The following is a 72,089-nucleotide window of genomic DNA, read 5'->3' as shown; positions in this document are numbered from 1 at the left end:
AAACATCAAGCAAATGAAAAATATGAGGGTTATATGGATACCTCTCCCCTCCTTCGAAGCTCAGTCTTTAGGAAGCATCCTAAAGTGAAGGTAATCGCTCCACCCAGAGTTGCCAACCATGAGAGCAGCCATAAACCCTGGGTCAGCTTGACCCTTTTCTGAAAAGTGAACTTCATCTTACCCACAACCATTGTGAAAGAGTATTGTGGTGTAAACCTGAGAAAAAGGAACTAGTAGGGTGTGGAAAAACTGTAGAAGTGTTCAAATGTGGTCAAAATGTGAACTCCCTGAAAGAGGTGCTGAGAATCAGGCTGAAACTGCTGGAGCTTCAAATGAGCTGTGAAAAAAAGAGGAAACTTTGTGTAAATCCGTTAAGTTCCCTTTCTTTGTTAGAATACGAGATCAATTCAATTTCATCCAAACATCGCCGCCGATATTCAGTATGTCGTGGTGACTTAATCCGTTAGCAAAGGTCAGTCCAGATTTTTTGGTGGTGATCCCCCCGTAGCGATGCTAAAATGAGCCAGATGCCCACTCAATGCTGAGAGTGGTGCCTTTGCACCTCCATGCCCATGGTTGGGTGAGACACACTGGATTTGGCCAAAGTTAGAGGTCTTGGGCGTCTTACCTGTAATCCATAAACTATCCTATTACAACAGCCCTCTCCAATGGGAAACAAGGCCACTGTCTGCTCAGCAAAGCCAGTGGTGCATCGCTGCATTGCGTCACGTTTGTAGAGGATAAAGATGATGAATAACGACAATGAAGGAAGGCAAATCACAGCCCTTCCAATCTCTTCTAAGTTCAGTCTAGTTCTAGAGAGTCTCTCGGTTCAGAAATGAAGATAATCAATTCACTGAGGCATGAGAGCAGCCATAATTTCAACACCAACATGACCCTTCGCAAACAACTCATTTTAAAATGTGGCTCATCAAATGAGCCTTTTAAAATGAAAGGGCAGGTCCTGTTCTTGTACTTGAATGTAAAAACTAAAACGCCGTTTGGACTGTGTGCCTAAAAAGAAACTCTAATTTATACATCAGATTTAGATTGATTTTATGTACTTTCTAACCTTAACCCATTTGTGGAACGGAGGGCAAAATGTTATCAATGAACTTCACTCTTAAAAAATTTAAATAAAATAATAAAAAAATAAAGGATTCAACAACCTTTATGGGAACCTAGGACCTTTTTATGATAATAATAATAATAATAATAATTTATAACAATGTAATGAAATCAAGTCATTCTTAAATCTTCTCAGCTTTTTCACTAAATAGACTTTTGCAGCCCATTTGTGGTCCTGGCAAACATCATTGCCTTTCATGTTACGTGAAAAATAACTGTTTTTGAACTTTGCTAAGACATCTTTGGCTTTTGATTTAATTCCAGTTTTATTTAAATGACATTCAATATTTTTTTAAATATTTATTATTTAATGTTTTGTAGTGTGACATGCTACACTCAATGTACTGTGAATTTGTTATTACTGTTATTATATAACAGCATTTTGTGAATTTGTAGTTGTGTGCATGCAGCTTCTGTGACTTCATATTAATTGAGAGACTACATTAAATATTTTTACTTTTATAATTGAGTTCTTTACACTGCAGGGCAAAATAAAATTAATTACATATGTAAAAAGCTTTTAAAAAATAATAAAATACTGATTACCAAAGACTACTCTGTATAGTACTATCATTTCAGATTTATTTTCTGTTAGGTATGGATTTATCATTATTTATAATCTTAATTGTCAGGTATAAGAAATTAGATGAAACTGTATCTAAATACATACAGTACAATAGCACATTATTATGACTATTTCCTCCTTTCAAGAGAAAAGATTCCTAACATTAATGTTTGTTCTACTTTTATTTATATCAACATGCATATAATTATAGACATTAATACAAACTTCAACAGCAAGACAACACAGAAAATGCATTTTACAAGCTGGTGTATCATTTCATATCACTATTTAAATAAACAAATAAGTCAAATCCAAATGACATTCAATTACAACATCCTGCTACACCTGGCGTTTGTCAAAATAATGCAATATGCTTTTTATTTAATGTTCTATTATATTGATTAGTATAACTACAGAATAGCATACAGACAATTATTACATCACAACATACGTTTGCATTTTTCTAATGTGAAAATGTATATGGGATTAACTATATCATGAGTAACATTTTTCCTATAATCTTTTAATCTTTCGCAAAGAAAAAAACTATGCGAAGTTGTCTTATAGTGACTCCCATTTCCTTCGTTCTTCACTCCCTACTCTCTCCTTTAACTATAGTTTTTATATTTATACGTTAACAATAGTTTTACATTTTCATACTTCTTCATGGTGATGTCATGTTTTTTTATACACAAATAAAGCTATATACAAATAAAGAGTACAATTCAGATGTAAGAGTATTAGAAGAATTGCAAATATATGAGCACATGCACTCAAACAAAGCATTATATTGAATAAATAGGAACAAAATATATAAAGAGCAGTTTTTTTGTTTTTTGTTCATTATTTAATGTAGTGTATTGTCTTCATATACCAAACCAAAAACCTACACGCTTTAACAACACAGGTAAAATCAAGATAGACAATCAGATGCTGGGAGAGAACCTTAGAATTATCTTTCACTGTGATCCTAAAGTAAACAGAGCAATCTTCAATGAAATAGAATTTGCAGTCCATTTTACTTCTCTAATGAGATACTAAAAACTGAATATTCCAAGGGAAAAAGTGGGGGCTTGATTTTATCCACTGGGAATGAATTAGAATGTAAACAGAGCACAAGCAGTCCTAAATTGTGAGCATACAGCTGATCCTCGTATTTATTGGCGCCTCTATTTGCTGGGAAGCTAGGCTGAAAGCCAAGTTAAACTTGGCATATACCATTGCTAATGCTTCCTTTTTAAATCTATTTTTCTTAATAAACATCAACCAGCATTAAATTGCTGCATTAACTATTAGCAATATTTTATACTATTTTATATACAGTAGCCTAAAACAATGCCTAAATAACTATTTGGTTATTATTAGCAAGTGATGCCAGTTGACAGTTGTTTTAGAGGTGAAGCAAATTACATTTTGGTGAAAGATTACAAAGACTAATTAAATAATGTTCCGTAACTCAAACGTTAACAATTAAAGTATTAATACTTTTTAAATTAGGTCAAATTTAATAACAGGAGGAAAGTTACATCTTCACAAAATCTCAACTTAAAATCACACTTTTTGCCGTTTAATTAAAAGTAAACACATTATCATTTTTCCTCTCTATTTTCTTCCAATTTTTTATGCACGAGTGAAATTGTAAGTTGTCGAAGTGGTTAACCTGTACTTCACCACTAATATTTTCTACATAAGTACTATAATAAATCAATATATAGTAAACATTCCTCATTCTAAATTGTCCTTTAAATCACAAGTGTGTACTCTCCCCATCATGAATAAAGTGGTTGAGCATTTTTTGAGCAGACTCCAAACCGACCATCCCATTTCTATCCTCTCCAGCATAATGGCTGTTCGCTTCTCTCCAATTACATACAATTTCATCCGCGTACGACACTTGTCTGGTGCCGGCTTGTGACTGGTAGAGGTCCATCATGGATTTATTGCTCCTTAGATAGCCTTGATTATCCTGCTGCTGCTCTTGCTGCTTCAGAAGCCCAATGGAATGGATCTCTTCCAGACTAGTGGAAAGCACGCGAATGGGAGAGCCCAGGTTACGTACCTCTGTGATCTGGTAGCCATCACACGATGGACCATCAGGACTCTGCTTGAAGCAAGCCAGGCTGACATCCTCGATAGGAACCGGTAAGGTTTCAGGGTGAACGGTGAACTTGAGATGCGGTATCTGTAGGCCGCAATGAACTTGATGAACTTTGCTTTCCTCGCCCCCAGATTCACTTTCTGTGTCTATGATTCCCTTTGAATACTGGTTCACCCCCTCCCAACCGCCTTGGCTCTGCTGCCATTGGAAATGCAATGCACTTCCATGACTTCCCTGTGAACCTCTCGGGATGCAGTTTTGTGCCTCCTCTCCCATTTCTGACCAATCAGATTCCTCCTCCTCTGGGAGGGTTCCGAGCGATTGGTCATCGGAATGCATGGAAACTTTGTCATAATGATTACTGTCCATGAACTGAGCTGGAGGTGGTGCGACTGGAAGTGGAGTGATGGGATCATCAGACTTCAAATGTTTCACCAGGGCATCCTGTAGCATTGATGTCACCTAAAGGTACAGGAATGTCATAACTCTTACTCGGTAAAAACATATATGAAATAAGCACGAATGAACTAATTATTGTGCATAAGAATTTATGTAATACAAAAGATTTGAATAATAAGACCAATTGTTTTGGGGAACGTTTCCAAAAGCAAAGATACAAATGTCAATATACTTTTTATTTCAAAAAGTAAAGGGAATAAAGTGAATGAAATCATAACATTCCTCACTGTGAGTTTCTCTCACAAGCTTTATCTTTTTTTGTAGAATAGCCCGTTATATTCATCATATTCAGTATCTTAACTGAGCTATTATAATTTTTAAAGGAATTATTGGAAGCAACTATATACTATGAAGAAGCATCTACATAAATATGAATATTACTAATCATAATGAAAACTCTCACATTAATGGTCTCTAGACTTTGGATGGTTGTCTTTGCTGCAGACAGTTGTTCTGTAAGCTCTGAGATCCGCTCGTTCAGTCGCTCTTGCTCTCCATCCATACTTTGAGCCTAAATTGAAGTAGCAAACCAGACAGGAAAGTTAATAAAGTCAATAATAATATTTTAAATAAATGGGCTTAATTAGGCTGGAACAATTAAACAAGTATGAAGGGTTAAATTGGGCTTTACCACACAATGCAGTTTTTTCTCCAGAAGGTGATTGGTTTGTTTTGTGCAGGAATAGTTGTCCTGAAGTCTGATGAAATAGAAAGACATAGAAATCTATATGATATATTCACATGAATGCTTTGAAAAAAACTACAAATTTCATGTTCTAAACACAGACTGGGTTGCACTAAATTAAGCATGGTTTAGAGCAAATTGGTTGGTCCAGGTTTTATTTTAAATAATGACAAATATACAATTTGTCTTTGACTAAAAACAGAAATAACATTACAATCATCCTTTTGAAAAGTCCCAGTTTACCTCATGGTTAAACAGAGATCCAAAGCATATAAAGCACACTCACCCTAATAAAAAAAATAAGTACACTTTAGCCAAATTTTGAAAACATTATTTATTATGAAAATAATGTACTTTAAAAGAATTTACTAAAGTGCGAACTGAATATGGTGTTTTAATTGACTTAATTCTAATTATATGAAAATATATTAACGTTTACATTTTTATTAAATGCAATTAGCTGAACTTTAGAGTTTTCTGAACCACTTAAAGCTGCAGTCCGTAACTTTTTTTGGTTAAAAATGATCCAAAATCAATATTTTATAAATAAATAAATTACATAACCAGCGAGTGTTCAAAACTATCACCTTACTTTAGCCCGATTCACAACGGTTATTTTATAATAATGTTTTCTAATTTGAGTGGTACGGGTAGATTTCCGCGGGAAATTCGAGCATGGCACTGCGTCATTACGTCAAGTTCAACGTGGGATTACACAAATTTTTGTATTTAAAATAGAACCAATTTTTTTGGATTAAAATAATTTCTTAATATGAAATTTGACTGGTATGACAATTAGATAGTAGACTGTACAAAAACTGAAATCTACACGCCAATACTATAGGCTACTCATAGTCACGCAATGCTGATGTTGTTAACATTAATAATTTGAGAACAAAGTATAACAATGATAATACTTTGCACAGTTAGATGTGATATGAGCTAACTGATCTTTAGATTTAATCACCACTGGTAGCGCGATTTATTGTAATGCTTTTTTCCTGAGTTGGTCAGGACAAACGTTGCAGACTTGTTACTTACTTGTTCAGATGGCAATATACGGTGAAAATTCTGATTTGGGTCATATATTCCAAGACATATGCTAGAATCTGTGTATAGTAAATATCCACACAGGTGCAGTGGTTGACAACTACACATTCACCTCAAAACATTAGATTCATCCGCGCTGGAGCCGTGCTGGAACACCAGATCACAACCCCGCGCACGAAAGATAATGCCGCAAGAAACTGCAATTCCAGGTTTTCAAACATAGAGGGCGACAAATAGGTGAAATTTACGGACTGCAGCTTTAAGTACTAAAGTACATCTTTAGATGTAATTTAATAATTAATAGCTCATCATGTATAACTTATTGTGTATTTGAAAATATTTGCAATTACACATTTGTAATGAAGTTGCAATTTTATACATTTAAATAATATTTTTACTTTAAATGTAATACCAAATAACACTACAGTTAAAATTAGAATCAGGTTCTTTACATGTTGTTACAAGTCTAGTCTGTTCTGTTTTCACTGGTTTTAGTTCTGCTCCTAGTTTTTCTGAGTTGTCTTTATTCATCATTATATCCGCCTGTGTCTTATTAATTATCTCATCAGTTCCTTTGTTTGCTTTGCGTGCTTGCGGGGGAAGTCGTGGCCTAATGGTTAGAGAGTCGGACTCGTAATCCAAAGGTTGCAGGTTTGAGTCTCGGGTCGGCAGGGATTGTAGGTGGGGGGAGTGAATGTACAGCGCTCTCTCCACCCTCAATACCACGACTGAGGTGCCCTTGAGCAAGGCACTGAACCCCCAACTGCTCCCCGGGCGCCGCAGCATAAATGGCTGCCCACTGCTCCGGGTGTATGTTCACGGTGTGTGTGTTCACTGCTGTGTGTGTGCACGTTGGATGGGTTAAATGCAGAGCACAAATTCCGAGTATGGGTCACCATACTTGGCCGTATGTCACTTCACTTCACTTGACTTAAACCCTTAGTTATCTCTCTCCATTCTTGTTGATTATTTGGTATTTTATATATATAATTACAGATTACTTGTTACTGTTATTTAAAAGTAATTCCTTACCTTACAATATTACTGTCTCAGAATTGTAATGCGTTACATGACTCCTGTATTATTTTTGAGTTAATATCTACAGAAGTAGAACTTAACATTCTAAAATGACTAAATGTACTAGAGTCCTGCCCTAATGCCCAAGTGTTTATATTTCGTTCCGGCTTTTTATTAAGTTCATTTAGAAAAAAAGTTTGGAGAATTTTTTGTTCATTAAGTTTTTTCTTTCTTAAAGTAACGACCAAGCAGCCAGCGGCAGACCGGCAGGCTGATCATAGCTTATGCTTGAAAAATTTAGTCTTCTCAAATCATCATGACTTGCCTAAAATTAAATCTATAGATATACTACAACAGTTCAAGCATATAACAATGTTTAAACGTTAAACCTAGATAAATGTGCGCTGCATCAGTAGTTTGTGAACGCTAAAGCACAGGACATGGAGGCACCAGCGCAATCAATTACAATTTTTTTTCAATGGAAACAACTTACGCCGTAATTTTTGCTCAAAAAGGAAAGAGTAATACATCATTCGTAACTCTAAAGGGTCTACTTTTATTTGTGTGCACTCACAATATCAACAAAATGTCGTGCTTTTATCTTGAACAGGAGATAAAATGAACCTAAAGTCAGCGAATACATGCCTCACAAACATGATAAATATATCTATAGAGAGCTTTAAATGACTACTTAACGAAATAAATAAAAACGAAAACAAAACTATTTAATATAATCATTATCAGTGAAGATGCACTTCTCTCTAAAGGCACGTCTAACGAGGAGATGGCGAATCCTTACTATTTCCCCCCGGACACATTCATGGTAATTACTTTTGCTTTATTGCATGTATTTGAAGCAGAACTCTTCATCTATGCTGACGGCTCGCTGCTGCTGCGGGACACTAAACACCGTCGAGCGGCAGCACGGACTCATGTTTTTTCCACCAGCACAGCAATTGTTTTTCATCAATAATTGATGGATGTCTAAAATATAAAGATAAGGAGAAGCCTAAAACAGGCCCGAGGACCGGCCCGCGTCTGAACTATGACGTGAATATTGGCCTGAAGCCCGGCCCTAGGGACATAAAAAAGTCAGAGCCCGACTTTAAATAAAAAAAAAAAAAAGGGGGCTAAAAGTGTGTTGTAACGCAAGCGTTACTGAACATGTAGCGAGTAAAATATTACTGAAAATTGATTAGTAATGCCGTACACTACTGCGTTACATCAAAAAGTAATACGTTACTGTAATGCATTACTTTTGTAACTCGTTACTCCCAACACTGTGGATATTTTGAGGAACTTAAAGAGTTTTAGGAGGATGTTATTGACAGGTTTGAGGAGGTAAAACCCAATTCTCCTGAGTCTCCGCTGGTTCCGTACAGCTCTCCTGCGTCTCCTGAGCTTCCTGTGTCTCCCAAGTTCCCACCCAGCCTCCCTCTCCCACCTCCTCAATCAGCCAGTTCAGCCTCTGTCCTCTGATTCCCCAGTACCACCTCGGTCTCCAGGACCATCAGTGTCGCGTGGGCTCTTCAGCTCATCGGCTCCACCTGGGTCTCCATAATTGGTGGCTGTATCTCCATCGGTAGTCCCAAAGGTGTCATCTCCTATCAAGTTGTTTCCACCATGGCTCCTCTCACCTTCGACTTCGCCCTGAGGCCTCGTCCTCGCTGGCCTCTGAATTACCATCCTGTTCTTTCCTCACAGGCTCCTTCCACCATCCACTCCCCCATGGACTGTATCTTCTGCCCTGTTTTTTTTTTTTTTAAATGCCCTCTTCCCTCCATCTCGTTTACTCGGATGTGCTTCATTGATTATGTTGCATGAGTGCCCACTACTGGCAGAACGCTAGGAACATCCTAATCCCTTGATCACTTAGAAACCTATGGAGTTGGATTGCTTGGGCTGTTATAAACATAATAAAAAAAAAAATGTTGTATATATTATAGTTGTTTGGGGTGAGAATAAATTAAATCCGATCTGCGACGACATCATAATTGTGTTGCAATGTGGTCTATGGAGCAGCCTGAAGTGTACATATGATGCAGACTCACTCTCTCGCTCAAAATCGAGGGGTTGAGGGTCTGTCCATATAAACTTCCCTCGTCCACTTCACAAAGTGGAATGCACCTCAAAATGGCAGCGGGGATTCCCCCAAGAGGAAGTGTTTAGGGAAGTTCGCAAATGCATGTCTAACCCTGCGTTCCATTCGAAAGGGCTCTTCCCTATGTCCTAATCCCTTCAAAAGGTTTTACCCTCCGGAGTGAGAGCTTCGAAGGGTTGAAGGGTGTAGGGGACCAAACAACTGTTTCTTGAAGTGCCCTTCTGCGTCATCATCCGGTGGCCACACAGAGGCGCTATTATCATGCAAAGAATCTGCGCAAAGGATCATGGGAGCCCAAAGTATCCATCAGTTGTACCCTTCGAAATCCTTCATTCCAAAGGGCCCTTTGAAATGGCTAGTTTTGAGCACTTCGGTTTGGAACGACCCTTCAATATGGCGGCCATGATTGTTTTCACTCCGAAGTGCCCTTCGGAGGACGATATATCCCATTTTGTGGCCCCGATTTGTGTGCGAGCAAATCGGGAGGTGCAAGGTTCGATATGTGAACGCCTCACATTACCAGATATTCCGCGCCAAACATCGGGACCGATCGAGGTGCTCAACAACATTTTTCCTCCGATCCTCGGGAGGAGGAAATCGGGGCTAAATCGGGCTAAAATCCTGTAGTGTGAGCCAGGCTTTAAACTTTCAATTTAACATTATTACAAAGTGTGCCTTTTAAAAGTGTACATAAGTTTAAGACACATGAAAATGTCTGTCTTTAAGTACCCTTAAGTGTACTTAAGTACACTACAAATGCACATTAAGCTCACTACTTTTTTTTGAGTGAAATATGGATTAGCTCAGATGGAAAAAAAAGGGAAATCTACAGTGCTGTTTCTCTTGTTAGAGCAAATCTTATTTAAAACTATTTAAAGCTAAAGCAACAGATTTGTTGTTAAATGTCTTAAAAAAGTATTATTTGTTATAAAATCCATCATGGTCGAGACTGCCCTCTTATATATCCTCTTTATATATCTATTCAACATTAAAATATAGGGTCTACTACATGAGTAAATGCAGTGTATGTATATAGTGCATGCTGAAGCATGTGCATTGCCCACAGAACCAAAAACCCTGGCTGTTTTTAAACAAGGCTGAAAGTTTGAGCTCAAATTATGCTAAAAACAACAGAGAAAGTCTATTTTATGTGTATGCATTATATGTGAATAGAATAGAATAGAATGTGATAGCACAGTACAGTTTAGTGTTGTGTCTCACCTTGTGAACCTCTCCATTAAACTGCTAAGCTCTATGCGAGTTCTTTGTAACTCAGATTCAAGGAGCTGGTGTCCGGTTTTGAACTCAGCTCCCATACATTCCATTCGCATAGTTGTCTGCAGCAAGCTGTGGTGAAGAGCCTCATTCTGCTCCTGTAATATCCTGGATGGAATAAACAGACAGACAGTCCATCAAGCATGCCTTCAAGAAAACACAAACTGCAAGATAAAGAATGATTTAATGAGCTATGACATGCCAAGAAAGGATCATTTGTATCTGAGTGTGTCTTTGTCTCTACCACCCAAATGAAGCTGAAAAGCCATGTCCAGAACCAAAGGTAAGGCAATTAGTACTTTAGCAGGCAGCATGCAAAAAAGAATGCAATAGTAAACAAAAACTCACATTAACCTCTCCATTTCTGAATCCATTTCCTGTATAAACACGAAAGCAGAATCAAACATGGAAAACCACAACAGCTAATAATAATCAGTATAAATACTAAAGCAATAAGCCACAAGAAGCCATGGTTTAAAGTGAATTTATAACAGCTAAGGGATGTTGTAAGGCACAACATGGAGCAGAGAATCAAGGACCGTAATTTTCATTCTACTTACACACTAAAGAAAAAATTCTCACCTTTGGGAATGACGATGACTCTTGGTAGCTCACTGTGGATTGATCGTCCTGGATAGTGGAGCTAGCAGATGAATCTGACTTGTTAGAAAGTGAAGAAGTAGACCGTTGGCCAACTGGAGAGTGGCGAAGATGGCTTGGGTGATCATCCTCTTTGAAGTGGGAATGATAATGGTTTGATTCAGAATGAAAGTGGTGATGTCCCATGTGGGAATGCTGATTTTGCGATTCTGTGTGGTCATGGTGATGATGGTGATCTTGGGAATGAGGATGGTGGGATTCTTGTTGGGAATGATGATGAGATTCTGAACGCTCATGATGTTCAGGATGATTAGTCTCTGGATTGGAATGGTGAAGGGCATTTGAATGGGAATAACTGTGGGATTCTTGAGACTTGTGTTGATGGTAATGATCTGATTCAACAGGGGGGTTATCATGACTTCCTGAGTTAGGATGAGGTTCTGGAGAATTGTGATCACGTTGGTGGTGGAATTCCAAATTGGAAAGGTGTCCTTTAGAATGTGATGTGCTGTGATTTTGGGACTCTGAATACGAGTTGGGATGATTTTCATCCTGATGGGGTGAATTAGAGTGTACAGGACTTTTTGGATGACTGTCAGACAAGTGATGTTGATGAGGATTATGGTGAGTGTCAGTGTGAGAAGAATGATAATGGTGTTCAGGTGTAGAGGATGCATCATGTGAATGAGAGTATTGGTGAGTTTCAGAGTGTGAATCATCATGGAAATTATGGTGCTCTGGTTCTGAAACTGAAGTGTGATGGTGATGATCAGGGTTGGATGAGTGATTAGGATGGGAATAATGATGGTGATGGTGCGGGTGAGACTTGGGATGAGAGGACTCATAGTCAGAATGATAGTGTTGAGATTTCACACAAAACTGATGGTGTGTTTCTGAGTCAGTAGAGAGATGAGATATACTACTGTGGTGTTCTCCATGGTGGTGGAGAGGAGGAGGAGGAGACGAGTAGTGGTGAGATTTTGGATGGGAATGGTGGTGGGAAGTTTCTGAATGGGTGGGGTGATGGTGTGACGATGAAGAGTGGTGACTTCCATGGCGGTGATGTAGTGGCAAAGGTGAATGATGATGGTGGTGTGATTCTGCATGAGGGGGATAGTGGTGAGCTTCTGGATGATGGTGAGTTCCTGATTTAGAAGAATGTGTTGGACTGTGATAAGATTCATGATGGTAATGTGACGGAGAAGGGGAACGATGGTGGGAATCTGAATGAAGAGAGTTATGGTGTGGTGATGGGCTACGATGAGTTTCACGGTGGTGATGTGATGGTGAATGATGGTGATGAGATTCTGAATGGACATGATGGTGTTGAGATTCTGGTTGGGCATAATGGTGTTGTGATTCTGATTGAGAATGATGGTGCTGAGATTCTGAATGGGTATGATGGTGTTGAGATTCTGTTTGGGCATGATGGTGTTGTGATTCTGATTGAGAATGATGGTGTTGAGATTCTGGATGGGCATGATGGTTATGTGATTCTGAATGGGCATGATGGTTATGGGATTCTGGTTGGGCATGATGGTGATGAGATTCTGGATGGGAATGATGGTGATGTGATTCTGGATGGGTGTGATGGTGATGAGATTCTGGATGGGAATGATGGTGATGAGATTCTGAATGGGCATGATGGTGTTGGGATTCTGGATTGGCATGATGGTGATGAGATTCTGGATGGGCATGGTGGTGTTGGGAATCTCGATGGACATGATGGTGATGTGATTCTGGATGGGCATGATGGTGATGAGATTCTGGATGGGCATGATGATAGCAGTTTTCTGTTTCTGGAGAACAAGGACATGAAGGTGAGCTATGATTATCTTCTTTGTAATGGTGGTGTGATGGAGATGATTTGTGGTGTGAAGTTCGATGATTCAGTGAATTGAAATGTTCTTTGGGGGCAGTTTGGTGCTTTTTCTGACTTTTGTGGCCACGTTCAGTCCCAGATGAAAGACCTTTTGATGAAGAACTAGTATAGCTTTTATCACTTTTTGCACTGTCACGTCGATGCCTAGGAACAGCCTGGTGCTGTTGTTGATAGATGAGGTCCCTTTCAGGATAAGAATGTTTGTTCGAGCAGGAGGTCTTGGTTGAATGTGAGTGCCGATTGGAATGGGAGCGCTTACATGAGTGAGAGTGCTTACTTGAGTGAGAATGCTTACTAGAGTGCGAGTATTTGCTGACATGGGAGTGAGCAGCTGAGGTTATGGAGCTAGCACTACTTCCTGGCCGGCTTCTGGTAATTTTTGACTTCTTTTCTCTTTTATGTTCAGGCTTTGGAGACATTGAAGTTTGACCAGGGCTCAAGGGCCTGTTAACATCTATTACCCCAAGTGATGTAAGTCTTGATGGGCTAAGTACCTGCCTTGTGATTTCATTCAGAAAGGTGGAAAACTTCATCTTCTCCTTCACAAAGTTCTTATGAGCCTCTTGTTTCCTTTTCTCCAGCCTTTTCTCATCCAAGTCTCCAACACCAGCATGATCTGTTTGCCTTGACAAAACCTCCATAGACTTGGTCTTTCTTATGTTTGCAGCCCCTTTAGCACAATTATGTTGTTGCCCCTTATTGCCCTTCTCATTCTTTTGTTGAGAATTTGTTGCAGTCTTCTTGGCAGTCCCTCCACTTTTTTCTTTGACAGTCAGGTTCTTTTCCACACTTGTGGACTTCTTCAGTTGGCCATCAGCATCCAATAAAGGCATTGTATCTACACCATCCTCATCATCCTCAAAGACTCTCCGTCCTCTGCTGATATCCATACATGATTGTGAGTGCTTTGCATGTTGAATAGCTCGCTTGGACTCAGTAGGCAAAGAGGCATTTTCCAGACTGGTTTCGGATGACCACGAAGAACATGAACCAGAGGAAGAGGAAGAAGAAAAGCTAGAATTTGAGAAATATGATTTGGAGGAAGAAGATGAAGAGGAATTGGAGGAGGAAGAGGAATCAGAAGAAGAGGAATCAGAACTGGATGAGCTTGATGAAGACTTTGACAAAGAACTAGAGGAAGACCCAGAAGAGTTTGAGTAAGTGACTGAAGCTTTAGAATGAGTTTTCTTTTTCGGTGTGTGATGTTTATCCTGATGTTGTGGATAATGATGATGATGATGGCTATCAGTTTGGGGGTGATGATGGTTATAATGTTCATGAATGTGATGACGACCACTGCTGGCATCTGAAGCACTATAGATAAAAGTGAAGAAAAATAATTAGTGATTTAAAAAGTTTTATACATATTAGTTTTTATATATTATATAGCAAAAAACTTTAAAAAACGTTTTAAAATATAAAATGTATGTTCATTTGCAACAGTTATGACAACAACACTAAAAATACATTTATGCTATGCCATTAAAACAGCGACATCTGCTGACGCACACCTTGGTGAGTTGTCACAGGAACATCCCAGCTGAAGATAATGAGGAAATTACTTCTCTCCCTTAGCCAAGTGCATTCCAAACGACTACATAATGTTCACTCCAAAGTACCCACACCAAGGGGATAGGAATGATCATTTCCAAGTGAACCGTTTCGGTTCAGTACGCGTACCGTTACACCCCTATTAGTTACTACTAATATTACTTCTTAAAACTCCATTACTTATTTATGTATAAATTCATCCCACACTCATTTGTGCTGTAGATGTAATGGAGGGCAGTTAGTAAGAGCTATGCAGGTAAACCTCACTCCTCTGATTTCAAAAGGGACACTAGCAACTGACACTAGAGCCTGCAGTCTTTTGCGTCTTTGTTAGCGTGCCCACCTCCCATGCCGGAAACTCCAGTTGGAATCCCACATAGAGTGGGTCAAGTAGAACCGGAGGGGTTACGTTGGTGCCATGACCTGCATGGAGGTGAGGTGTAAAAGAAGCCAACTAGTAAGAGCTGCGCAGGTAAACTTCACTCCCCTTATCTCAAGAGGCACAGTAACGACTAACGCTAGAGCTTGTGGTCTTTACCAACCTTGTTAGTGTGCCCACCTCCCATGCTGGAAACACCAGCTTGAATGCTGCTTGGTGTGTGGCGAGTAGAACCAGAGGGGTTACATAGACATTAATAATACCTTAAAACCATGTGCTTTCTATTATTGACTTGGGCTATTCAACAACCACTCAGGAGACCCTAGCAACAATCTAGCAAAGCCCTAGAAACCACCCATAACACCATAGCAACCACCCTGAATACCCTAGCAACTGTTTTCGCATTTTCTGAAAGTCTGTAAGTTTTGCCTCTTTGTCACCATGTTTGAAACCTGCAGTTGGAGTTATTTGTGGAATTATTATCTTTACATGGGTTTTGCCTCAGTATGGCTCCTCAGCATGGATGCATCTAATGTTTTGAGGTGTATGTGAGGGCTGTCAGTCAACTCATCTGTGTGGATATTCACTGTACTTCAGAATTACAGATACCACGTCTTGGAAGTATGTCCAAAATAAGAAGTTTCACCAGAAAATGGCATATGAAATGTCTGCCAGGTTTGTTCTGACCAACTGGAAAAAAAAGTTTTACTATAAATTGCACTACCAATGGTGATTAAATCTAATGATCACAAAGATAGCTCAGATCACGTTAAACTGTGCAAATTATTATTATTGTTATACTTTGTTCTCAAATCGTTAATGTTAACAACATCAGCATTGTGTGATTACATATATTTAGTATGTTTTAGTGTTATCTGTAGATTTCAATTTATGTACAATCTAATCTCTAATTGTCATACCATTCAGATGTCATCGAAAGAAATTCTTCTTTTATCCTCAAAAAGCAATTTAATGTTCCTTAAAACTCATTCTAAAATGACAAGTTTAATTATTCCAGCTGCTGTAAGAAGAGGCTACAAATGATATGCCACCTGCAGCATTCACACATCCAATATAGCCTACTAGCCGGGACCCATCTTTATATATACAGACATGACGTAATGACAAATTGCGGCAAACTTGGAAAGCATTATTACAATCTTACCGTTGTGAATTGTTGAAGGTAAGGAGATTGGTCATGTACTTGCTCAATAATTTATTTTGATAATTTTTAACCAAAGAAAGGACGGAATGCAGCTTTAAGAAAATACTGTAATTGTTTCTAATATTGCTAACTTTGCTAAATGTGCTTCAAGATAACAACCATGTGTATATACATTGTGCATGTTTATATTTATATATACATTTTTAAAAATGCTTCCTTAATGTTTCTTTTTATTAATTGTTTTTACAAATACATGTCATATATTTTTATTACCTCTTATCCTCATGTTCTTCTGGCAGGTGTGCACCATGATGGTGATGATGGTGACGATGAGATGAGTGGCGATGCTGATGATGAGGATGATGTTGACTATGGTGATGTATCTGATGATGAGCCATTGTCTATATTCTTGCTTCTTCTCAGAAAGACAGTTTAATTTAATTTAATTGTTCTTGCTTTGTAAAACTGTTTGTTTCCTGAGCAGCAAATCATCCAAAAGTGTAATGGAAAGTACTGTTGGAATACATAATAGATAAGGTTAAAGTTTGGTAGTGGTCATTTAAAATGTAAACATATGTATTGCCAGTTACAAAGCAACAAACATTGGTAAAGCATGGAATATCTGACTGAATTACTGACATTTTATGAATTGGCATTTAGATTTTAGATCTAAACAAATGGGTTTATGTAATATACAGTATACTTGATCTAAGAAAATATAAACAGGAATTAAAAGAAAATACTTAATGAATACTTATAGGTGTCAAATAAAATTGTAATGCATACCTCATTTTTTTAATTAACATAAAATAAAAACTGTTGCAAGTTATCCATGTGATATTACAATATCTTACCGTAAAATGTTCAAAAATGCCAACAGAGAAAAGAAGCCAGGCTTCCTCAAAGGATTAAAGAAAAATAAATATTGTGTAATATCATTTTAAAAGCAAAATTTAAATTCTTAATTTCCAACAAATGCAATTTGAGCAAACAAAATGTTGCTTTCTTGAAAGGTTCAAGAGAGATGATGAGAGCTCTGGCATTTTCACAACTTTTCTATCCATGTCTGTCCGGCCCCTTTATCTGACATAGCTGATTTTCCAGCAGTCATTAGCACAGTGTGAGCACCAGATGTCAATAATTCCCATCTCATTGCCTGAAGTGCCCATGGCAAATTTGTGCAGCAATGACAATAACATCAATTCACAGCTAAAAGAACGTTTGGAGGGGAGATTATTTTCCATGGTAGACATGCCTCTTTTAATTTTGGGGGCCATCAGATTAAATAAGATGCATGCATAATGTTTTTGGATTATGCTTTTAGGTCTTTAGAAATCATTTATAAGAATAAATAAATACATTTTTGGAGTTTTCACCAAGTGGCAGTCTCATCTTTTAATTTGACCTTGTACATAGTTTTGTCATTTTAATAAAACTCTGATAAATTAGTAACTTCACATAGTACATAATGCACTATGGTTCGCAGTTTCCTTTGCTTCAGGCCTGGGCTTTGATCTGACATCACTATTGATGCACATGTTAATGCAACAGGGCTGATGATTCAATCTGAGAATGGAATCATTGAGAATCAATCTGAATTTACAACATTAATCATAATACACGTTCACAGGCACATGTTTGCCCTCACCGTCCATGCCATCATTTAACAATGTGAAACATCCTAATCACAGCACTGATGCCATAGATTGGGGGGGGGGGGGGGGGGGGGGGGCTATCTATGATTCATTTTGTTCATAACAATAGAGGCCATGCTGTGTTGTGCCTAACGATGCTATTTATTTTGCGACTGTATTCCAAAATTGCACAACCACTTGTACCCTTTTGCTTAAATAAGGCACATGAGGTTGTGTTTTATTCCAAATATAAAGTTAGTTGAAGGAAAATATTTAACTGTGAAGTAGTTGTGATTATATTCATAAAAGTCACTTGTCTTTTTGCTTAAATAAGCCATTACATAAGAAACAGCAACACCTATATTGGGTGATAAAAGGGAAATTGCTGTTAGAACTGTAGGGGCATCTCCAGGGTTTGTGGGTAGGTATTTGTTCATTCCATTCCATGCTAGAAACCATCAATGATCAATTATGTAACACTGGCCAGGCACCCAACCATAATCAATGTCAAACTGGAATGAATTTTAACCTTCAGAAAAAGAACAAATAGACACAGTCCTAAATGAAAAGCTGATCATTTCCTGTCAACTTCCTCTTATTATATAATACCAGAATTTACACAAGAACATTACAGTATGTGAATTCATTGCCAACATGTCTTCAGGAACTATTGGATTTTTCTGTCCCAGTGTAATTCTCTGTCATTTTAAAATGAAATAAAGTACATAACTGTATTAAAATACAAATATAAAGAAATGTATAAGTATTCACCTATTGTTTAACAACCTAGGCTAGGTGAAGTTTGCAGGCAAGATAACTGACACAAATGCCTACCTAAACAAGATACATGTGTGCAAGTGAATCACGTTTAGTTGTTTGATTACAAGAAATCTTTGTCATGGTCGCACAACTATAAAATCAGACCAGTCAGAGCAGGGGATTTAATGTAAACCAACAACAAATGTCTAACAAATGTATAAGTATTTTAGTATTCTCTGCCAGATTGTATAGGCTATATATACATGAAATCACCAGCTCTGACTGGTCTGATCTTTTTTTAACATTGTGTACAACCAAAACAGACTCAAAAATTCTCAAATAGGCTCAAATATTCTGCTTTCCACTCGAGTCAATATTCTGGAAAAATAAGAGATTAACTCTAAAGCCTACGGTATCATATTTGAATAAGGCCTCTAAATTAACATGATCAAATCTTCGGTGAAAAACCTGTTGTACACAATCTACTACATGCCTTGTGTCATCTGACTGATAGTTTATACTCATTTAGCAAGTAAAAGCCCTTGTAGTTAAAAAAAAGAATGAAACAGACTGCCTCGCGTTAACTGGTAGAGGTTCAAAGAAAAAGAGGTCAAAGCCATCACGTGTATTCATCTGCTGCCAATCACGACAGCTGAAGAAACAAACAGGAAAGTGAAACAATTTAAATGATTGGTGAAGCACCATATACACAGAACATGGCATGACTCTCCCTGGACAAAGAGGGTTGACAAGGAACTATGGCTGTGGACAGATTGGATTGGATTCAATTTAATGTCAAGGTGAAAAGCTGTTTTTCAGAGAAGGTCAGCACGGCCATGCCAATCTGGAAAAAGAAGGCCAAACCAGCTGATTGTGTCAGCTACCAGGAAATTTGATTGCTCTCACACACCATGAAGATCTTTGAATCTTGGATCAGCAAATTCACAACATTGTTCGCCTCACCATCAACCAAATTCAGGAAGAACTGCGAAATCAAGAGAAACAAAAGCCCCTGCATGCTGTCTTTCTCAGCCTCAACAAGACGTTTGACCCATTAGGCCATCTGGCACTCGCTAAGAACCCATTAAGTTCCTGAGGAACACACTGAATGGGTAAAGCTGCTGTACGAGGAACCAAAAACCAGAGTGCAGGTTTTGGTCTATGCCTCATTGTGAAAAAGACAGAGTACATAGCACCCGACCTGAATGAGTATGGTACGATTAAGATTGACGGCACTGACCTACCAAGAACCGAGACATTCAAGCATGTTGGCTCTTAACCATGAGGTCACTGCATGAGTAAATGCTGCCTGGCTGAAGTGAAGCATGACGACCAGCTTCACGTGCGATAGGAAGACCAGTGACCGCCTCAAGTCACAGATCTACCACATTGTCATCCGTCCCATTGATCTTTATGGAGTGATGGCCCATGAAGAAATAAGTAGAATGTTGTCTCAGTGTCATGAGAATGAAAATTCGGTGGTGGATCTCCTGCATCACACGCTTCAACTATATCTGTAATAATGATATTTGGCAGTGATATGGTGTTGCCTCAATACCTGACAAACAGCATAAAGCCCGGCATCTGGTGGTTTGGCCATGTCCTGAACGCTGACCATGTGACATTGCCAAAACTGGCCTCCAACTGGAAGTCAGCAGAAAGAGACCAAAGGGATGACTAAAGCAGCGCAGACTTGATAGGCTGCACGACCTCAAGCCGCCAATCAGATGGTGCCAGCGATCCAGAAAAGCAGACCCTGTCACCACACAGGACAAACTATTGCATAGTTTGTATATAAATATTAATATTGCATATTGATAAATTCATGATTGATAAACAAAAAATCGCATGCATTTTTTTCATTATTTTTCGTTTAGTCTCAATACATTCCATTCATTACAAAAAAAAAAGAAATTGACTTCGCTCATATTATTTCTGACAATTAATTTACATGTCAGGCTTTACAGGATTAATTGAGAAAAAATGACAAATTCCCTCATTACATAACAAACGATGACAAGAAACCATGTTAAATAAGGCTAAATGCATTTATTTATTTTTTTAAATATGGATAGCAGCAAAAACTCAATCGGTTTAGCTGCAGCATGTCAACATATCTTCAGATCAGTCTCTAAGACTCCTCAGCATGCACTGATCCACTCCAGCTGCACTCAGGTTCTGTTAAGATTATTGATGGATGGATTGTGTTGACATGCTGATCACACTGCATACCACAAAACAAATGTTCTAGAACCATGTTGGAACAGAGCAAACAATAGATGCACATATGAATACTATGATGATCAAGTGCTCACTCTAGTGGTGAAGCAGTAAAATGACATGCAGCAATGATTGCTGAACATAGTGATTTATGTAAGTATTTGGTTGCTTTAAAAAATATATTTTAAAATATCTATAGCTCAACTAATCTATAACTTAAAAAGACCAAAATCAATTTTTTAAACATGAAATTTAGCCAGACAGAATTTATGAATATAAAGGTAACATGAAATGAGTTTTACATATTGTACCAGTGATCTTCCTGTCTGCTGACATTTTATCATAGGAAAAATACTTTTAACAACAGGATGCACACTTTCAACTCTGACAGGCTACTACTCCAAAATGCTATTTATTAAAATAAGAAAAGTTTTTAACAAAACCGATTCATCAAATATGAAGAAACAAACACTGAAATAACCAAAGACCAACATGTTTTTCAACATTGTCATTAAGATATTTACTGATGATTGTGCCATTGTGAAAAATGATCAGAACACCAAAACTGTTTAATCTCTTAAAACATGCTTTTAGTAAAGATTTTGCAAGCAGGAGAAAACAGAGGGCAGTAAGTGTAATGAACAACAATAAAAGTAATAAAGTTGAAAAGTATGATGTGTCCTGAAAATGTCCTGAGCATGTGGGGCTCTTTAGAAATTTCATTCAACAACCAGTTCAAAACTTTCGGCTTCCTCAAACTCAGCATTCATCTTTGCAGCAAGAATGTCCAACTCTGCCATCTGAAAGAGCAGGAAAAAAAATTAAAACCAATCTAATAAATAAACACGAAGCATTTAATGAGACAACCCTGTTTGAAAGTCATTTCTGCAATTCCACGAAAAAGAAATTACGTTACACTATTAAAGATTCTTTATAGGCATTATGGTTCCATTTCAACACCCATGGAACCTGTCCGTTACACACAAGCTTTTTTATAGTGAAAAAGGTTCTTTAGATTATTAAAACATTCTTCACACCAAGAAACAAACACCGCTTTTTAAGAACTGTTCACTGAAAGCTTCTTTGGGGAACCAAAAATGGTTCTTTATGGCATCGCTGCAAAAACTCCCTTTTGAAACTGTTATTTTTAAAATCACTTCTAAATATATGTTCAGTGATTAACATTTACTCACCCTCGGCCCATCCAACATGTAGATAAGATCGGGAGGAATTTAGCCATTATTACAAAAGGATCCTCTGCAGTGAATGGGTGCCATCAGAACTCAAAACCGATAGAAACATCACCATAACCCACAAGCAATTTACACCACTCCAGTCCATCAATTAACATTTAGTGGAGGGAAATTCTGCATGTTTGTAATAAATCAATCCAGTGTTCAGGCATGTTCCCTACTATAAACCACTACTACTGAGTCTATAATCCATAATAACACTTTCTCTGGTGTTGTCCTCTCACATCAAACTCCACCAACATGTTTGTTTAGAACTCTTCTGGACCATTATCGCTTGACAGAAGTACATGATCTACGCATATTTGCATTCTCCTGATTCAGACATGACGACTTTTTCACTGGAGAAACCAATATCATGGATAGAGGACTCTTTTTTTGGCCAGAAGCAACAGTCTGAAGTTAAAAAAAGTCTTCTAGATGGAGTTGTTTCTTACAAACACACAGCTTTTCACTTCACAAGTCAGTTGTGTGGATTACTTCTGGATTATAGTGATGTTTTTATCAGCTGTTTGGACTCTCATTCTGACGGCACCCATTCACTGCAGAGGATTCATTGGTGATCAAATCATGTAAGAAACAAACTCATCTACATCCTGGATGGCCTGAGATAGAATACATTTTTAGCAAATTTCCATTTTACACACTGCACCTTTAAATTTAAAGAGATGTTTTATATCAATATGTCCTTCTTCCCAGACTCACTCTCACCTTTATCTGTTGTACACGCTTCCGCCTGGTTGTCTTCTTCCCCAGAGACACACCCGGGATGTTTGGATCAATTTCTGGAGGGTTTGACGTGCTGTCATCAACAGCGGAGATGTTGAAAGAACCCAGTGAGATGGACATAGAGCCCAGATGAGCTACTCTAGATCCCTCAGTTTTACGCATCACCTCTGGTGTCTGAAGCCTCTCAAAACCAAACAGGGTCTCTCGGTTGTTGGGAGAAGTGGAAGGTGCAGGAAGGGATTTGGGGCTTTCAAAGGACTTGTCCCCAATACTCAAGCGACTGTAAGAGCGTCGCACTTTTTGGGGCCAAACGGGATCCTGCTCCGATTCTTTGGGCTGAGAAGATGGAGATGAAGGAGGCAGGATGGGCGAGAAGACAGCTGTCTTGGGCACTGTTGCTACAGCTGGGGACGATGTCAAGATCCTGGACAGCTTTGTCGGCACTTCAGATAATCTTTCCAAATTCTCCTTGTTACTGTCAGACAGGGCCTAGAGGAATGTTTTTAAAATGACAACATCATGTATTTTTGGTAGAGTCCAAAAAAACAAACTGGGTAGAGTTTATTAGAAATACCTGAGTTTTCCTGGGTGCAATTTTCCTAACAGTTATTGACCGTTTCACAGCCACAGGTGGAGCCTTAAATGTGAGAGACACAATAATATTACACATCTATAATAAAAACATTAAAATATAAATGAAACGCATACTAATATAAATATATACACATACACACATATATATATGTGTGTGTGTGTGTGTGTGTAGACATCAAAGGCTTCAATTTATAAACTAATAAACTAACAAAAGACCAACAATGACCCACAAAGCGGCTTAAAAATTAAATTAATGAGAGATGAACACAAGGTGCCACAATTACCTCTAATATCTTTAGAACACTACTTTACACATCATATGCATTAAAATATGCAGTAAAATTAATATAACTAATATTATGTATTTTAGACAATCATGTCTATATTTTTTTTGTTTTTCAGCCATACTATCTCAAGTCATCAAGGTAACAAAATTGTTTTGGATTTATAGAGGATTCATTCCCCCAGTTTTAACAGTGAGCCAGAAAAACTAAATTGCAACAATTTTATAATAATCTGATGAGCAAACAGCTTCTGATTTCATTTATAGAAGTAAATACCTTGTTTTTCTTTCTTTTCTTTCATTTTTTCCTACCACTTATCAATCAGTGACTGATTTTAGTGAACTCACCACAACTTTAGAAGCCAGATTTTCATCATTTGCAGACAACCTGCAGGACCTCCTTCGTGGGGGACTCTTTCCATTTGACTCTATGTACAAACAGTAAACTATTATATAAAAACACAACTAACGCAAAACAGAACATACTTTAGTATTATAAAGCCATTTTAGCATCCATTATTCCTTCGACATTTGCTAACATAACAGATAACTTAGTAACAGCCTTGTTAAAAGACTAACGTTAAATACCACATTCACAGTAATAAAACTCACTTCTGATGTCATCGCTGCTTTTCCTCGACGGTAATCGTGTGGTTTTGTTGCTCATCTTGCAAGACAATACAGATCCAGAAACTGCTGCAAGTCCGAAAGTTAAGCTAACACGACGAATTTACGATGCCACGATTACTACAAAACGTTGCTTGTATACTAAAAGAGCTGTGCCTTAGTTTCACTTACACTGTCCAATCTGTTATATGGAATTGTACAAAACAAATAATACAAATTTCGATGTTTTCAGATATAAACGAATATGCTCTTCTTTCAAATTCGCCCGCCTTCCCATGTAATAACAGCACAGGAGATGGCGGATGAAGGGGTGGAGCTACACCAACTACTTGACCACTTCCTGTTTGTTAAACACGTGTTTTCCTTTGGGGACGCTTCAAGGTTCAGAGACTCGAATCATCTTCATATTGGATACTTTGGATAGTACAGTATTTTAAATGCAATGAATTAAAAAGATAGTTTCTGGTATACATATATGAAAACTGACCAAAATAATTAAATAAAACTAGTCAGACCAGCACGAAAAAACGTAACGGGCAACTTTGTCACCATTGAAAACAACAGATTAATCAGATTATAAAGCCAGTATAAACTCCTTGAATTAATGAAATTAGCACTACTTTCCGACTTGGTTATGTCCCTTTCTTATGATTTAATTCTGAAGAGAATTCGGTAATCATCGGGTGACCGGTTAAGGACAACTTGATGTCTTCAATTTGAACTCCCAGAAAACCTGCAATAAAAAAGTCAAACAATTCATACCCATTAGAATTTAATGACTGTCACATGCATATTAACATAACTGTAAACTGACCTATAGCCTATAAACGACAAAAAAACGGGTTTAAAAAGCCTTTCATTTAAAGGCTTTATCATGACATTTTGTGAGACTAGGCTACGTCTATGTTTTAATTTCCATGTCATTTTCTTTAAAAATGAAAACAGCATTTAAAAAGAAAAAAAAAAGAAAAAAAACTATGGCCTATATTATTATTTGGCCAGTAACTTGACTAAATAAGGCAAAAATATCAGCATCTGTTTTGATTCTTCACCATGTTTCATTCAGCCACTGACGGTCAAAGCTTTTTGTAACTCATCAGAATCAAATGGTCCAACTATACAGGCTGCTAAGCATCTTCAGATTGATGATGCACTTCGATAAACTGCTTCATGAAGCTTTAAAATGTTTATGAAACTTTGGTTGTTTCGGAGCCCATGAACCAGTGTCTATCAGCATAGTATAAATTCAATTTAACACTAGTGATTTAGGTAATAGCAGCTTGAACACAAGATTATTTCTGATTTTACCTTGACATGACGACAAACCAATTTTAGACGTAACAAGGAATCTATACGTTTTAATACATTTTAAACTTGGTTACAATTATTTATGAAAAATATAATGCACTTTTGATATTAGAATGTTTACATCAGCTTTTCTCAAATGCCAACTGCAAGTCATTTACAATTATGCATTCCTTTTTGTTCAGTTTTTTTAGACAAGAGAAAAAGGTTGGGAAACACTTGTATTGATGGTAATGATTGATCACATCAAACAATTTAAAACTTATTTGAAAGCAATGTTTATTGTAAGTCACTGCTTCATTTATCAGGCAGTTTCATTGTCAAAAACAATGTCTGGCTCGGACAAGAGCCAAATAGCCCTACATTTTCTGCAGACAGCTCAGGATGTTCTTTAGGGCAATACCAACCCCCTTTTTTTTTTTTTTACAGCAGCACATTGGCATTAACATACAACACAACAAAGAATATTTTTTGCGCTTAAAAGACATTTCTTGAAGTTTATTTCAAAAAATGTCCCCCTTTGATATTTGTACAAAATAAATGTCTCACAAACAACCTGGGAAACATGTTGACTTGGAAGTAACAAAAACAGTAAGATGGTGGTTATTTTCTTTTCGGGCAAAAGTTGCAATTTTCCTAACAGCCATTCTTAAAAGATAATAAATGATTGAAACATACATGTTTTTTATATAAATTTTGAAATTTTCACAATTCTAGAATAACTTACTTTTTATATTAATATTTCTCTTACAGTATCCGAACTCATTGATATGTGAAAGGCTGTTGAGAAGTCAAGCCTCCCTTCCACTAGAGGTCAGCACTGAAGTTCAAAGATCAACAACCTTTTAAGCATATAAGAGAACAGTCGATTCCAGATTTCATGGTTATCCACCTCTACCACCATATAAAGAATGAACATTCACTAAAAGGTTCTTTCAAAGTGAACTTAAAACCCTCTTTCCTCCAAACAGTCATTCAGTGCAATGAAGGCAGGTAAAATTGCCATTGAGTATACTACAGATGCTTGCTTTAAAGTGACTGAAAGGTTTAGGCTTATATGGTGGTAAACACACAAATGAAAAACCACACAAACTAACAATAGTCTTTTGTGCACCGTTTGATTCAAGGCATAGTATTGCAAGTACAAATGTTGCGGGATCATGGAAGCAGGACCCTAGAAAGTTTGATCGTCATTGCAGGACTCCGTCCAGTGGCCGAAGACCTCACAGATGTCACAGTAAGGTCTTTTATCATTGGGACTGCCGTGGTAGGTGGTGTGTGGTGGGGAATCTAGCATCTGGTCCTGGGTGGGACAGTCCTCTGTGTCGTGTAGGTCAAAGCAGTCACATATGTCACAGAAGAGACGAGGAGGGGGTTTCTTTTTAATCGTTGGCTCGGTGTGACTAGGTAGAGAAGAGAAGGGTGTGAGATACTGTGTAACAGTATAATAACAGCTTTTTTTAATTCAACATTTACTCAGTTTTTACACATTTTGCATATCAACATAATAAAATGGATGAAGCATGGATGACCCTAGTTGAAATAATCGATTTAATTCTAAACAATACATAGGAATTAAGTTATAATAAAGTATTTCTAAATTTAAGGAGTGTTATCTTTTTATGTATTTATGTACACAGAATTACATTTTTGTTTGTAGAATTGAAAACCATCACTAAGTCTACAAAATCTTTATATACCCAAAACCAACTAATATAAAACCAATGAAGCTACCAATTAAGTGAAAAATGAAAATTCAGCTCATTCTTGGGATTGTATGCTGAGATTTAAAAACATAACACCTGTTATGACTGTCCATTTCAGTTGCACCGTTTCCATTGAGCGCTGCTTCAGCCATCTTCTCTAGTTTCGATTTTAGGTCTTCATTCTTCCGCTGAAGATCCACAATAACCGAGTTCAGGAATTCAACCTTTCCAAAAAAGAAGTTAATCAGCAAGCGTTTCAAATGTGCAATTCATAAATGTTTAAAATCTCATAAATCAAACCATATGACTGATAGTTTATAATTTAGCTCCACACCATGGTGAGAAACAAGTGAAAAATAGACAAAGTAGATAAACTATATAAACCAACAAATAAAAAGGTAAATTAAAAAAAATCTAAACTAAACATAGACTCATTTAGTAAGAGTCGACTGATAAGTAAAGAGCCCTAGAGAAGTTCAAGACATCACAGTCCATCAAAATATGCTTCAGAGATGGAGTCTGGCATAAGGAGCAAAAAATAAATTAAAAACTTGCTTCATGTGCTGCGTTAGGCTAACTGAGACTTGTCATAGCACTTGCAAAGCATTGGTCTTTTGTTGATTTTGAGTGCTTCCATTGTCCTCATTTGTAAGTCGCTTTGGATAAAAGCATCTGCTAAATGACTTAATGTAAATGTAAATTCAGCCTTTACATAATGATAAATTATAGGCATTTTATCTGATCCATAAATAATTTTACATAGGCTACCTTATTATCTGCAGTGTTAAATTTTTTTAGAAATCACATTAGCTTGTTTTCCATCTACCGGTTAAGATTTACAAAATTTGGTCTAACAAAAATTGCAGACAGGCTGAATGAAAATGTACAGTTCCTTGCGAAAGTATTCATACCCCTTATTTTTTTTCACGTTTTATGTTGCGGTCTTATGTTAAACTGCTTTAAATTACTTTTTTCCACATCAATCTACACTCCATACACTATAATGGTAAAGCAAACATTTTTTTTTTTCGATTTACGATTCCATTGCACAAGTACTCATACCCTTATCTGGGACAGTTAGTATTTAGCTCAGGAGCATTCATGTTGCTTGTAGGTGTTACTAGACTTTGAGTGAAGGTAACCTGTGGCAAATTCAATTGAATGGGTCTGATTTGGAAAGGCACACGTCTTAATAAAAGGTCCAACGGATGATAATGCATATCAGAGCAAAAACCAAGCCCTGGAGTCAAAAGAACAGTCTGTAGAGCTCAGAAACAGGTTTGCGTCAAGCCACACATCTTGGGAAGAGTTCAGAAAAAAATTCTGCCTCATTGAAGGGTCACAGAAGCATGTAGTCTCTGTTACCCTTAATGGAAGAAGTTTGAAACAACCAGGATTCTTCTTAGAGCTGGCCTCCTGGCCAAACTGAGCAATTGATGGAGAAGGGCTTTGGTTAGAGTGGTGACGAAGAACCTGATGGTCACTCTGGTTGAGCTCTATGATCGTATATGCAGATAGGAGAAATCTACAGAAGGACAAACACCACTGCAACACTCCATCGATCTGGGCTTTATGGCGGTGTGGCAAGACTCAATCCTCTCTTCAGGGTAGACACATGAAAACACACTTAGAATTAGCAACAAAGCACCTAAAGGACCCTCAGACTGTGAGAAACAAGATTATCTGGTCTAATGAACCTCAATTCTAAGCATCATGTTTGAAGGGAACCAGCTCTGCTCATCACCTGCAGAGTACCATCCCAAAAGTAAAGTGTGCTGGTAGCAGCCTCATGCTGTGGGGCTGTTTTTCAGCAGCCGGGACTGAGGGACTCGTCAGAGTAGAAGAAAAACTCAGTGCACCAAAATATAGAGATAGCCTTAATGAAAACTCAGTCCAGAGCATTCAGAACCTCTGACGGGCAGAAGGTTTACCTTCCAACAGGACAATGGACCTAAACACACAGCAAGAGTGGCTTATAGACAACTCTGTGAATGTCCTCGAGTGGTCCAGCCAGAGCCTGTGCTTGAACCCAATCAAATATTTCTGGAGAAACCTGAAAATGTGCGTCTGCCCCCATCCAACCTGACAGAGGTGAAGAGGTGAGGAGAACAATAGCAGATAATTGCCAAATGCTGATGAGCAAAGCTTGTCGCATCAAACAAAAAAGGCTTGAGGCTATAAAGGTGCTTCAGCTAAATATTTAGTTATAATAATATTTACTTAAGTAACTCCACTGTCGGACAGCAAGTGGTACTTATGGAACAGCAGAAACAGAGCCGTTTCCTCGGTAACCTTTGTAAACAAAGCAGCGCCGTTTAGCAGCGGAGAAGAAAAAAAACAAAAGCCTATTGTCGGTTCGCCCTCATGCATAGAATTCAGTGATCCATACATTCTTTCATATAATTTCTCCTTTTTAAAATATGAAGCAGTAATTCTACCCTTATCCAGATACAGTATTGGGGTGTATGATGGAAAGATTTCTGTGTTTAAATTTGCTGGTGGTAATCAATGACGACATTGGCTAATTGTTAAAATTATATTTCAATTTGTAAGAATTCTTTTACATATAAAAATATCTGTAAATGTGTTAAAAAGCCAGTTTTAACTAAGCATGCCATGGACAACAAAGTAAAGTGATTCATGAGAAGAGTCTGATAAAATATCCTATATATTATCATGACAATATTGATTACATTTAATTGTACAAATTTTAATTAGGCAAACTTGTAGACAATTTAGACCAAAAATGTCCTCGGTGTGCCAAATGACTAGAAAGAAAATGCCTAAAAAACATTATTACTAATTTCTAGGGTCATTTAAGCAAACCTTTTGTAAAGCAGGTTTTGCACCTATACTGTACTTGGTTGTATCTGACGTTGTAGGACAGTGGGCCAAAAGAACAGTATGCCATTACAATGATGGACAAAAATATACATCATAAAGAGAAAACTTTCCACTCTGCATACCTGCCGCTCAGCATTCTCCTTTGCCTCCTTCCACATTTTTGAAGCAGAATCATCTGGTTGGAACGTAAATAATGCAAACTGGTCATGTAGATTAAACATAAATACAACACACTTATATAATAAGTTAGATTTAGGTCAATTTAAGGTAAAAGTTACAGTATATAGATATTTCTAAGCAAAGTTTGATCCCAAAATGCAATACTGAATAGCAGATCTATAGTCTGCCTGAAAGAATTTCAATGCAATGAAAACAAAATCTATGCTATTATTGAATCCCTCTGTTATTTTTCTGTTACATTATAATTTCCAAATGTAATCAATAGTTATTTTCCTTTTTTCAAATGTGCATTTCAACCAGTTTTATTTATTTTTAAAGTCGTGTATAGAGTTGTACCTGAGGCATCATCTCCTTTGCTGGTGATCTGAGCGTCAGATAAACTCGTCTCCAGATTCTTCACTCGCTCCTGCAGCAAAATATTCTCACTCTTGTGAGATTTCAGATTGGACTGCAGCACCTGTGTCGTATCATGCAGACCTGCTATCTGCTTGCAAGAACCACAAAAGAAAAACAAAAAAATCAAGTAAAACAATTTAAATTTGCACATACACACCATAATTCAAACAGAAGTTACCTTGTTTCTCAGAGAGTCTAATTCTTTGTCCTTCTCTGAGATCAAGGCACTCTGTGTTTGGAGGGACTGCTGTAGTGCTTCCTTCTCTTTTTCTGTTTCTTTTGTTAAAGTGCTTTCCCTGTGCAGAAAACAGATTGCATGATATGTGCATTCTCCATTCATTAATGCAGGAATGTACGGTCAAGAATGTCTACATTAAAACAACCTTCTAAACATAGTCAAAATTGTATTAAATTTCTTGTAGTTGCTCACCTCATTTTTATCTTCTTCAATTGACTATTGAGGCTGTCACACTCCTTTTTGAACTGCATTAAGGAGGAACAGAATTTAATATTTATGCAAAAAGTACAAAATTATTTTGCATTCATATTTTCAGATTTAAAAATAAATTTGCAACTTAGTAAAAGAGCCTATTATTTAGAAACCATAGCTCACATATTCTAATAGTATAAATCTAAGTTTATGAAAAAAAATTAAAATTCCCCCTGAAACATGTTGTTCATATAAAGTATGGACCACTTTTCAGATATTTCTGCCCTAGTAACCCTGACTTAGACATGTAAATTATCCTTACACTTTTATTTTTTATTTTATATGTGCAATTTAAGGGTTGATTTATCTGAAAATTAAGATAACACTAATTAAGACTAAAGAAAAACAAAAAAACAAAAAAAACATGAACACTGACAAAGAAGCTAGGATAGGTGTGGTATGTGTTGGATATGCGTCATTATTACATTATTATTATTATACCTTTATTATTTCTGATATCACTGTTGCCGTCATCACAAAATATTATTGTTATCATCACCATCTTTATGCATGTTAATACTACTTGAATACTACTACTATTATTCAGATTGTCATTGCTGTTTATTTTCATTGCAGTTATTTCCAATGCTGTTCTATTGCTGTTTTTGTGTTTACCGCATGTTGTACGTTTTACACTCTTAATAAAAAAAAAAAAAAAAAGACTAACAAGGGAAAAACTCCACAGTTCCAGTCTCTGAACAGAAACTGTTGAATTACAAAATTGTTTGTCCAAAAGTAATACTAGCTTAATATCATGTAACAGAGAATTTCATATATTTTAAGAAATATTGCAGCTTGGAAAACTGCTTTACAAATATGGTGTAAATGTATTACTGTAACTATTATATATTTTAAATACATGCACAAGCAGCAACTATCTACATGTGAAGAAGCTCATGTAAACAAATGCTCTGTTTGTACTTCAAAAGTCAACTTGAATCTAGAATCTCCACTAATTTTGTAAGTTAGGGTTTGATGAAACAGCTTAGAAAAAAAAATCACAAGATAATTCCAAAAGAGGCATGCTTGTGGACAACATTATTACAGCCCCTCACCCGTCATATACATATAAATACAGATAAATCACTGATCACGCAAAATTTGCTTTTAGCCCCCATAAAAATCAGGAATTTGTGAAATTTGGTAGGTTTCTTCAGGCTATTCTATTGGCCATATGTACCGAGTTTTGTGAAGTTAGGAAATTGCATTCACAAGATGTAGGCCAATTCGTTATAATGGGCCTCGCGCACAAATACCTACATCGCTACATTATGAATCAAACCGCAGCGAAGTTACATGGTGTAGGTTGCAAACTGTAGTATCATCATCTGTAATGTCCTGATGTCTGTGTATAATGTTTTGTAAAGCTCTGCAAATATAGGTAAATTAGTAAAAATGGCTATCGTCTGAAATTAATTAGCTTTATATTTTCACAATGCTCTGACAAATCAAAATTATTCTGATCACTTTCCATAACCCTCAGGTCATGCTCGTCATAAAAAACACCAAGTTTGGTCTAAATAAGATACATTTCCAAGATACAGCCTCAAGTCCATTTTACCGTGCTCTTCATCAATTATGAATTAATTTATTTTGGATGTTAATATGTTCTCAAACTGAGATAACCATTATGTAATGTGTGACAGTTCTACTCAAATATCATACACAAGTATGACATAAACAGCCACACTACCTCATTTCTCAGGGAGTCTAATTCTTTGTCCTTTTCTGAGATCAAGGCACTCTGTGTTTGGAGAGACTGCTGAAGTGCTGATTTCTCCTTTTCTGATTCGCTTGTTAAAGTGCTTTCCCTGTGCAGAAACCAGATTGTAGGATGTGTGCATTCTGCTTTCATTCATTTGGGATTGCAGGTTCAGCACAGCTATAGTTGAAACAATGAAACAAATTCCTTGATACATGACACCATAAATAAATCCTGTTGTTCCTTACCTCATTTTCATCTCCTTCAACTGATCATTAAGGTTGTCGCACTCCTTTTTGAGCTGTATTGAGGGTGAAACAAATTTACCTCTCAGATTTAACACATTAATCATCGCAATATTGCATTTAAAACAAAATATTTACATAAAACACATTGCACAACATTGACGCATTTTTTTAGCATTCAAAACTGCTTTAAAATCAAACAAAAATGAATTGAGCTTAAAGATCTGGACAATCGGTTAACATACATTTAGCAGAATGTTACTGTCTTTGTGGCTGCCGGCAAGTTCCACGGTTAGCTTTTCTTTCTCATTTTTCAGAGCCTCCACTGCCTGGGCTTTTTCAGTGTCTGCTTGTTTCAACTCCTCACTAAAACAAACAACCAGTTTATTCAAACCACATACAGAGACAGATAAAATAGTGAAATCACACAGAATTCCTATTCCACTTGTTCTTAAAACAATTATAAAAAGCAGCAGCTCTCAACAATTATCTAATCTATTAATTAGGCTATACATGCAAAGAGTGTTACGCTACAGGTTTGGTAATAGCAATTTACTGTAGACCATGTGGTTGTCACACAGGCAATATATTACTAAAAAGGGGTGTGTATACACACACGCTTCAACATTTCAAAGTAAACATTCAAAAGGATAGTTCACCCAAAAATGAAAATTCTGTCATCTTTTACTCACCCTCATGTTTTTCCAAACCTGTATGAATTTCTGTCTTCTGTTGAACACTATACTACTTACATTTCACAGCAACTTAAAGAATAGCAATGTGGGCGAATGAAAATTTTATTATTTATTCAACCTCATGTCCTTGAACTCTCTCTCTCTTTCACACACACACACACACACACACAAGCTAGATATTTTGAAGAATGTGGGTAACCAAACAGTTGCTGGTAGCCATTGACTTCCATAATATGGTAAAGAAATACTATGGATGTCAATGGGGACCAGAAACTGTTAACCAACCCAACATTCTTCAAAATATCTTGCTTGTTTGTGTGTGTGTGTGTGTGTGTGTGTGTGTGTGTGTGTGTGTGAGTGTGAGAGAGAGAGAGAAAGTTCAAGGACATGAGGGTGAATAAATGATAACAATTTTCATTTCAGGGTGTACTATACCTTTAAGTTGTCCTTCTCCAGTATTATATATGGTTGAATTACAGTCAATTAAATATCAGTAGCAGATTGAGACAAGATTTTAAACTGAGTGAAAGTTTATCGTGAATATAAAACAGTTAATACCAAAGAGAAATTAGCCAACTTAAATTTCACACAAAGAATAGCAATGTGGGCGAATGGTTGAAGACACTCACATCTCTTTACTGAGGCTGCTGATCTTCTGACTGTCAGAACTCAGATTCTCTTGATACTGTGAGTTCTGCTGCTTCAAAGCATCCAGCTACAAGTACAGAGAAAACCATTTAGAAACATCCTCTGATCATCTAAAAATATATGCATTATAGGACAAGGACAAACTAAAGCGGGCACTAATAAATGTGTAAAATTCAGCACTTATGTCTCACTAGTCGCATGGAAACATGTATATTGGCTAAGTTTTGTGGCTATACTTTCAAAACAATCTGTATTTTCGAGTCACCATGAAATCAAAATTCTTTAAATCAAATACATTCATGATAATAATCTGTACCCTTCAGCAACCCACTACTCACGTGAGATCGCAGTGATTGCAAACACTGCGATATAATCATTTCACAATTGACAAAACCATATATATATATATATATATATATATATATATATATATATATATATATATATATATATATATCTACTTTTGTTTTACACATACAGGTAATGAAATTTTGGACATGCCAAAATATTTTTAGTTTATGTCTGATAATTTTTTTAGCAGTTGAAGATATTACCTCATTTCTCAGAGAGTTTAATTCTTTGTCCTTTTCTGAGATCAAGGCACTCTGTGTTTGAAGAGACTGCTGAACTGCTGATTTCTCCTTTTCTGATTCACTTTTGAAAGTGCTTTCCCTGCACAAAAGACAGATTGTATGATATATGCATTCTGCATGCAAGGAACAAATGTAACTTTAGTCATCATTTACTCGCCCTCAAGCTGTCCACTTTAGTGTAATGTTCACACTGCTGCTTTCTATGAAGTAAAAAGCATGCAGCTCCAATAAGCACTATAAGTTTTCAGATTTCAAATCACATGTTCCTACACCACCTGAGTGACTGGAGTTGAACAGGAATGCTATTGCATGACTTCAGAAGACTTGGAATATAGTTCACAAGTCATGATGGAGTAATTTTATGATGCTTTTTAAATTTATTTCAGAGTTTGAGATTTCTTGGTCACTTTATGCTCTCATTGTATGGAAAAGAGCAACTTGAACATTCTCCTAAACATCTCTTTTTTGGTTCCACAAAAAAAAAAAAAAGAAGAAAAAAAAAAAAAAAAAAAAAAAGTTTGTCATTTGAGCTTATAGTAGGCCAATGACCGACTGGAACTAAAAATCAGGCCCAGACTTAAGAGTCTATAAAAACAGCCTATATTTCTATAATGAATAAATTGCTATAGGGTAGATCAGCTGAAACATTAAAGGGGTCATATGACGTTGTTAAAAAGAACATTATTTTGTGTATTTGGTGTAATGCAATGTGTTTATACAGTTTAAGGTTAAAAAAACACATTTTCCACATATTGTACATTATTGTTGCTCCTCTATGCCCCGCCTTTCTGAAACGCGCCGATTTTTTCAAAACTCATCGTTCTGAGAAGCGAGGCGTGCTCTGATTGGCCAGCTATCCAGTGCGTTGTAATTGGCCGAATACCTCAAGCGGGAGACGGAAATGTTATGCCCCTTTACCGTATTGTGATGCCGTGTCCTGGCGCGATGACAAAAACAATAAAACCCATTATAAACGAGGCATTTGTTACATCCAGTGAGGACATAATGACTGATTATAATGACTTATACTGTCTTTTTACGCGTCGCGTTGCATCGCACCGTGTAAACATTATCATGTCTACATTTGTGATCGGCGAAAAGACAAACAACAAGCCCTACTCTACACTGCTCAAAACTCGCGTTTGAATCGTCAGTGGCAAATTCTTTAAATAAGAAAATGTACTTACAGGCTGAGAGTCAGAAGCGCCAGACTGTCCTTGCAAAGTTGGAATTGCCCCACTTTATAGAAACAGCCTTTGTGCAAGCCAGCATTGTAGGCTACTCTTCCAGGTTCAGGAAATAGTCCTCTGTAAAATGCGCTGCACACACTCTAATATTTGGGTTTAACTGTTCTGGAACAGTGTTGTAAATACTTAACCACTGATTTCTAGTTGTGTCCTCTTTTGGAAGCGCAAACAAAGTAGTTTTGCTTTCACAACGAAACACAGCGTCTCCAGGACATGGTGCCGGCGGCATCAACAATACTACAGCGAGAATAATAGTTGAAAACCGTGACGTAGACATGTGGGGGGTGTTTAAATGAGCCGTTTAAGGTGTGCGTGGTCGAGTCTTACATTTTATAAAGAATCGCTCTTTGGTTTTGAGACTTTAGACTTTGCAACTTCAGGGATCTTATCTATGCACAGCTTGTAATACTCCAAAGAGAAAGGAAAACTTGAAATCGCATCATATGACCCCTTTAAACACCGTCAGTGTCTGTACCACCATCTTGATGATATTGTAACAAATTGTCCCCTGTACAAACATTTCTTTTTGTAAAAGTTCATTACCTCATTTTCATCTCCTTCAGTTGGTTGTTGAGACTGTCACACTCCTTTTTGAGCTGCATTAAGATAACAGTGAAGAGAACTCAGGATATTTACTTCTCACAAAATAGTACATAAATCAGAACAAGTAAAAAAAAAAATAGTTTAAGCGTCTGGATTTTGAGTCTGTCCTGGTACAAAATAAAACAGTAAAATATTACACACATTTCACTTAACATACATTTAGTACAATGTTACTGTCTTTGTGGCTGCTGGCAAGTTCCACGGTTAGCTTTTCCTTCTCATTTTTCAGAGCCTCAACTGTCTGGGCTTTTTCAGTGTCTGCTTGTTTCAACTCCTCACTGTAATACAAAAAATTATTATGTTTATTTAGGCCTCTTTTGAACTGCTGGAGAACCACTGTTTTATGCTGTTTCCACAACAGAAAAACACAACAGGTGTTGTATTAACAGTGTCAATTATTTGTAACATGTTAACAGACAAATATTAATCACATAAATTAACACTTTATCCTAACCCTAATAATAATAATAATTTAAATTAATACCATACAGAAGTTACTCAATCTACACAATTCCAAAGAAAACAGAATTGAAGTGTAGACACTCACATCTCTTTACTGAGGCTGCTGATCTTCTGACTGTCAGAACTCAGATTCTCTTGATACTGTGAGTTCTGCTGCTTCAAAGCATCCAGCTACAAGTACAGAGAAAACAATGAGCAGCTTGAAGCAGACACTAGTAAATATAAATTCTTCTACAGATATCTGAGGAAGAAAATAGCCTATATACAGGATTGAAAAACAAATGTGCAGCTCATATTGGCATTTACACAAATTATTCAAAGTATCTGAACTGCACATGTGTATAAATTGCGCTTTTACCAGCAGGCCAACTTTCCCAAGTAGATGAATGTCTGGTTAGACCTTACTGATGTAATTCCTGTAAGTTTTTACAGTTTTACCTCTCTGTAAACAGAACTTCCAGGATAAGTACAGCACATTTCTTTATTTGTGGTGCTACACACTTGCCTGCTAAGCTTCCATTTTGTGACAAATATATTACTAATGTACAGTCGAATGTACTTCTCAAAGTAATAAGAAGAATAAAAGTATGAAAAGATTTATTTTTTAAGAGAAAAAAAAATATATAAAAAAATTAATTAAATTAAGATGGTTTTAATTTTAGCAGTACACCTCCGTGACTCAGTTTAATGACAGGAATTGTTAAATTAATTTGTTCACATTTTAAAAGATAAATTAAATTGTTCATGTTTATGCCTTACTGTGTTCATCACCATTTTTGATAATAAAGGTTTATAAAATGATAAATTCAGAAATGTTAAAACAGACAACTCAAGGTCCTGTTGTAGTAAAAATTAATTAATTAAAAAAATTGTTTTATGAATTAAATTGATTAAATCACAAATACAGAATACACAAATATTAAAATGGAAAAAACTCAATTTGGGAAAAATGCAAATATTAAATGGACATCATAGGGCTCTAAAAATTAAATTTTTGTTAGACTTTTAATATTAATATAACCAGATTTTGATTACCAAAATGTAATTTAACCATTAAAATGGAATCTGTCAATATTAATATTGAGAAACTAAGAATCTAGAAAAATTAAAATGAAAAAAATATATATATATTAATTTGGAAAATAAAACTTAAAAAAATAAATTAGTATTATTATTATTATTAGTAGTAGTATCTGTTACAGTGAACCTTAAAAGGCATACATTTGGGTCTAGTCTGGCTTTGGTGTTTTAGTGTCAGAACTGCAAAACACGGCAGAAGTGTCACAATCCTGTTACCAAAGACTAGAAATCACACAAAGATGACAGGACTGTGATACTTCCCCTTTTCTCCTTATAATGGCAAAGGTGTTTGGAATAATTCTTCCCTAACCTCAGCATGCATTTACCTTGCACTGCATTTCTTGCATTGAGTTCTTGAGCTGCGTTACCAGAGCCTCAGCCTCAGACTTGTCTTTCTGAAGTTGTTGGTTCTCCTGGGTCAGTGTGGCCTGCGCAGTCTGTTCTGCTTTCTCTGAGACCTAGGTGCAAATTAGTAGGGGAAGAGTTCAGCCTGAGGTCACATTCTGATTCTGATTAAGCATCATAAGACATTTAGGAATAGTATAGATATTTTTAAATGCTAAATTATTCTAGAATTTTACCATTTCTTCAAATAGTTTTTACTCCAACTGCAGTACATGAATTGTCAAATAGCCTCATGCTCTTTGACAAATTAAGTATTATGGTCTTACCGTAGCTTTTTCTTTGAAGGTCTTCAACTCCTCAAGCTGTTTCCTCAGCTCCAGGCTTTCATCCTGAGACACTTGGAGCTTCTGTTGCACTTTTTCGAACTTGCTGTTTAGTTCCTGCATTTCTTTTGCACGCTGTTCCACAGCATCTGCAAGAGCTTTGTCTCCCAAAGCAAGCATGTCTTTGGCTTTAGCCTGATTGTCTTCAGCACTCTTCTCCTGAGGAGTCATGGGAAAATGTACATTTTCAAGTCATATAAGAGTGCACTTGATAACAAGCAGAATGAAAAAGGGGAGAAAATTACTACATCTGGTAGAAAAGTTTACATCAATTCAAATATGATCAGGAATTTTAATAACGTTAGAAGTGTTAAAGGGATAGTTCATCTAAACATGAAAATTGAATCACCATTTACTTATTTTGATCCAAATCCATAAGGTTGGTCAATCTTTCAAACAATTGAGGATATTTTAATGAAACCAGAGAGGTTTCTTAGAAAATTTAGAACTTTTAAGATCCACAAAGTTAAATCCGTTCAAGATATAGAGTAATCATATCTCTTCAAAAAACTTGGAGTAAACTGCTTCGTATGGATTCATTTTACACAGCCTTTATGACCCTTTGGGATCTTCTAAATTTTGGTTACCTGGACCTTTAATGGAAGGACAGAAACCTCAGGTTTCATTTAAAAAAAATGACTTTGTGTTTTGAAGATGTTTCTAATGGCCTGAGGGTGAGGAAATTATGATAATTAAAATTTTTGAGTGAACTATCCATTCAAATCATTACACTTAAACACCAGAATCAGACGATGCCTTTATTCCGGGTGGTAGCAATATGTGTGTGATGGGAGAAGTTTAACAGTTCTCACCAAAAGCTTGATCCTTTCCTGCAGGTTGGAAAGCTCTGCTTGGTGTCTCTTCTCAAGGCTTTTGGCTTCATTCTCAGCCTGGCCTTGTGCTTGAGACCGTTTCTCCTCAGCCTGCGCTGCCTTCTCCCTCTCCTCTTCAAGCTGGTTCTGAAGCTCGTCTAGTCTCCTGAAATAAGGTAGGATTTGAGAATCAGTTATTATTTCCTGAAATAAGGCTTGATTTACAAGATTTCAATTTAGTCTACCAAAATATTAGGCCCCACAAACTAAATCAAGCTAATATGTAATAGGTAAATACTACTGTTTACTTTCTGTATGGTTTTGTTTTTAAGCATTTTAATCAAGCATATTAAAGCAGACCTTTCTTTCTGCTTGATATCTTCGTTCAGCTTTGTTATTAGAGTAGAACTGTCTCCAGATGACTTTGTCATGTCCATAAAGTCATTCTCAAGTTTAGTCTTGTCTTTGGTCAGCAGCAGTATCCTTTCTTCGTTTGCTTTCAAATTTCTCTTTAAACCTTAAGATGGAACAAGATACCAATCATACATAATTACAAAAGTTACATTTTAATAATTTCTTTCACTGAATCATATTTCATTGATGAACTTGGTACTGACCAGCAAACTGACTCTTCATATCCTGTAATTCAGCAGAGAGAGATGTGCATTGTTCCTCTTTATTCCTGAGCTCCTCACGTAACTCTGAAACAGACAGCAAATCAGTCACGCTGAATGTATAGTTCAATAAGCTCTTCAAAATCTTACATATTTCAAGTCGTAACTGTGTAATCTGTGCATGCACATACCTTGATTAGTCTGAGCAGATTTGGCTTCATCATTAGATGTTTTTTCAAGATTCTGTTTCTAGAAAATTAAGAATGTGAATTGATTTGAGGGTTATGGCTGAAACATTCTCAGGCTTAATTCCTTGTATTTGCTTTGTTATTTTGTTGTGTTGTGCATCAGAGGATCACCATAGTTGGACATTCATTCACTCACTGAATCAATCTGAGTGGTTCTTGAGTTTAACTCCTACATATCCTAAACATAGACCCAGAACCCCACTATCACCCCTACCACTCAAGCAGGCTATAATCAGCGGTGTCATTATTTCTGCCTTTCACATGTACTTGTGATACTTAAAGAAGTTGTTCACCCAGAGATGAATGACCTCTGTGACTTGCTTTCACAAAAGATGATATTTTGAAAGTCAGTGTGGTCTAAACAATATCGGACCACGCTTACTTTCACTGTATGAAAAAAAAAAAAAAAAAGTAATAGAATATTAATTTTCCCTTTAAGTGCTTCAACTATCAGTTACTTTAATGCCTTTACTGTATTTTTCTCATGATATAATTTAACTAGTCAGTTTCCATTAAGGTATTTTTTCACAGTCACTTACCAGCTCACTAACTTCTTGCTCCAGAGAGCTCTTTTCCTGCAACAAGCCATTCAGCTCTTGCTGTTTACCCTCTAGTACTGAGTTCAACTCAGTGACCTAAAGCAAGGTGTAGCACCATAACGGAGGGAAATGACAGGGGACAAAACATGAGGAATGTCACACAAAAAGTTGCCAGTCATACAAATTGGAACTTAAAAGTGAAGGACTGAAATATCACGGAAAATAAAATCTCAGAACACTCTTAAGAACAAAGTTACCATGGATGTATAGGGCTGCATTATTTGGAGAAAAGAAAAAAAAATGCGGATAAAAATTGTGATTGTGAATTTTTTATTTTTTTTTTAAATCCAGATTTGCCGTGCTTGTTTGTAAGGTCACACAATTTAGCAAAAATATTGTAATTGTATATGCTATATATGGCTATAAAAAATAAGAAGAATTATTATTACCAAATAAAAATATAGAAAATACTAAAAGAAATATAACTATTGTAATATTTCACTGTAAAATAAGAAAAACAGTGTGTGTGTGTATCAAACTATGGCAGATCACGAGCTGCTCATATGTAAGAACACAGTGCTGCGCTTCACTCTGAAACACAGCGTATAAAATTACTTAATTAAATCACAGTTTTTGAAATTTGACAATAGCACTAAGCCATACTGTGATTGATTTTTTTTTTTTTCAATTAATCATGCAGCCCCTATTATGCAGAATGCACAAATGACGTGATCAAACAATAAGAATGAATGACTGAATGACCTGCAGTTTTCACTGGAAAATCATTGTCATGGAACACCACTGATGTCAAATTTGGCAAAATGCACCTTCAATGTGTCAAATGAGATTTGAAAACTATAGCAGACGGAACGATTCCTTCCTGTTTCTCATATAAAGCTATTGTATGGCTTCAGAATAGCTGAAATGCTTCTAAAATACTTTTACAATTACAATGAGTTTTGTCACTGAGCTTGACAGCCCCAGTTTCCATGCATTTATGCTGAATAGAAAAGAGCAACTTGGACATTCTGCTAAAGGTATGTGTTGATTACAGCATTACATTTATAATTACTCTCACTGCATTGTATGAGTCATGCAATCAATGTTTCTACAAATAACAACTAATAAAGAGATTAAAAACTTCATTTAACGTAAGCTATAAATAGACATACTATTAATAAAATTAATAGCACTCAAATAGTGTTTATTTTGTGTGTTCTAATCTACATTTGTTATTATTGATCCAACCATTATTCCATCACAAAATGGTTTAGGGTGTCTTGTAATATCTAAAAATAAATGGAGTTCGCATTCCAAAGAACATTGCATTTGTGCCAAAATCTTTGGCAACTGCTATTGATTCTTCATTATCAGCCTTTGTAGATTCCTTGTTATGCATGTTCTACATGTAAATGGACATTAAGGCCTACCTTTTCTTCCTGAGATCTGGATTGGCTTTTTGCCTCCTCTATTTGGGTCAATAACCTTTGCATCTCTTGGTTCCCTTGACTTTGCTGTGACTGCAGAGACTGAAGGGCTGTTTTTTGCTCCAGAGCTTCTTGTGACTTTTCATGCAACTGCTGACCTAACTTAACTCCCGTGTCTTCTAGCTCTTTTACCCTGAGCTCAGCGCTGTGAAGTTTTCCCAAGACCTCCTCCATTTCCACCAGGTGCTGCTCCTCTGCCTTCTCCAAATTGGTGCGTAGCGTTTCTACCAGCCGTTCGTTCTCTTCGGTGACTTTCAGGAGCTGTGCCTTGTACTCTTTGGCTTCACCTGTCCACCCCATGGTTTCAGAAGCATGTTTGTTAACAAGCTGTTCAAGCTCCAGTTTATGTGTTAATTTGAACTGTTCCAGAGCATTGTGTACTTCCAGCAGCTCAGATTTGCTTGGCTCATGGGAGGCTTTGAGCACCTCTAAGGCTTGCTGGTGTGAGGCCTCAACTGATGCTAGTTTAGCACGCCACTCCTCAATGATATTTGAATTCTCCTCCTTGGATTTCGCCAGCTGACCTAAAAGCTGCTCATTATCCTTCGATAAGCGACCTGAGGATGACTGGAGCTGTGACAGAGATTCACTGTGTTCTTTTTCTCGAGCCGCAAGCATCTCACGCAAGGAAGACAGCTCTGCTTGGTGACTGTCACTTTGAGTGGCCAGCTGTGTATGGAGGGAACAGAGTTCCTCCTGGAGTACTGCCATGGCGGAGTCAGTAATCCCATCCTGCCCTGGTAAAGCTTCCAGTGACTTACGAAGTGAAGCTACCTCCTTGTCCCTCAATGCAAGATCCCGCTCCAACTCCAATATACGGGACTTTTCAGAGACTGTGGCCACCTAAAAGAAAAAAAAATGCTCTTTTAGTTAACTACTCTATGTGTGCTGTATGGATAAGTGAGAAGTAATCTGATGGTATGGATATGATCGTCTTTTCAGGTTAAAGTGGATAATTTAAAGTGGCAGTTCCACTCAATTTATAGGAGCAATGTTACCTAAGCTAAGTTAAAAAAAAAAAAAAACTGGGACAGAATTGGGAGGATTAAGGACTTTACAAGAAGGTGAACAACCACTAACCCAAAAATGATCATCTAACTGGGTTATCATGATTAAATAATTATCATGATTAAATAATTATTAATGATTATCATGATCTTGTCAAAATTTTTCATAGACATTGTTGGGCAGATTTACATTTATATGCCAGTTTGTTTGATTTTTCCAAGACCTTCAACCCTCTGCTTTACATTACCTCTCTCTAAGAGACTGCAATAATTGAGTGATGTCCGGTGTAGGAAAATGGACATCATTTATTAAAACATTTTATTAAAGATTTTGTAAGCATATAGCATAGTTGTGGTAGGTGTGTAAAACTAATATATTCACTTATTTGTTTAATTTGTAATAATGCTATGAAACAACAAAGTGTCATACAAGAAAAATTGTATTCAATGTATGCTTTCATAAGCTTTTTGTTTTTCTATGCATTTTAAACCGTTCCATCAGAAACCGTAGTTTGCTTTTTTGCCAAATAACTAGCTAAAAACCTTAACCAAGTGTTTTCTTCTTGCCAATATATTTTGATTTTATAGGGTCAAGTAGTCTTTCTCCCGCCAAACAAGGAGTTTTCCAGGCCTCCACTGCTATACACTCGGGGGCACTATTAGCATCTCCTGAATGAGTCCACAATGTCCCGATGAAATGTTACTGAGTGAAATGTCAGTACTGGAAGTGGTAAAGGACTGTGCTAGTTTTGGGGGTGCTGATGGAAGCGATCTACTGCATCTTCGCTTTGATTATCGTACTGAATATGATAAATATGCATTTGTAGTATTTGATAAAAATGCTATTTTCTCAGCTTTTTGCTCAAAATGTTGCATTTTATGAAACTTGCCTAAATTCAACAAGTGTTGATAAAAAAACGCTTGAAGCTAGAATAAAACAGATTTTTGTTTAAAAGTAAAGGTTCTGTTCTTTATTTTGTTGTATTGCGTGTTCATATATTCATACAACAAAATATTCTGGGGCCATGAAATTGTAGTGAAAATTATCAAAAATGTTGGCAGTGGCTGGCAACTCTAGTGGAGAATTTTTATTTTTTTTAAATTAGAAATATCCTCTCTGGACATCAGTTTTGGTCACTACATATACATATATAAATCAACTTTAAATGAATCATTTTATATTTCTATACAATATATCTTTGAAACCGTTAAGTACACCGTCTTGTATCTTTGTCTTTTTTCCGATTTTTAAATACTTTTGTGCTTGTAATTCACTTTATAGCTGGTGTTCTGGTTCACGGCTTAAAATGCTTTAACAAAAATGTTTTAAAAATTCCTATGGGGAAAATGAATGGAAATAATACTTCCAGAACCAAGCAATGCACTCTGTATACACAACATATATTTTCTATAGAACTTCCCTAGTTTGTACAGATTTCCATAGGACTCTATGAGGGTTCTCTATGACTGTGGGAACCCTGGTATAAAACAAATTTGCATTCTCCATACCTATATGTATATTAAGACACCACAATGATATTACAGCAATTAGATATTTAGTGTGTGTTAGTAATCATTCGTCAAATTAGTTATTAATTAGAATAATTGAACAACATGCAGTGAAGATCCCTCACTGATGCCCTGACATAGAAAAAAAATGTTAGCTGGAGCATTGTAGCATATCTTCAGTGATCCTTGACCCGTAGCCCAGGTGAAGATCCATTACCCTAGAGTCTTCTAACTCCCTCTGAAGTTTGTCAGCTTTGGTCTTTTCAAAGAGAAGACTCTGTTCAAGCTCCTTAAGAAGGGCATGCTCCAGCTGCGTCTGCGTCTGTTAGTACAGAAAGGGGAGAGGAAGAAACACAACCAGTGCCACCATCACATGCCAGCCTGATGCAGAAAGACGAGGGGTGAGGAGGACAGTTGTGGAAATGTAACGCAGAAAAAGAGGAGCAGGAAGATGTTGTGATGAATCCAAGTCAAATCAATACCACAGCTGAGGAAAGTGTGAGGAAATATTGCAACAGAGTATCGGTCGATACTTATAGACATGCTGATGATGGCCAAACAAACAAATAAAATGCCAGACATTGCCAAACACCATGCAGCATTATAGTGACTGGGGTTAGGAACAGTAATAAAAAAAAAAATAAAAAAAAAAAAATGGTACTTTGACCACAACAAAGAGGAGAGGAACAATAAAAAAAAAGTTATTCCTAATGACCAAGCACTAAATCAAATAAAACATGATTATACTGAAGCTCGCACGATGAGATCTTCATGTAGGTTAGTGACTTGTTACGGCATTACAGATTAATTCCGTATTTATTACCCAACTTCCAAAAGATTATATTTAAAGAAAGAAAATATTAAAGAAAAATATTTAACATCATGCTGTACATTGCGTGGACTGGATCATCAACTTGAAAGTTGATAATGTACTATCCATTTTAAACGGAAATTCACTTGTAAAACAACTGATCTGTTATTTTAAAATAGTTAAACAATTTTACTTAGTATTGCTACAACCGTTTATGTAAAGCATCTCCACGAGAATTCATTGTCTAGGCTGCTGATTTGCATGTTTTATAGCCTAAAATCATTAGCCAACAGTTTCATGAATTTGAATGGATGAAAATAACCAAAGAGTTATTTTTGAATAAGTAGGTCAAGACATGAAAACAACTCAAAAGTGCAATAATGAAGGCTGGAAACAATCAGTGAACCTATCAAGAGTACTTGATTCATGAATAAGACAAGAGAAAACAAAACCAGAAAATATAAACTAACAGGCATAAAGTTCTTTAAACTCTTATTTTGCAGATGATTCATACAAATATAGTGAACTCAAAGAAGTGTGATCAAGACTTATGTATAATATTTGAAAATGCATATGTTTCAAGTTCTGCTGAATGGATACATGGAGTACTTTCATAGTTAGGTCAACAAAAAACTGGCAGTGCAGTCTAAATAAAAGACTTATTTGGCTCGAAATTTAAATTAGGGAGTAGTAAATATGGATATGATGCCACAACTTAAAGCAGGGATCTCCCTGCTGCAGTGGAGCACCCATCCTACAGACTTCAGCTCCACCCCTGCTCCAACACACCTGCCTGTAATTATGAAGTAATCCTGAACACCTTGATTATCTGGTTCAGGTGTGTTTGATTATGGTTGGAGCTGAATTCTGCAGAGCAAGCACTCTCTAGGAGCAGGGTTGGACTCTCTGTTTTAAACAAGAAACATGTAAATAACAGACATGGATAACATTGAAAATGTGAAAAATATACCATCTGCTCTCCTTTCCCACAGCACAGCAAACCTGCAGCTTTGAAGTCGGTGTTAGCGGTCAATCTGTGGTATTTAGAACCTCTATCGGTCACGCATCTTGTCATTAAATTCAGTGAATGGGTCAAAGTATAGTGTGACAACAGCTGTGGGTCTGAATGTTATTTCAGAGCAAAAAAATTCAAATACCTCCAAATCTCCTTTGGTAATGCAAGCTTCCTCCACCCGAAACTGCAGATCCTCCACTTTCCTGTTTGGGACAATAATTTTTATCATTGTAAATTTGTGTTTCCATTTTACGTTTTCACTTCTTTGTCAGCTGTATTGTAAGGGTTTATTTTTCTTTATTTTTTCCACTGCAGGGCATGATAAAAAAATAAAGAAAACATTTAAATAAATAATAATAATGTACATGTCAGCTGGTGCATTATTTAGTACCCATAAAATAACTTGGGTTGTATTTTTATAGTAAATGTTATTTTATAAAGTTACCAGAAAGAGAGAGACAGAATTCTGACATGCCAAAAAGAAAAAAACATTTTTGGTCCAAACCTGTATGACCTTTTCTCCCCCATATAATCGAAGTTAAAGGTCACCAAAACTGGTTACCAGAATTCTTCAAAATATCATATTTTGTGTTTAACAGAGTGATAGAAGTCATACAAGTTTGGAACGGCATTATGTCAGCATTTTAATTTTTGGATGAACCCTATTCTCATTCTATGCATTTTATTGAACGAAAATGCAAAAGCCTCTAAGTGCCCTCTCAAATTTTTCTCAGCATTTTTCTCAGGCTCCGATGTGTAGGTTCAGTCATTTCACTTTAATGCCAATGAATAGGTTCTTTTCACCATCATTAAAGTGAAATAACTGAACATAAACATAGGAGCCTGAGAAAAATGCTTATTTTATAAAGAACATTTCAGGCCGCACTTAGAGGCTTTTGTATCTGAACACTTCATATGCCCCTGCATCAACAATATCAATATGCATTATCAATGAATACTGGGTCTACTAGCTCTAAGGTTATTTATATGCAAATACATTCATAAAAGCCACAAAATTTAAACTGATTTCACGGAGTCTTTAATATGATGAAATCTTAAATTGATTCATTAATACTACACCTCTTCTCTTCCTCCAGCTGGTTGAGCAGTTCCACCTTCTCTCTGTCCGCAGCCTCCACAAGAGCTCGAAGCTGGTCCATTTTGGCATCAACCTCCAACACATACTACAGAACCCATTCAAAATAATGACATTTACCTAATCTAACCTTGTAACTTGCATTAATATTTTCCATAGCTGTAAGAAAAACTTGTAATACTGAATTTGTAATACTGAATACAAATTATATATTACTGGCTTTATCATTATTTAATCATTATTAATCATATGTGTGGATATCCCTTTATGGCTCATTCTTCATTAGGAGTGCTTTGACTACTTGAAATCTAGAAAAAAATAAAACTTCACTAATTTAAGTGATGCTACTCCCAACACACCAAGAGCCGAGGCAGACACACTCTTAGGCCCAATCCCATTTCTACCCCTTACCCTTACGTTTCACACGTTCACGTTTAGGGGTGTCTCGATTCTCTTTTGACTGGAGGGGTAGGGAGAAGATAGGCCAGATAGCCCTTCAAACTAAAATTTTTCGGGCCACACTTCAAACAAAGGGGTATGAGAACTATCAGCATAAACCGGCTACAGTGGCAACATGGCTGCCCAAGCGAACAAAAAGACACATAAATGTAAGCATTTTTGGTATTAATGAAGATTTTAGAAATCGCTAAACCTTTTTCTCAAATGTGGCCAATTTGAGCGAGAGAGAGCGAGAGAGAGAGCGAGAGAGCGAGAGAGAGAGAGAGCGAGAGAGAGAGAGAGAGAGAGAGAGAGAGAGAGGTGCAAGTTGCAGGTACGCGCATCTCTGAGTCTCTCTTTACTATGAGTGAGTTTACTTCAAAAACAGCGATTATATCCTCTCGTTGCTGGAAAATATAATGTAGCCTAGTGATTCAGTATTTAATCTGTTATTAATAAAAGTTGCAGGGCAGCGTTGACAAGTTTCTTTGCTCATCGATTTGTGAGCTGCGCGATCTCCGATATGTGTGTGGGTGTCAGTAAGAAGCACATTATATAATAGAACGGTAATTAAAGGCTCTAATGCACCAGTATAGGTGTGTGTACTGTAGTAGCTAGACGATGTATGATGAAATGTAATGGTATAGTAGTTGTATTCCATTTCTTAGGTAAATATTTTCACCCCTACCCCTTGACACTCTGTTTCAAGGGACAAGGGGAAGGGGTACGGGTAGATGAAGCGGTATAAAATAAAACTGGCATTGGGCCTTACTGTCATACAGACCCTTGTTACTCCAATTACATACATAGCGATGAGAGTCAAAAACCTGAGAAATATCCAGAGATAAGGGTATAACATTATGTACATGCCGTAACTGTAGTATTAGTAGATTCTGTAATCAATCACATGCCAGTATATAAAGGCAGCACACTATGGTCATAGATAAATAAATAAAAATAAACAAAATAAATATGACGCTTATGAATTGATTTCACAACCACTACTTCTGAAACAGAAAGTATCAAGCGGAAGTAACAAGGGGAAGAAAGGCTTTTATTAGAACCTCAGAGCCTGAGCACTGACGTAAATGAGCACTCGTTCTCTCTCTTCATTAGCTTATAAAGGCTATAATACTTTTTATATGCTGACAGCATTCCACAAATGTGTATTTATATCATTAAAATCGGTATTTGAATATCTAATAAACATTTAATTCCACAAACAGTGAAAACTTTAGCAAATGCAGTCAAATCTTCTAAACTGTGCATTAAAGTCTGCTTAAATACTGTGTGCAAGATCTGTGCAAATGATCCAAGCAGTGTGAATTGTATGCAGAATGTAGTCTTCAAAAAAAAAAAAAAACCTGGACATCCACAAGCAATTTCTACGATTGTGAGTTATTGTGGTTTAGTTCCCACCTCCCAGTATATATTTAGCTTGTAAACAGCTTAAGCAACCGCCCATTGGTTACAGTGTTTGCTTCTTTTTTTTCACATTTTTAACAATTTATTTATTTGTGAAGAATCTTAAAGGGATAGTTCACCCAAAAATTCTGTCATTAATTACTCACCCTCATGTCGTTCCAAACCTATAAGACCTCCTTTCATCTTTGGAACACAATTTAAGATATTTTTGATGAAATTCGAGAGTTCTCTGACCCTTCCATATACAGCAAGGATCGTAACACAATCAAGGCTCAAAAACGTAGTAATGACATTGTTAAAATAAACCATGTGTCATCAGTGGTTCAACCGTAATTTTACGAAGCTACGAGAATAATTTGTGCGCAAAGAAAACTAAAATAACGACTTTATTTAACAATATCTCCTCTGCGTCACCCTGGCGGTTCAGATCAAAGCATAAAAGCGTAAACAACGTATCCGCGTACATACGTTACATACATTGTTTACGTATGTGATACTCTCCAAAATGGCGCCAGGGTGACAGAGGAAACAAATAAATTAGTTGAATAAATTCTTCTTTTTTTTCTTCTTTGTGCACAAAGTATTCTCGTAGCTTCATAAAATTACGGTTGAACCCCTGATGTCACATGGATTATTTTAATTATTATTTTATTATGTCCTTGCTACGTTTCTGGACCTTGATCGTGTAAGGACCCTTGCTGTCTAAGGGAGGGTCAGAGAGCTCTCCGAATTCATTCAAAATATCTTAATTTGTATTCTGAAGATGAAAAAAGATCTTACAGGTTTGGAACAACGGGTTTGTGAGTAATTTATGACAGAATTTAAATTTTTGGGTGAACTATCCCTTTAAGTGTAAATGTTTTTTTTGTTCTTTTTTTTTTATCAAGTTCATCTTATTTTATTCTAACTGATTCGTTTTTAAATGATTTATTTCTAATAACTTAAACATTAGGCAAAATAAATTTAAATTTAATTTCAGAAATTGTTATGCATGCTTTCCAAAATGTCATATCTGCATCAGACACAAAAAAAAACTATATTGGTTGACCAACTAATTTAAATAATTAAATTAAAGAAATAATTTGTACTTCGTAACTACTAGCACATTTCAAAAAATACCAAAAAAATGATATATGTAAAACATTGAATTAAATGTAGAATTTTGAAGTAGAAAGACTAAAAATGCTAAAGTAGTTTAACTGAGGTATTAACCACATTATATTTCTAGAGCATTTTGCTAAATGATTTCAATCATTTCAAAGAGCCTTGCAGCCTTCTGCATACAATGCCTTAATCCTGTTACAAGTACAAAAAATATAGTTTAGAACTCGCAATGGAGCATTATGATGGAATGCGTAATAAACTAATTTAGAAGACCGTTTCAAGGACAAAAACCTGAAAAATGTCTTAAGGTAACTGACAACAGGCTGATAAGAAAATTATAGAAAGAATAACAGAAAAAAAACACCTTCTTTGTGTTGGGACATTACCACGCATTATTTTTCTATAATTCAACGACCTGTTATCAATTATTTCTTACTGGATACAAAATAAATAAACAGATAAAAGAAGACAAAACTGCTGAGTCTAACCTGCTCCTGGCCTTCTCTCAGTAATGTAAGCTCCTGCTCCACTTCGCCCACATGGCTGGTTGCCTTGGCAACCTCAGCTCTCTCCAGGTCACGCTCGGCGAGGAGTTGCTCAATGTGTTGCTGTTTCTCCTTCAAGGCTTCCTGAAGTGCCGTAGTGCCAGAGATCTTCCTCGCATACCTTGTAGAGGTCTCCGTCAACTTCAGAGAGAAATTCATTCATGATCTTTAAAACTACAGATACTGTATTTCCTGTTTCATATAATATTTAATCAGATATAGTTTTCAGATATGACCTTCGCTCTAAAGCTAGACTTAGTTACAGTTGTTACCAAGTACGCAGGTGTGTAATATCAAAGACAATAGAATACCCAAGACGTTTTGAATGGGGAAAAATGCAACGCTCAATATGGCTGCTCTATCGAATGAAGCCCCACCCTCTAAGCAAAAGAACTAGAGATGCACCGATTGACCGGCCAGTGATCGGAATCGGACAATTTTTCACATGACCGGCCCAGATCGGCAAGTACTCCAGAGTGCAATCTGGACAATTGGGGCAGGGCGACACATTGGGGTGGGGCAATACGTGTCGCTCCGCCCGCCCCCAATTCCGTTGGTTTATAACACAGCAAATCTTACTGGTGTAGACCAGAGCATGCACATTCCTTTGAGTACAATTTTGTAATTGATTTGGCCATATTACAGAAATATTATGTGCTAACTCTAGAATCATAGGCCTATCTTAATTAATATAACCATGGTAATTTTAGTCAGATTAAGTCATTGTTTACAACTCTTGATGACTGCACCTCCGGGTTCTTCAGGCTGAATAGCGCTTCATTCATATTTATCTGAGGATCAGCAGGCCGAGGTTCAGCAGTAAATTGGGATTTTATACACAAATGATGATAATTTACTGTATTTTAGAGATGGACAAACACGGACATAAGCAGCTACTGCTTAGTAAATTATTATTGACTGCATAGTAAATTGCACTGTCAAGGTCCATAAAAGTATGAAAAGCATTGTCAGAATATTCCATCTGCCATCAGTGGTTCAATCTGAATTTAATGAAGCAACGAGAACACTTTTTCTGCGCAGATGGAATATTCTGACAATGCTTTTCATACTTTTATGGACCTTGACAGTGCAATTTACTATCCAGTCAATGGGACAGTCACAAGCCTCCCGGTTTTCATCCAAAATATCTTAAATTGTGTTCCGAAGATGAACGAAGCTTTTACGAGCTTGGAACTACATGGGGGTAAGTGATTAATGACAAAATTTTCATTTTGGAGGGGAGTATCTCTTTAAAGGGATAGTTCACCCTACAATTTTATTTCTGTCATTATTTACTCACTCACATGTTGTCCCAAACCTGTATTAATTTCTTTCTAGTGCTGAACACAAAAGAAAATATTTTGAAGAATGTGGGTAACCAAACAGTTGCTGGTCCACATTGACTTTGATAGTAGGAAAAAAAAATACTATGGAAGTCACTGTGGACCAGCAACTGTTAGGTTTTCCACGTTCTTCAAAATATAATTTATGTTCAGCAGAAGAAAGAAACTCATTCAGGTTTAAAACTAATATATATTTATATATACACTCACCTAAAGGATTATTAGGAACACCATACTAATACTGTGTTTGACCCCCTTTCGCCTTCATAACTGCCTTAATTCTACGTGCCATTGATTCAACAAGGTGCTGAAAGCATTCTTTAGAAATGTTGGCCCATATTGATAGGATAGCATCTTGCAGTTGATGGAGATTTGTGGGATGCACATCCAGGGCACGAAGCTCCCGTTCCACCACATCCCAAAGATACTCTATTGGGTTGAGATCTGGTGACTGTGGGGGCCATTTTAGTACAGTGAACTCATTGTCATGTTCAAGAAACCAATTTGAAATGATCCGAGCTTTGTGACATGGTGCATTATCCTGCTGGAAGTAGCCATCAGAGGATGGGTATATGGTGGTCATAAAGGGATGGACATGGTCAGAAACAATGCTCAGGTAGGCCGTGGCATTTAAACGATGCCCAATTGGCACTAAGGGGCCTAAAGTGTGCCAAGAAAACATCCCCCACACCATTACACCACCACCACCAGCCTGCACAGTGGTAACAAGGCATGATGGATCCATGTTCTCATTCTGTTTACGCCAAATTCTGACTCTACCTTCTGAATGTCTCAACAGAAATCGAGACTCATCAGACCAGGCAACATTTTTCCAGTCTTCAACCGTCCAATTTTGGTGAGCTCGTGCAAATTGTAGCCTATTTTTCCTATTTGTAGTGGAGATGAGTGGTACCCGGTGGGGTCTTCTGCTGTTGTAGCCCATCCGCCTCAAGGTTGTGCGTGTTGTGGCTTCACAAATGCTTTGCTGCATACCTCGGTTGTAACGAGTGGTTATTTCAGTCAAAGTTGCTCTTCTATCAGCTTGAATCAGTCGGCCCATTCTCCTCTGACCTCTAGCATCAACAAGGCATTTTCGCCCACAGGACTGCCGCATACTGGATGTTTTTCCCTTTTCACACCATTCTTTGTAAACCCTAGAAATGGTTGTGCGTGAAAATCCCAGTAACTGAGCAGATTGTAAAATACTCAGACCGGCCCGTCTGGCACCAACAACCATGCCACGCTCAAAATTGCTTAAATCACCTTTCTTTCCCATTCTGACATTCAGTTTGGAGTTCAGGAGATTGTCTTGACCAGGACCACACCCCTAAATGCATTGAAGCAACTGCCATGTGATTGGTTGATTAGATAATTGCATTAATGAGAAATTGAACAGGTGTTCCTAATAATCCTTTAGGTGAGTGTATATATATATATATATATATATATATATATATATATATATATATATATATATATATATATATATATATATAGAATGGACAGACAGATAACAGAGTATTTATTCATTAATTTTAAAACAACTAAACGCAAAGAGAAAAAAAAAAACTCACTATTCTTGACTGAAAAAAAAATACAGTTGCTTTAACAGGGATCAATCTATATAGTGTTTTATTGTTATATTTGTTCATAAAATTTCTTGAATGCTCCAGCTAAACATGCCTTTTTCGCCCACTTTGGCCTAACTATCAACCATTCTTTTTTATATTTTGTTACCTTGAAAGGCTTTGTCTTTATAATAGGGAAATTAGTTTAGCTGTACTGCTCAGACAAAATAGTAAAACCAACATGACAAAGAATCATGATAAAATCGTGAAATCATGATATTTCTAAAAAAATCGTGATATTATATTTTTGCCATATCGCCCACCCCTACTGAGAAATAAGCTTTTTTAACGCTATTTGAGCAAAAAACAACATTTATGAGACAGTTGTTGTCAGATTTCATTGGTGATTTCAAATATTAAATTTAATTGTATTTATAAAAGCACTAAATAAATAAAGGTGACTTGACTTTAATCTTAAGCTTGGCTAATAGTTTTGGAGAATTTGATGTTTCCCCATTCAAAGAGATAGGAGCTGCACTTGCATGCCCGAGAGGCGTTTCAAATATGCCCGCCAAGTGACTTGCCTTAAAGGGACACCATTTTTAGAACCATTAAAGCTACACTGGGCTTTGATTCCATACAACTGCAGAAAAGCCTTATATGTTTAGATAAAATGCTGGAAAATGTTATCCCGCTATCAGACCAAACACATTCTGTGCATTTGTTATAATTACAGCTGAACAATTATTCAAAATAAGACCAGAATCATGAAATGTCTTAGATTACAAATGGAAAAAGGCTGCAATTTAAAGGGCACCTATTATGCAAAATTCACTTTTACATGTTGTTTGAACATAAATGTGTTGGCAGTGTGTGTACACAACCACCTTATAATGATAAAAATCCACTTGATCCTTTTTTTAAGACCCATAAATCATAAGCAGTGTCTCAGAACAAGCCGTTCGCAGAATCTGTAAAATGTGACGTCACATTACAGGTCCCACCCACAACTGTTTATGGACACTGTCGTACTAGCAGAAACCCCGCCCTGAGCGAAATTAAGCTTTTTCAATTATTAAAGCTACAGAAATGTTTCATTCAATTCATTCAATGAGTGATTTTGGGGTGTTTGGCTCATATTACCAATTATATATTATATTAACTTATGTTTGTTTTTAACAAACTTGTGTGTATTTGACAGTTTAAGAACAATAAGACATGCAAGAGAATTTAGTTTAGTACTCAGATGCCGTGTGACAGCCACTCAGAGAACCATATATCAGACGTTTAAACAAATATGGCTTTAAAATGCATAATTTCAGTGCACAAGACTTGATAATCAAAACCAAACAGATGTTTTTGGCACAATATCTGAGATATAAGCTGTAAAGGCACAGCTCTATTCTGGAAAAGGGGGCAGGGAGCAGCAGCTCATTTGCATTTAAAGAAACATGCACAAAAACAGTGCATTTCTGCTTCCATTAAAAATAATAGGCATTTTCAAAATGATATAAATGATCTATGGAGTATTTTGAGCTGACACATTCTGGGGACCCCTGAGACTTAGATTACATCTTGTAAAAAGGGGCATAAAAGGTGCCCTTTAATAGCAAGGTTTTTTATTTTTTTTTATGTAATAACATTCCCTGAGGTCCACATAACTTTGGTAAGATTTTTACATTAAAGCAGTCATCATTTAGAAATAAATGGCCATTTTCTACCTTTGACCCTCTGGTTTGAAAACATCTCCAATGATAAAGAAAGGTTTAATGAAAATGTTTACAGAAAAAGCTATTCTGAATTTTGGGATTTTTTGCACATAAGATATAGTTAGTATGCTTTACAGAAATTTAGGAATGGATTCATAGAAAACAACCAATTTGATGCTGGTATGCATGGATAAAGTGTCAAAACGTCCATTTTATATCCAGTGCATTTTAGATCAAGCCTTATTTGGGTAGAAAGCAGGCATTTGCCTAGGAAAGCTATTTGTAAGCTGGTCCCTGAAATGCTGCACACTAAAACAGTGCAACAGATCAGCTAATTTATTAATGTGACTCTGCTATCAAAACATTGCCCTATTTGTTTGAGACCTGGCTTGTCAACTGGCTCAATCAAACGCTTGAGTTCGCCAAACACTAATGTTTGCCAAAAAATAGCTGATGGAAAAACAGTCTGGGAAATGATTTTGCAGTTGCATTTTGGTGCTGCAAATATCCCAGAAATGACACATTTTGGCCCTGTTAAGCATGCTAAAGTTATGTAACCAAAGACATGCATGCATATGAGGAGGAAAGTAACTCACCAGTCCTGTTCGGCTTGGCTTGCAACTAGCAGATGAGGCCACAGAGCTCATGGAGCTGATGGAGGAGGCACTGGGGCTGCGTTTCAGTCCTGATGGTGTGGCCGCTGTCTTCCGCACAGTGGTCTTTGCCTTGGCTGGGGTAGTGGAGGGAAAGCCTATACGGGTCACCTTGTGCACTGGTGCAAACAGACCATACTTGGGCTGACACTCGAAATACCTGATGATGCACAAATCATTAATGAAAAACTCTAGGCATTCTGATTTACCTTTTTGGATAGATGGTAAATGTACAGGTCACAGTACCTGGTTCCAGCCACAGCACCATCGTTCTTTCCCAAGGGCTCATCCAGCTCAACTCCACACCAATCACCCTTGGCAAAATCGGTTTCGCCTAAGAAACGCACTACACCAGCTTTTGTGCCAGCAACCTAAAATATGTGAAGAAAACAAGGACTTAACATGCATTCCGACACACAGGATTCCTAAACAGTGAAATATGTGTAACAGCAGCGTCACTGTAACAGCCTAACAATTCACTGGTATAATGTTTCGCGGGCTAATACTTTGTTTATTCTGATTGATATTAAGAGGCTCATCGTCACTTATTTTTATTATGAAGCCTGTATTTAGAAAGCAATATACAGGCATTATAATGCATACATAACATGAGAACATGAGAAGCAAGTAAACCTATAAAATATCCTTTATTTTGATTTAGTTTTTATTTTACAATTATATTATACGGCTGCACAACTTTGACAAAAAATAAATTGTGATTATTTTATCATATACTCCTATTTGAACTCTCACATTCCATTTCATATGAGGCTTCTCATATTGCTACTGCTGAGAAATTGAGACGCAAAGCCCAACAGACTCTGCTGCTAGGTGAAACCGAGTGTTCACACTTGGGTTCACTTTTCACAAGAACCAGCTAACACTACACATTACAATACAAATATTTATCTTGAATGCTTCAGTTTCAAATATTCAAACCTTCTAGGTTTTAACAAGCCAAATCCTTAAGCTTTTACACTACCGATCAAAGATTTTTTTAATGATTTTTAAAAAGACGTCTCTTATGCTTCAGTGTCACATGATCCTTTAGAAAACTTTCTAATATGCAGATTTGGCATCAATATTGAAAACAACTGCATGCCTAATATTTTTGGAAAACATACTTTTTTTCCAGATTCTTTGATAAAAAGAACATTCAAAAGAACTACTTTTATTTGAAATAAAACATTTTCCAAAAATGAAACATTTCTTTACTGTCACTTTAGAAGAATTTAATGTGTCCTTATTGAATAAAGGTATTCATTTATCTTATTTTTTACTTATATTTTTAATTTAAAAAAATAAAAAATAAAAAACATTAGCATGATTTCTGAAGGATCATGTGAAACTGAAGCAGGGTTCTGAACCGGTTCAAGGAACGAAAACCGGACATTTTGACTGGAACAGGACCAGAAACAGAAACGAAATAAAATTTTACAGTTCCGAACAGAATCGAAAATTTAAAATGACCATTAACCGGTTAATAACGTTATTTTATCGTTCCATTTAATATTTGAAATTTGCTGTCAACCAATCAGGAATTCAAGTAGTACAGACAATGCAAACGTGATGCTGACGCATCCAGAGAGTGAAATGCCTGCCCGTGCTCAGCTGTGAACTCTAGTCGCAATGGCAATGAATTCTGCTACCATCTGTTTTAATGGGAGGTAGCAAAATCTGACAGGGTAGCATAAATCGTCAGAACGTTAGAGTTTATCCGACGACAGTGTAAGATGGATTCGACAGATCTTACACACCTGTGGTGCTTCTGTGAACGGAGAAAACACAATAAAACTATAGGCTTACATAAAAAGGAATATATATGCCTATACACTAAATATATTTCACGTAAATCATTGACAGATTAACAAAACGAAAGAAAAAAAAAAAAAATGCTACGGTTCATTGTGACGCATTCCAATGTTCTCAGAAAGGAAAACGACACGGCAGAAAGTAGTTCTCTTTATTTTGCAAAAGCTTTAGTTTTATTTGTTTTGCACAGCTTGACAGTTTTGAATGATGTCTTGCATCTGTATAACCAACCAGCGTTGGGTATGGCCATATCGTGCTGGCGCCTCACGCGCACAAATACACATATTTTTGTGACATTGCAGCCATTTCATTATCAAAATAAAATACAGTTAAAGGAACGCATAAAACGTTACAGTGCTCCGTTGTCCAATCTGTTGCATTCAGCGTGACCACCGCCTCACTGTGCTGTTATTGCCGATGTGAAGGATGATGTTTTACGTCGATGAAAGTAAAAGCCAATAAATAATATTTTAGTATACATCGAGAATATGGAAACATTTGGATTGACGTTTTTATTCTTAAATTTCGAGGATTTGTTGTGGAGAGAAACTAATAACTGTGTTTATAATGTTTGTAAACATTTTTGATTTACCGGCATTTTAGCCTACGTCATTTCTGAATAATATCCTAATAAAATGTGATGCGGCTTAGCCTTTAACCGTTATTTTTTCTACGCGAACCAGTTTCGGAGCGGTAATAATACAGAGGAACGGAGGAACAGAAACGTTAAAAATATTGATTCTGTTCGGAGTGAACCGATTGACTTTTTTTTCCGTTTTCAAGCCCTGAACTGAAGACTGGAGTAATGAAGCTGAAAAAATATATAAAATTAAGAAAACAGTTCTTTTAAATTGTTGTAATATTTCACATTATTACTGCTTTGTATTTACTGATCAAATAAATGGACCCTTGGTGTGCATAAAATATATGTTTTAAAAAACATAAAATCTTAATGATTCCAATCTTTTGACAAGTAGTTTAAAAGCTTGAGGAAACACAAATTCAAGATAAATATTTGTACTGTAGCTTGCAATGTTATATAACTATTGTAGATTATTCAGATGATACAACTCAAATTTTATTTATAAATGCATTATATGCCTTAAAAAAATGTCCTTATAATGCATTATAAATACTGTACATGCTTCATAGAAATGGACTGCAATCTCTCAATTAATCATAAAACATGCATAAATAATGAGTATAAAAGAAATTGTAAAATGTTGTTTAAATAACGCCATAAATCACTGGTTCTCAGTTCCAATCCTGGGACCCCCCTCTGTGCAGCACATTTTGTACATCTCCCTTATTTAACACCTGATTCAGATCATCAGCTTTAAGAAGAGAGATCCATGAACTGAACTGAGTGTGTCAGATAAGAGAGACATACAAAATGTGCAGAGCAGGACTGGAATTGAGAACCACTGCTTTAAATGACAACAATCTTAAATCCCTGAATTAGCCTAACTTGACACACAATAATGCTATAGATCACAACACTCTCACCAGCACTCGATCGTTGATCTTTAGCTCCCGTTCACCTTTCTTGACCGAGCCAGTCTCTGACAGATTGGACACCGACTCGCTCTTTGACCGCACCAGGTCTGAGGCTGGTGTAGCCGTTTTAGTGGGTGAAGCTGGTTTCTTGGTTGAAGCAGACACTGATGTAGTGGAGGGTGTGGGTGATGCAGCACGGGACGGAGGAGCCGTTGTTGTGCCATCCGCCTCACCTTCTGTGTACGAAAGCTTGGACGGCCGTGTGAAAATACCCGTCAATGGCTCACACTGAAAATAGCGCACACCTGACACTGAACCATCGTTTTTCCCAATTGGCTCGTCAAGTACAATTCCAGCCCACTGGCCCGGGGCAAACTGGGTCTCTCCTAAAAACTGAATGACGCCTGACTTGTTGCCATTAACCCAGACACGATCCCCGATCTTGAACTGCTCTCCTGCATCTTGGGCTTCGGCTGGAGATTTGTCACTTTGTGTTGGTTTAGCGGCACCTGTTTAAAAGGAAGGAAAGAAATAGGCTTTGTTCAAAATTCCAATTACCACAATGCACTTACTGATTCTGTACTTAATATACAAACTGTCATTATTAATAAATAATTGAATTAAAAAACTTAGAATAACATAGGCTGCTTTTATCTTTGACCTGATTTCATTAGTGAAATGGGTCACTGCAAGTCTGGTTTACCTAACAAGTCCTTTATTCGTTTTAGACAGCCATATGACTGCAGAAAAAAATTGTTACAATAACCTGAGATTTGAAATTACACAAACAAGGAAGTAAAGTGAACCTTAAAGGGTTAGTTCACCCAAAAATGAATAAAAGAACTACTTCGGAAACAGTAAAGACCAAATTGCTCTGTTTGCTGTGGAGTCAAGACATTTACAAATATGATTAAAAGATGAATATGAGACAAAACTACAGAATGTCACATTTTATTATTGGGTGATTCAACACATAGATGTTTTACCAGCTAAGAAGTTCAGCACTTTTAGAGTTTCATCCCTCTATCTGATGTGAGCATAAGTATTGGAGCAGTTGCCTCACAGGTCTTTCTAAGTGATCAGCTGTGTCCCGTTTCATTAATTCTTCAGATATTAAAAGCAGGGAATGTGTCGTATCAGTTATATCCATTACTCTTGCATTCTGAATCCTGCATTCGATGATGACACACAAACCAGGATGAAGATGAGGGAGCTGACTTTGAGAGAAAAGCAAGCAATTTGGATGCTAAAAGAAAAGAGGAAGTCAGTTAGAGCTCTAGCAAAAACAAAGGGCATGGAGAAATCAAGAGTTTGGAAACCACCAGCGACACTAGCAACCAACAACGACCTGATCAGCTGAGAAAACAACAGTAGTTGATGACAGACAAATCATAAAATCTGTGAAAATTAATCCTAAAAGACGTGTCTGTAAAATCACCAACAACTTCCAGAAAGCTCAGGAGACTTTGACACAGAATTACAGATGCTACACAGCAAGATGCAAACCTCTGACCAGCACCAAAAATAGAAAGGCAAGATTAGAGTTTGCAAAAAAGCACAAAGGTGAGCCAGAAGAGTTTTGGAACTGTGTTTATGGACCGATGAGACAAAGATGAACCTTTATCTAAGTGATGGGAAAGCAAAAATGTGGAGAAAAAAAGGGAACTGCAATGATCCCAAGCATACAGCCTCATCTGTAAAGCATGGTGGAGGTGGTGTCATGGCATGGGCATGCATGGCTATCTCTGGAACAGGCCCTCTCAACTTTACTGATGACTTAATGTATGATGACAGTAGCAGAATGAATTTGGAAGGATATAAAACCATCTTGCCTACCAATATTCAAGAAAATGCCACCATATCCTTATTACATCAGGACAATGACCCAAAACACCCTGCCAATTCAGTCAAGGAATTTATAAGGGCAAAGAAATGGAAAGTCTTAGATTGCCCAAGTCAATCTCCAAATTTAAATCCGACTGAGCATGAATTTCACCAGCTGAAGCGGAGAGTAAAGGCAGAAACTCCCCAAAACAAGCAACAATTGGAATTGGCTGCATTAAAGGCTGGGAAAAGTATTTCAAAGGATAAGACCAAGAGTCTGGTGATGTCTATGGGTCACAGACTCACTGCTGTGATTGTGCGCAAGGGATCTGCAACTAAATAATAGCTTTTAATCTTTTATATCTGCCTTATGTTCAACTGTCCCAATACTTATGCTCACATGAATGAGTGGGATGAACTCTAAAAGTGCTGTTCTTTTTATTTGGTAAAATGTGTTGAAACGGCTAATAATAAAATGTGACATTCTGTAGTTTTGTCTCATGTTCATCTTTTAATCATATTTGCAAATGCCTTGACTCCACAGCCAACAGAGCAATTTTGTCTTTACTGTTCCAATACTTATGGAGGGCACTGTATATAGTAAAAAGAGATGGCTCTTACCTACAGAAGGAGACGTCTTCGTGACCCCAGCATTGGCTGTTCTGCCAATTTTGCTGGGCGCTTTGAGTCCACTGGGTTTTGATGTGCTCATTGTTGCTCTGAAATGGTCTGTCTATACTTGCACGTTTCCTCTCCAATAAACATTGACTGTTGAGTTTGTAGCAACAATGTAGGAAAAAGTAAAAAAGAAAAAAAAATTATTTAAAAAAAGTGAAGGACAAAGTGTCTGCGGAGAGAAAGAAAAGAGAAATATATCAGCGTATTATGATACAGTGTGCATAATATAGGCAAGGATGTGTCTTGCTTTCTACCGTTTCAGTCATTTCATGCCAACACATTGTTTTATTGGTATGTTGGTGGAGTTGAGTGTAAAGTGTAAAGCCTATTTCACACTGCACACATAAGCAATAAGTAACAGCAAACTTCAGATGTGCTGACACAGTGTTTTCTTCTGCGCAACAAAGCTAATTCTATACAGAAAGTAAGTCCTACACAAGTATTTATATTAAGTAAAGGCCTTCATATATAAAGCGCTCATCAAGAATTAGCCAATAAAAAGTACTTAGTGAGCTTGTGCGGAGATAAAGTGAGTGACACTTCAGTGATTCACAGAGCTGGGAATCAATTCCAAATAGAATCGTTTCCAAGGCACTGGGATCAAGAATTGATTCAATCAAAGAAAATCGACTCCTCTTTTAAGAGCCTTTTTTTATTTTGTCACTTGTTCTTTCAGACAATTCATTTAAACAATTGCAGCCCTTCCTTTGCACTGATTGTTGTATAATGATGTCATTGACATCAAATTATTATGTATGTCTATCGCACTGAAATATTCAAATTAAGCCATGTGCAAATGCATATGACTGATTAATTAATTCACTTGAGTTAATGAGGTTTGTTGTCACCGTTTCATTCTGTGACTGACAAATATTCATTAGCCAGATTTAAATGTGGGAGTGAATTCACCAAATAATTCTTTTGAGAGTCATTCTTGAAATTGCTTGGTAATGGTTTCACCGGGGTGCATAGTTGAAAACAGTTTGAACCTTATTGTAGAATTTGCTGTATTCCACTTCAACTGTAACACCATTTCCAATGTAATAATTATCTTTTGTGGTTGCCTTTCACAAGCATTAATGGCAATAAGTGAAAAGACAGTTGAAATAAACCAGTTGGAACAAACAACCAGTAAAAAGTCAAATGGCAATTTGTGAATGACTGTGAATGAAAATCTTCTTTTCTACTCAAAATATATAAAAACAAATATTGTTTTTCTTTCATTAGACTCAAAAATGGTTTAAGTAACCTCTACTAAACCGCTATGAGATGGACTGACCCATAAACGAAGTAATTCAAATGCCATATCTTTACTTACGGCAGATTATCATGGTTTAGATGAGTGCAAAAAATAACAACACGGTGCAAAGATGCTGAAATAATCCTGACCGAGTGAAATGACATGATAACTTGGCTACACATACTCCTGATCACACATGCTGCACATGTGATTGAGATCATCCGAAAGGAGAAAAGCTGCAAGTACTTAGAGACTAATTCTCTGATGAACGTAAATATAGCACAATTTATTATCCGGGAAATTCCACTGATTCATTTTTTTTTTCCAGCTACTTGCCAATAATATATCAGCCACAGATATATTGTATCATGATACATCATGCAACTCTAATTTACAAAAGTCTGCAAAAATATTTAATGTGCTGCTACATAGTTTGAATTGCTTACAATAAAATCCACTTGGGAAAGCGACAGGAAAATTTACATCATTTTTGTGGACACGTTCTTAACTAAACAAAAAGTAAAGGCCCTCTTTAAGCTTTACACAAAAAAAATATATTTAAGACAAATATCAATAATGCAATTATGCATTTTTACTACTCCACTAGATTGAATTACATTTTTTAAATAATAACAAGTCTAATATTTTAATAATAATAATTGCTATTATTAGAATTAAAACAATAACACAAAAACAATAAAAACGGACTGAATTCCTATAAACAACAGTGTAAACAACAACTGAGTCCAAGTAGAAAGTCAATCCAAAGACATTTTTCACGGCTGAATTTAATCACTGAAAGAGGTCAGAGTTGGTTCTTGTACAGACTGAACTTTTTAAAAAAAATACTATTTCTATTGGAGGCAGAGTGTAATCTTTTGTTATCTTTGCTTGGATATTTTAGCAGCAATGTCATATATTTTATATGAGATTAAATGTGAGATGTCAAATTAAATCCAAAAACTCTGCACATGACTTATTGCTGCAATCAATAAAGTGGTACAAGTCCAAACCACTACTGTATATTTCTGTAAAATACGACAGTTATTGTCTAGTCCTCAGTTCTTCGAGTTAAGATGAAGAAAATCCTAAATTGGACAATTTAACACTGATATTTATAAGACAATTAATATTCAGTAATAATGTCCATTTACTTGCATGGACACTCTTGGATGAGAATGAATTTTGAACTGAATTGAGCATAATAATGATACTATTGCCTTCCACAGATCAGCTTTACAGCTGAATTGAACTTGTTTCATAATTGATGTATAAAGCGCTATATAAATAAATGTGGCTTGGCACTGTTTTTCATATGCTATATACAGAGACCCAAACTTAAGGAACATGAAATAATGGATTGTTGCGTGCACAAAAGCATGGGCTTCCCTTAATATTCAATTCTTTGTCTTAAAGAACTTAGAAGAGCAGTTCACCCAAAATAATCTGCTGTTAATGTATTTACCCTCCAGCCATCCAATATGTAGATGACTTCCTTTCTTCGGTAGAGACTGCTTTTTTGACTCTCAAAGTGACGGCACCCCTTGACTTGCATAATATGAATCACCAAGGACCATGAATTCAGCTAAAAATCATCTTTAGTCGCTACTGAAGAAAGAAAGTCACCTACATTTTGGATGTCAAGAGGGCGAGTATATTAACAGCAAAATTAAATTTTTGGCCGAACTATCCCTTAAATAATGTCAATAAAAGTGCACTGAAATGATCAACATTAAAAAAAATTAAATGTGCAAATAAATGTACAACCCACTTTTTATTAATTGTCTGTAACTACCGGTACTACTAGTTTTTAAATGAATCATTTAATACAATCGTGTACATGCCCATCATGAAGGGATTTAAAATACCTTCATGTAATTACATCAGTAACTAATCTCTGTAATTACATCAATAATTACACTGTTGAGCCTATCCCTACCTTTTAACCCGAACTAAACCACCAAACCTGTAACATCTCCCACCTCAATAGCAGCAGGAGTTTTGCACTACAACGAGAGCAAGTAGCCTACATAGTATCCAGTGTTGGGGGTAATGCATTACAAGTAACGTGAGTTACGTAATCAGATTACTTTTTTCAAGTAACTTGTAAAGTAACGCATTACTTTTTAATTTAAAAGAAAATATCTTGAGTTACTTTTTCAAAAAAGTAATACCAGTTACTTTGTTTTCTCATTTATTGACTGACAAGTCTCCTGTCCCGTGTTGGGAGAAATCAGAAGTACAGAGGCGTTGTGTGCGCTGTGAGAACATGATGCTACTGTAGTTCTAGACTAAATGTGAATTCATTCATCTCACTCGCGCAAAAAAAAAAAAAAAAGATTTAGTATTCATCAAAATGAATTCAAACAGTGAAACGCAAACTCAAATATGACTCAAACCTGCAGTAATTAAATGTTAAATAACACAAATGTATCTAGTCTCATTTTATTAACCAATGTCTTTCCTGCTGACCTTTGATGATCCAGTTCAACCATACTAATAAACAAAAATTACTTTAGATAAACTAAGAATTGTGCATCATTGTTTTTTTTAATTGCCGAAGAGTGTTGAACCTTCTTCTCCTGCGTTACTCTTCCGTCAGCCTGAGGTTTATTCATTACACTTTATGGTGTGAAAGGGCTTTTGCATTTGCTTTAAATAGAACTTCTTAATATTAAAACCCAACAATCAAGCACTGCTCATATTTAAAATGTAACGCGAAAGTAACAAATTACTTTCCATAGATTCAGTTTTGACAATATCTTACTCTTAACCAAAACAAGTTCCCAGTTAAAACACTGAATACAGAAAACACTGACCAACATGACAAACTTCAGCAAACACTAATAACTCGTTCAAGCAATCAAATATTTCATTTTGCAGTGGCAATGAAAAATGGAAAAGCTACTTAAAAGTTGAATATTGTCCTCGAATTATTTTATTCTGGCATCAAATCTAGACCAGCATTATAATCACGCGCCACATCTGGGGCTTCAAAATCTGAGCCGATTTACCCTACAGCTTGACCAATGAGAGCCCAAAACAACGACCCAATATGAAGAACAGGATATCATTTACAAAACCTTTAAATAAACTATAGGTTTGACTACGAATACGTGGCAGTTGCGACCTTAAAGCCCAAAATGAGTAGCTTTAATGAGTTAAGATAGTTTTCCAATAACATTTTTACGGAGTTCAGAAAAAGTTTAAAGAATCCCACAAAAAAAATAAAATAAACCACGTCACAAAAACTAACCCGATATATTTTGGCATCACATGACCTTTCCATTCAAGTAAGTTACACGCAAGTTTCAATGCGCGAGGAACATGGAGAAAGTTAACAGTTAACGTTAGTCCTTATGACGACTTTCCGCAACGTCACATCTTGACTAATCGAACCAAAATAGAGAGCCGCAGTCAATAAAACCGCAGTGCTAGCCACCGCACATCTATCATCAACGCGTTTACCCCACAAATCTAACAAAGGTAACTTATCTAAGGTTAGCGAGTGCTGGCCGAGGGCCGAGGAGAGGAGCAACCTGTATTAGATGGGAAATTCTGACTAAGCAACTCCTGGCGATCCACGCCACCCTCTCATCTGAGCACTTAACCCAGCGACCGCGTGCTCACCTGCTGGCTCTGGCCGCGTAGTGCTGCTAAAAATGAATTGCGCCGGGATTCTCTTCTATCTTACTTAGCTTGACGCCCGCGTTGGTTGAGGATTTAACCTGGTGCGTTCAAGCACCCACTTCACTAGTGACACGAGTGGCGTAATGACGTCCACTGTCTCTGCTCCGCCCAGGCCAACGGGAACCTGAAGAGGAGGGCAGATGAAAAAAGCAAACATCAAAATGAAACCGAGGATGATGTTATTTTATTCCTAGACTTCTATAAAGCTTTTGATATGTTAGAGCATTCCTTTTTTATTTTTTTAAGTGTTTACAAATGTATGGGTCTGGCGAGAAGTTTTGTTTCAGTTATTTTACACAAATACTACCAACAGGTAGCCTACTTCACCTAGATTTGATATCAAGAGGGGAGTTCAACAAGGCTGCCCCGTCTCACCTTCATTGTTTATTTTGGCTACAGAGATGTTATTAAAAATTCAAAACTTGAAAGATTAAACGTGTTTGGACAATAAATTGTGATTAGTCAATTGGCTGACAGTACCACATTATTCTTAAAAAATCTTGATCAGATTCCTAAAGTAATTGAGATAGTAGGCTAAATTATTTTTCAAAATTTTCAGGTTTAAATGTCCCCTTAAAACTGCATTTAATATCCCAATCAAGTCAAGTGTTAAATATTTAGGCATAGGCCTACATGTCTAAAGATGAGATGGGATGATGGGAAAACAAAATGTTTGCGACAGATGGAATCAATGACTAATGGTCAAGTAACCTCTTCTAAACCGCTATGAGATGGGCTGACCCATAAACGACTAATGAAAACCTTGATGCATGGATGGTTTGGCTAGGTGTATCTATCCTGCATCTTGTCTTTCTAGTATTTATTTTTATTTATTTAGTCATTTAGCAGACGCTTTTATCCAAAGCGACTTACAAATGAGGACATAAGAAGCAATCAAAACCAACAAAAGAGCAACAACGTGCAAGTGCTATTACAAGTCTTGGTTAGCCTAACGCAGTACAGATAATTATTATTATTATTTAATTTAATTTTTTTATTTTTGTTAATAAAAAGACATATAGATCAAATAAAATGAGAATAGAGAGTGCTAGAGTTAGAGGGCCTAAAGATGGAACAGATGAGTTTTTAGTTTTTAATGGAGCTATTAATACCATCTTTACCAAGCTTTATATGGAGGAAACGTGTGCATTTTAAGAGAGCACAACTTATACAGGTGGTTTACAAGCCTTTGATTTTTCTTGTATAAATGATATGTTGAAGGTTAAATTGCTTAAAAATGTAATAGCAAATGAAAATAATGTTTTACTGTTTCCAGACTACCAATCAAATGATCTTCCTTTCACCAACAGGTCTTGCTGTATTGGAAATTATTATACAATCACAATTACACTCCACACAGAACCCCGATATGGAACAATAAGTTTATTCTATTTCGATATAAGTCTCTATGTATTCTTGATCGGCTTGAAAAGGGTGTTTGGTCAGTTCTTCATTTAATGAACGAGGATGGAGTTTGTTATCCTTCAGTGACTTCAGTTCCAAATACAGTTTGCACTGTTAACTTAAACAATTTGAGTGCGTTTTAAATGCTGTTTTATAAATCTAGTATAAAACACTTTTGTTAACATACTAGTTGGTTCATGTGAACTCCTGTCACTTCTCTTTAATGATAACGACCTCAAAGCAATGCTTCCCAAAAACTTAATCGTTCGTGTGTGTGTGTGTGTGTGTGTGTGTGTGTGTGTGTGTGTGTGTGTGTGTGTGTGTGTGTGTGTGTGTGTGTGTGTGTGTGTGTGTGTGTGTGAGTGTGTGTGTATTCCGGAATTTTCGGGGAAAATATGTCCTGTTGGTTGGAGACAAAAATTCAGTCACTGCCCAATTTTGTTAGAAAACACATTATGCTTGGAATGCTATTAGATGATAAAAATAATGATTTTCCTCAAATGTATGAAGATGAAACCTTATTTTTCTGTTTTTAAAAGAGACTTTATTTATTTTAAATTTTTTTATATATTCCAGTGATTACTTTCCATCACTGGAATATATAAAAAGTAAAAAGGCCCAGAAACTTGTTGAAATAATAAGAGACCTTGATTTATTTGAAGAGGAATGAAGAGACCTCTATACTTACACTTTTTTTCTCCTTTTCTTGTACTTATCTATATTGTATATGTGCCTTGCTTAATATTTATTTATGTACATTTATCAGTACCATTGTATATGCATATTCTGTTCAATATGTTCAATAAAAAAGGAGTATCAAAATGAGACAAAAAAGAAATAAAGAAAGAAACAGGTGAATAAACTAAACAGACTAAAACAAGTCACAGTAGTAGAAGACATGAATGTATTCAAAACACTATATTGTAGGCTGTATGATGACTTTTGAGATTATCAACAAAATGAAAGGCTTTAGTTTAGACCAAATAATGGGATCTATGCAATATGTTATTGAGTGCTGGTAATTGTGAAAGATACTTAAATATTTAAATGGGAGAAAGTCATAGAAGGCTATCATCGATATAGGCTATACTATTATATTTTTGGTTAATATTTTAAATTAGATTTTTGTTTTATATTTTCTGTTCTCACTTTAACTCACTAGTTAAAGTATAGTAATGTTGTGTTTTAGTCATTATTATTATTATGTCCATAGTTTTTAGTTATACATTTAGTGTTAGTTTATTTAGTACCAGCAATTACCTCAATTTTATCTAAATGAAACTGAAAAATAAATAAATGAATGAATAAATAAATCACTGGCAACTAGCTCATACCTATACCTATAAGGCCTTGCATGGTCTGGCCCCACAATATCTGTCAGAACTTTAAACTCTCCAAGGTGTGATCTCCATTCCTCCATTTCTTGCTTTTTAACTGTGCCTCCAACTCTGACTGGGCTTTTTCTTGTGCTCCAAAACTTTGGAATTCTCTTCCCATCTTCCCACGTGCTAAATCTTTTAGTGTATTTAAATATTCTCTTATACTAAAATATATTTTTTCAGAATAGCTTACTTTCTTTACTTTAAATGTATTTTACTCCTCTTTATTTCAATGTATTTTTATTTGTGTAAAGCACTTTGAGGTGTACTTTTAAAGGTGCCATATTAAATAAAGCTCATTGATATTAGTATTATTAGAAATAAAATAAGTTTTTATATATATTTTCTATGAGTTAATGTTTATTTTATTTCAAGCATTGACATTTTTAATGTCATTGCTTGATCTGGTCATTTTTAACTCACTAGAGTGCAAAGGAGTAATTACATATTAGAAATTCTTGTAATCTTGTTTTTTTTGTGCTTCATATTTATAAAGCAGCTTTAAACTAAAAATCAGTGTTTCTCCACATTCAGCCGGTACAACTCATTATTGATATAGCATTATATTGATTATTATTCGTCTTTATGCCCCCAATAGCAAGCTAAAGGCAAAGAGTGGCAAGGAACAAAAACTCCATCAGGTTGTAAGGAAAATGCTGGCAAAAAGAAGGCTTACAAATTATAGGCCTAAATATTATAGATTAAAACAAACACACTGCTTAAAAATCCTGACAAATTTAGTTTAAACAAAAACTGTAAAAAATAAAGTAATGGTATCTCAGGTATGACAGAATGGCATAAAATAATGACTGAATATTCAACTTTGATATATTAAAACAGAAAACAGTTCTTTTTAAGTTGTAATAATGTTTCACAATTTTACTGAACTGTATTTTTGCAGCCTTGGTGAGCATAAGAGACTTTTTTCAAAAGCATTAAAAATATTTATTATTCCGAATTTTAATCCCAATAGAGTTGTGAAATAGAATCACAGGTCCAGGATAAATTTAAATGAGTGGAGCTTTTGGATATGTGGCCACATCTGATGCCTTGGGAGAGAGAACGGGTAGCAGTTATTGCTGTCCTAAATAACTGATCTCATCCAGTAAACCTTGGTCTCTATCAGCACCTCTGACTTTAGGCATTCCAAATGACCCTTTCTATATGGAAGGGACTGTAACAAAAAATAAAGTATATGTTGCGGAAATGGTTGCCATTATAATAGGTCTTATGCAGATAAAAGTAAATAGTCGGAACAGGAAGGAAGAAGTTATAGTACGGTAACTGGATTACTGTACAAAAAGCTTTAAAGTATATTTTGGTTTACAATAAATAATTGTCAAAAAGTTTGCCAATTGCATTTAAATAAAAATGAACTGATATATTTTCATTTAATTGTACGTAACATGCTAACACAAAGACATTGATGGGGTTTATTTGTTCTTAATAGACTGCAATGTCTAACTGATCAGTGTTTGGTCACTTTTGACTAAACAGCACAAGATCTGGTCCATTTTGCAGCCTTTTTACACAAGAACCACCCACTTAGACAGGAAGAGAGTTTTGACTTGTGACGTGAGCAGCCATTTTGTCTTTACAATGGTGTGACCGTTTGTTTACTCAAACTAATCTAAACTAGCCTTAGAAAGCTAAATGTTTCCAGGGTT

The 72,089-nt window shown here is 36.3% G+C and overlaps 4 protein-coding genes across 5 annotated transcripts in view; all 4 read right to left on the bottom strand.

The window, feature by feature from the left end:
* The window catches only part of LOC306869560 (RDS/peripherin-like protein xRDS35), a 6,171-nt gene extending 5,569 nt beyond the window's left edge, over positions 1 to 602 (bottom strand). Inside the window, exon 1 of the mRNA XM_079416316.1 lies at positions 42 to 602. Coding sequence (XP_079272442.1) covers positions 42 to 191 — 150 coding nt within the window. The 5' untranslated portion in view covers positions 192 to 602. The remainder of the gene's footprint in view (positions 1 to 41) is intronic.
* A 1,092-nt stretch (positions 603 to 1,694) lies between these two features.
* Positions 1,695 to 12,147, bottom strand: LOC306869559 (uncharacterized protein). The gene is made up of 6 exons (XM_079416315.1): positions 10,961 to 12,147; positions 10,727 to 10,755; positions 10,325 to 10,486; positions 4,882 to 4,948; positions 4,654 to 4,761; positions 1,695 to 4,253 (listed from the first exon to the last, which is right to left on the bottom strand). Exons 1-6 carry the CDS (start codon positions 11,162 to 11,164, stop codon positions 3,441 to 3,443), a joined length of 1,383 nt encoding a protein of 460 aa, XP_079272441.1. The 5' UTR covers positions 11,165 to 12,147; the 3' UTR covers positions 1,695 to 3,440.
* Positions 12,148 to 20,218: 8,071 nt separating this feature from the next.
* On the bottom strand, positions 20,219 to 24,348 carry LOC306869330 (sororin-like). Its single transcript, XM_079416039.1, has 5 exons — positions 24,037 to 24,348; positions 23,773 to 23,852; positions 23,122 to 23,184; positions 22,530 to 23,036; positions 20,219 to 21,368 (listed from the first exon to the last, which is right to left on the bottom strand). The coding sequence occupies exons 1-5, from the start codon at positions 24,089 to 24,091 to the stop codon at positions 21,288 to 21,290; spliced, it is 786 nt and encodes a 261-aa protein (XP_079272165.1). The 5' UTR covers positions 24,092 to 24,348; the 3' UTR covers positions 20,219 to 21,287.
* A 1,036-nt stretch (positions 24,349 to 25,384) lies between these two features.
* Positions 25,385 to 67,734, bottom strand: LOC306870469 (CAP-Gly domain-containing linker protein 1-like). Of its 2 annotated transcripts, XM_079417769.1 has the most exons (31): positions 67,580 to 67,734; positions 62,653 to 62,878; positions 60,217 to 60,716; positions 57,145 to 57,269; positions 56,842 to 57,058; positions 51,569 to 51,766; positions 48,098 to 48,201; positions 47,160 to 47,220; positions 45,409 to 45,513; positions 42,619 to 43,518; positions 41,189 to 41,284; positions 40,593 to 40,650; positions 40,405 to 40,488; positions 40,148 to 40,304; positions 39,788 to 39,953; positions 38,919 to 39,134; positions 38,574 to 38,705; positions 37,253 to 37,338; positions 36,863 to 36,983; positions 36,646 to 36,698; positions 34,817 to 34,934; positions 34,244 to 34,329; positions 33,165 to 33,285; positions 32,923 to 32,975; positions 32,666 to 32,783; positions 30,913 to 30,965; positions 30,661 to 30,778; positions 30,423 to 30,570; positions 30,029 to 30,081; positions 27,159 to 27,286; positions 25,385 to 26,759 (listed from the first exon to the last, which is right to left on the bottom strand). In XM_079417769.1, exons 2-31 carry the CDS (start codon positions 62,741 to 62,743, stop codon positions 26,531 to 26,533), a joined length of 4,695 nt encoding a protein of 1,564 aa, XP_079273895.1. In that variant the 5' UTR covers positions 62,744 to 62,878; positions 67,580 to 67,734; the 3' UTR covers positions 25,385 to 26,530. The 2 variants fall into 2 exon arrangements, with proteins under 2 accessions (XP_079273895.1, XP_079273896.1); XM_079417770.1 differs by lacking the exon at positions 45,409 to 45,513.
* Between the last annotated feature and the right edge of the window lie 4,355 nt (positions 67,735 to 72,089).

Source organism: Barbus barbus (assembly GCF_936440315.1).
Source record: "Barbus barbus genome assembly, chromosome: 5".
In the NCBI taxonomy this organism is placed as follows: domain Eukaryota; kingdom Metazoa; phylum Chordata; class Actinopteri; order Cypriniformes; family Cyprinidae; genus Barbus; species Barbus barbus.
Note: the sequence above shows the minus strand (reverse complement) of the source record. Positions and strands in the feature narration are given on the sequence as shown.

Bases quoted from the DNA above. Each gene is read 5' to 3' on its own strand.
- LOC306869559 (XM_079416315.1), bottom strand. From the start codon at position 11,164: ATGGGACATCACCACTTTCATTCTGAATCAAACCATTATCATTCCCAC. The intron at 10,756-10,960 runs GTGAGAATTTTT...GTGTTTATACAG, and splicing joins AGTCATCGTCATTCCCAAAG to GAAATGGATTCAGAAATGGA. The intron at 10,487-10,726 runs GTGAGTTTTTGT...TATTCCATCCAG, and splicing joins TCAGAAATGGAGAGGTTAAT to GATATTACAGGAGCAGAATG.
- LOC306869330 (XM_079416039.1), bottom strand. From the start codon at position 24,091: ATGAGCAACAAAACCACACGATTACCGTCGAGGAAAAGCAGCGATGAC. The intron at 23,853-24,036 runs GTGAGTTTTATT...GTTTGTACATAG, and splicing joins AAGCAGCGATGACATCAGAA to AGTCAAATGGAAAGAGTCCC. The intron at 23,185-23,772 runs GTGAGTTCACTA...CTCACATTTAAG, and splicing joins ATCTGGCTTCTAAAGTTGTG to GCTCCACCTGTGGCTGTGAA.
- LOC306870469 (XM_079417769.1), bottom strand. From the start codon at position 62,743: ATGAGCACATCAAAACCCAGTGGACTCAAAGCGCCCAGCAAAATTGGC. The intron at 39,135-39,787 runs GTGAGAACTGTT...ATGACTCCTCAG, and splicing joins AGGAAAGGATCAAGCTTTTG to GAGAAGAGTGCTGAAGACAA. The intron at 27,287-30,028 runs GTATGCAGAGTG...TTTTTTGGAAAG, and splicing joins AGGAGAATGCTGAGCGGCAG to GTTGAATTCCTGAACTCGGT.